General features: G+C 39.9%; 4 protein-coding genes and 1 pseudogene across 4 annotated transcripts; 3 read left to right on the forward strand and 2 right to left on the reverse strand.

Annotated features, from left to right (window-relative positions):
• Positions 1 to 583: 583 nt before the first annotated feature.
• On the reverse strand, positions 584 to 2,313 carry LOC111913245 (transcription factor bHLH18). The gene is made up of 4 exons (XM_023908962.3): positions 2,070 to 2,313; positions 1,416 to 1,945; positions 967 to 1,326; positions 584 to 849 (listed from the first exon to the last, which is right to left on the reverse strand). Exons 2-4 carry the CDS (start codon positions 1,896 to 1,898, stop codon positions 775 to 777), a joined length of 918 nt encoding a protein of 305 aa, XP_023764730.1. The 5' UTR covers positions 1,899 to 1,945; positions 2,070 to 2,313; the 3' UTR covers positions 584 to 774.
• A 26,424-nt stretch (positions 2,314 to 28,737) lies between these two features.
• Positions 28,738 to 29,653, forward strand: LOC111913297 (GDSL esterase/lipase At1g06990). Its single transcript, XM_023909021.3, has 3 exons — positions 28,738 to 29,409; positions 29,497 to 29,555; positions 29,635 to 29,653. The coding sequence occupies exons 1-3, from the start codon at positions 28,819 to 28,821 to the stop codon at positions 29,651 to 29,653; spliced, it is 669 nt and encodes a 222-aa protein (XP_023764789.1). The 5' UTR covers positions 28,738 to 28,818.
• A 179-nt stretch (positions 29,654 to 29,832) lies between these two features.
• Positions 29,833 to 30,658, reverse strand: LOC111913298 (GDSL esterase/lipase At1g06990-like; annotated as a pseudogene).
• Positions 30,659 to 32,917: 2,259 nt separating this feature from the next.
• On the forward strand, positions 32,918 to 35,471 carry LOC111913285 (glutamyl-tRNA reductase 1, chloroplastic). Its single transcript, XM_023909008.3, has 3 exons — positions 32,918 to 33,513; positions 33,719 to 33,960; positions 34,054 to 35,471. Exons 1-3 carry the CDS (start codon positions 33,186 to 33,188, stop codon positions 35,167 to 35,169), a joined length of 1,686 nt encoding a protein of 561 aa, XP_023764776.1. The 5' UTR covers positions 32,918 to 33,185; the 3' UTR covers positions 35,170 to 35,471.
• Positions 35,472 to 46,964: 11,493 nt separating this feature from the next.
• Positions 46,965 to 48,122, forward strand: LOC111913299 (protein RMD5 homolog). Its single transcript, XM_023909022.1, has one exon. The coding sequence runs from the start codon at positions 46,965 to 46,967 to the stop codon at positions 48,120 to 48,122; it is 1,158 nt and encodes a 385-aa protein (XP_023764790.1).
• The last annotated feature ends 21,943 nt before the right edge of the window (positions 48,123 to 70,065 follow it).

Raw genomic sequence — 70,065 nt, forward strand, 5'->3', positions numbered from 1 at the left:
TTTCCCTTCCTTTTCCCGTCTTCGTTCCACAACAAACCTCCCCCAAATCCGGTCCTTCTTCCGCAACCTACACTACAATTGGTGATTTTACAAAAATACCCATGCCACGTCATTTCCTCAGTGCTATTCAGATTCCTAAGAGCTTCTGGCCTTCCGCAGAGCCCTTCTCTACGAAAGTCATGGTCATTTAATAAAATTCAGTTTTTCATGGTCATTTGCTTTATACACACCCTTCTATTTGGTCATTTGATGAATATTCATGGTTTGCCTGGGCTACCCTTGAGCACAGAAGTGACCACATCACTCCCCTGAGTATGCTTGGTCCTTTGATGCCCTACAACCTAATATTTTGTCTAAAATCTTGAAAAAACTTAATGAGTTTAACATAATTTATCATTTCCTTTTTTAATATATATACAAACTTCAGTTAAATTTTTAAAAATAAAACTTAAATGGAGCTGTTTTCACTTAACACAAAACGTCAAACAAAAAAAACCTACGCCACCTACTGCTTTGGTTTCTATATGGGGCTAAAATCATGAGGCAATCAGATTAATTATTAATTACTTGATTCTAAACTAATTTAATATGGATTCTCAAAATTTGATTTCAAATGTATGCATTATAAAACACAAATGAACTCGACTATATTCATTTTACATGGAATTTGTAGAAAAATAATCACAAAAACAAATCACTAATAACTAATAAATTGAATTCTAGAACACAGATTTCCATTTGTTCTTTATATTCTAAAACTCAACTTTGAGATATTCACATGAATTTCTTGAGTCCAAACCGTAGGTTCTTTACCAATTCCTCCATTGTGATGATTAAATCCCTATCCATCTGTGAAAAATATGGTACATGTTTGAGTCAAATCACATATATCAAAACACAAAACTGTGGCATAAATCGATAAGTCAAAGACTACCCTCTTGTGCAAAAAAGTCAAACCACCCTCACCTGAGCAATAATGGTTATATGAAGAGCAGAATTCGCAAAGATCATGGCATTACTGCTGATCACGGAGAGATGAAGCTTCTCTATTTCAGCCAATGTGTTTTCTACAACACCTGTTTTTTTCTCACAATGGACTCTTATTAGGACATTCTTCCCGGAAAATCTTGCTTCAATCTCCGGGAGTTTTTCCGGTACACCGGAGATTTTCTCACTTGAAGAAATTTCACCACCATCAACCACCACCTCAAATTTTACTGATTTTATGTTTGCTTTCTTTTGTGTCTGCTCTTCAAGTATCTTCACTTTCTCTTGTAGGATCTTTGTATACTCAATTGCATCTCCAAGAACAGAAGCCTTATCCATCTATTATCCATAAAACATGCAAATTATAACAAAATACTTCATCTAGTATTGAAGACACATGTAATCAGGAAAACGGATTTTTTTTTTACCCTTTTGAGGTTAGGGAGTAAAGCAGAGAGGGCTATGAAGTGTTGTCTGAGTTTCTCTCGCCTCTTTCTTTCAGCCAATATATGATCTTGATATGGAGGAACTCTAGTGTTGTTGCTTGTAGATGACATTTTTGCACCACCACTATTGCTACCTTGAAAACCTTGGTTGAAAACATAATAGTTTTGGTTGCCAAATTGGGATGATGGTAAGTTATTGCTGTGATTTTTGAGCTCTTTAGTGGGTCTTGAAGATGATTCCATAACAGTCTCATCAAAGAAAGGTGCATGAGCATGAAGGTGATGATCATGTGTCTTCTTCTCTCCAAATGCTGCCATTGAACTGAGTTGATTATCAATGGAGTTGACTGGCCACTGGAAATTGAAAAACGAATCCTCTATTCCAGTCGATTGTGATAAGCTTTTAAATTGTGGAATTTCCATAATTGGCGATGAGGATTGCACCAAATTCACTCTTTTAGACATTTCAACAAACAGTTTGTACGCAAATTGATCCCACAGACAAAAGAACCCTGTTAACACAGAAACACCAAATTATTATATCCTTTGCAAGGTTAAATTGAACTTATATAGATAGAGTTTTGGCGACATTAAAGGGCCCCACATGGTCTCTTTCCTTCTACATATATACTCTACCTGCACGTTTGCGTGAATTGAAATAAATAAGAGGTATGGATTTAATGTTGGGTCGTAGGAAATTCAAGATAACGCAGCCGTCACAGGCTGTCTGGTTCGGAAGGTAAGTCGACAACTAAAAATGTCTCCCACCGGCCAACTCATTAGTCATAATCCTCCACATTTAGCGGGAATTTAGTATTTGTCTTATTATCTCTCTATATATAATAAAACTTTAATAATTGAAGTATATTTTCTCATATAATAAAATTATGTTTGATGGATGTGAGATAGAACCGACAAAAATCGATCCAACCATCAATTTAAAATCCAAACCCAATCCAAAATTAACAGGTTTGGCTGAAATTTTTAACCCATTTCAGATAGATGGGTCAATCCACCTTACCTATTTAATTAAATAGGTTGGGTGACTAAATTATTTAACTTTAATATATATTTTATTTAATAATTAATAATTATTTAAATATTATCATGTATTAATCTAAGTATTAATTTATAAATTACAATGTTGCAATATTATTTATGTTTTAAAAAATGCAATCTTAATTCCTAACTTTTGTCTTTGCAATGACAACACTAGTCACTTTTCAAAATCATTTCGAAATTACATATATTTAATGTTATTTGAACAATTTCTTTGTATTTGTGAATTGAGATCGTGCTTTTATTATACTTTGAAAGTTTATTTAAGTGTGAAACTAATTTAAGTGGTGTAATCTTTAGTTAATTTTTTTTTTATTTTAAATGTGTTAACCCAAGTTTAACTCATTTATTTAATAGGTTGATTTGAGAATTATATAAACGGTTCAACCCGGTGACAACCCATTTATCTGAAATGTTGGACTGCGTTGGAAATATTGTAACTTCTATAAAATTCATGAAAATTTAAAACTTTTTCAAGCATTCAAAACCCTTATTTATTACAAAATGTTTTCAAAATAGTTTCATATCAGAGTATCCCAGAAATCATTGGCGCATCGGTAGTGGTGGCGGTGCTCCGGTTGCGAGATGACGGTGGAGGATGCGACCCCTCATGGCAGCGAACGAAGGAGAATAAGGAGAAGAGAGGAGGTCCGGTGGTTTTTCCGACCCAACGGTCGGGGCTTTGTCGGGGGGTAAAGGGCGGCGCTGGTGAGGGAGGTATAAGGTGGTTGTAACGACCCAAAAATCACAACTAAAAATTTCTTAAAAAAAAACATTACTAAATTATATTTATAAAAACTGTATCATAAGTCATAACATAATTTCTCGAGTATTAATTCAAAACGTAATATCATTATCAGAGTCAAACTTTCCCAGGCTAACTGACTATGGTGTGTGCACTGCAATCTTCCCGAGCTCCTCTTTTGAAAACCAAGTACCTGAAACCAAAACTGAAAACCGTAAGCACGAAGCTTAGTGAGCTCCCACAATCTACCACATACCATGCAATAACATATAAAGCACATACTGAGCCTTGCCCACTGCATCGGACCGAGGTCCGGACTAACTGGGGCCTTGCCCCCTGCATCGGACCTAAGTCCGGAAACTGACTGGGACCTTGTCCCCTGCATCGGACCGAAGTCCGAACTAACTGGGGCCTTGCCCCCTGCATCAGACCGAAGTCCGGGCTAACTGGGACCTTGTCCCCTGCATCGGACCGAAGTCCGGACTAACTGGGGCCTTGCCCCCTACATCGGACCGAAGTCCGGACTAACTGGGACCTTGTCCCCTGCATCAGACCGAAGTCCGGGCTAACTGAACAGAACATAGCATAAACATATCAACTAGCATGAACACACATATACTGCATACTACATCGAGCCGTGGCCTGGAACACATAACACATAATTCCTGTCTGAGCCACGAAGGCATCAAACATACTAACTACTGCATCAGATAAAAATCCGGAAACTGCTACTAGCTAAACGGGTCGGCATTGTGGCCTTAGACCCGTTCCTACTGGAAGGAAACTCACCTGAGACTGCTGAACTGATGCTGCTAATCCTTTTGACTGCTACCTGACCTCTGACTCCGAACTGCTGCTCCACTAGCTCCTCGAGCTTCAAATGTCAATATAACACTTAGTCCAGCTGACCTCCAAAGGTCAACTAGGTCAACTCTAGTCAAGGTCAAAATCCTGGTCAAAGTCAACCTTCCAGGTCAACCCTACTCGCCGAGTCCACCGAATAACTCGCCGAGTTCATATGCTCAGGATCTTTCTATTCGCGAATCGACTCGTCAAGTCAGCCCATGACTCGCCGGGTCAACTATTCCTGAGTCCTGACCTGTCCAACTCGCCGAGTCTCCATCCGACTCACTGATTCGAGTTTCAACTCGAAGGGTTGGGGGTTTCGCTACCTGACTCGCCGAGTCCAAGAATAGACTCGCCGAGCCCAAGGCAATCATCAACCAACTCGTCGAGTTGTTCTTCAAACTCGCCGAGTTCATGCCTAACTTCATCCGACTCGACGAGCTGTTCATCCCACTCGTCGAGTTCCTCCTCATCTTCAAGCTACTCGCCGAGTCCACTTGAAGGACTCGCCGAGTCTATTCAGTCCTTAATCCATGCAGTGGCTTTTCGAGCCAAATAGGGCTTCCAACTCATAGATCCATACTTCTAAGGCCTATCCCCCACGTAAAGTGGCAAACTTTACGTGTAGATCAAGAGATCTAGGCTTAAAACAATCCAAACTAGGGTTTAAGACAAAGAGACTTCACTATCAACCCAAGAACAGATGCTTTATGACTTTCTGGGCCAAGATACACTCAGATCTGAAGTAGCAACTTCAGATCTAGGCTTCTAACTCGAAATAGCTCTTAAGCATGGCATAAAATCCCCAAATCACATAGCCAAGGTTGATCTATTCAACAAAAGAGGGAAGGTAACGATTTATTACCTTTAAATGCTCAGAAATGATCCACCAACTCTGGATCCAAGGCCTCCTTCTTTCTCCACAAAGCCTAACTTCTCTCTCAATCTCCAAAAGCTTCACTAAGGGTAGATCTTGCTCCAAAACGAGTATGGCGGCTAGGGCTTAGTGATATGTGCTAGAGAGGCAGTAGAGGAACCCTAGGGGAGAGAATGAGACGTTTAAATAAGCTCCAAGTCCCGGATTTAGGGTTTTCCTTGTTCCGACCAGACTCGCCGAGTCTCCTTGGCCGAATCGCCGAGTCGGTCGCTTATACCTCAACCCGGATCCCGCTCGGACTCGTCGAGTCCCTCCATGGACTCGCCGAGTCTCCCCAAAAAAATTGGGGTTTTCTTTCTTTTCTTGGCTTTCCAAACTTTGGGTGTTACAACTCTCCCCCACTTAAACTAAACTTCGTCCTCGAAGTTTGCTATGACCAACTGTCCTGCGAACTGCCTCCAACTCTCTGCCTGGGAAATCTAACACCCCCTTTTGTCCATCACTCCAGCCACTTACAGTGCTGGTCACTACTGTTGGTACATACTGAATCCTTCCCTTTTCCATAATTTTCTTAACGTTACTTCCTCCGACTAAGAATTCTACTACCCCTCATGCGCCTACCGGATGCACTGAGACCTCCTTGGTCCAACTATTCTGTCAATATCTGAGTTACCGGACTCCTACCGGTCACTACACTCCATCGCAATCTCCTAGTCGCTCCCAGCGACTCCGCAAGATTCTTCGACTATTTATAACTGTTCTATCCATTCTGCCATCCATACTGAATCGATGCTGCTGGAACCAGCCTGCTTATCTCTCACCTGATTACTCAACTCCTACTAACTCAAGCCTTTCATCCTGATAGAAAAGCTACCTGCCTAGCTATCCTTACATATCACTTATACTTGGCAGAAGGGCTCAACTGATCCTGCTGGGAGGGATTTGTCGTTTCCAAACCAACCCACTATACAATCAGCACCTGCATTCCAACACAAATACTAATACTGAACATGCCTGAAACTCTAAACTGCCTGGAACACTGAGCTGCCCAAAACACTGAACTGATTGAAACACTGAACTGTCTGATACACTGAACTGGCTGAAACACTGAGCTGACTGAATCACTGAACTGGCTGAATGGCTGCTTCCCACAACTTCTAAACGAAATCTTCCTCTGGAACTAGTTTCCACTAGTCATCCTGACACTGTAACTTTAACAACCTCCCGATCCACCGATCAGGTCCTTACGTCACATCCTGACATCATCAATTCCATGACTAACAATATGATGGCTCCCAGACTGACGGTAGCCCTTAACATATCCAAACCCCAACGGTCCATTACTACTCTGATCTCATAACTGAGGTGACGGTCTACTGACAAATCGTCGACTTAACCATAACTGAAATACTTGGAAATCCAAAATCTAACCCGTGGATTCCCATATCCTCACTACTGCACCCGAACTGGTGGGTACTACTGCTTTCCCCGTGTCCAACAACGCGCTCATGCTGCCTACCAACCTGATAAAGGCTGCGGCTACGCTCGTGGACTTACAACTCTCTAATACTATCTGGCTGCTAGTGAATGCTACGGCTACCCCCCGCGGACTTACAACACCACTACTACTACCTGACTGCTAGTGAATGCTACGGCTACCCCCGCAGACTTACAACACTACTACTACTATCTGACTGCTAGTGAATGTTACGGCTACCCCCGCAGACTTACAACACTACTACTACTATCTGACTGCTAGTGAATGCTACGGCTACCCCCGCAGACTTACAACACTACTACTACTATCTGACTGCTAGTGAATGCTACGGCTACCCCCGTAGACTTACAACACTACTACTACTATCTGACTGCTAGTGAATGCTACGGCTACCCCCGCAGACTTATAACACTACTACTACTATCCCGAGGACATCCTGACTATCCCTAGACCCGCTAGTGATTCCTCATCCTGATTTCTCAAAACCAGCCCTCAGTCCTTGAATACTGCATCAACCTCGACATCTTATATCCTTGATATACTTAGCGCTTCGTCGAGGAATTCTTCGGCTTGGTTCCTAAACCAACCGTCTACTAATCCGGATACAAGAAGCTATTGTTGGGAAGTTTCCAAACTCCCACCTCCTGAATCTACACAATCCTACATGCTGACTCTATCACTAGCTGCTAATACGAAAGCATCTCTTGCTGACCGTTCTCAGGATCCTCATTCCGACTCACTTGAGCCCTACAGGTGGTCCTCCAATCCTGGATTCTCAACCAGCTTCTAACCATCTCGATTACATGAACTAACTGCTGCGAAGGTCCTCGAACTCCCAATTCTGAACTTCTCAATCCATCGATCACTATGCTACTATCATTTCTTCTCAGAGGCCGCGCACTCATTCTGGGTCTACGTGGCTCTTATCCTTGTATACTCGGAGGGTTCTCCCCCACTTGGATTCGGCTAGATCCTTACTGCTCACTGGTCGAAAGGATTTCCAACCTTCCTTCCATTAAAAGGGCGATATGTCGTCCGCCGACGTTTACCCTTGCCAGCGGTCCAACTAACTCTTACCAGATCCGCACTTTTCTTGTTATCTGACTGAGCACCCTTCGATCCTTAATTGTATTTGCTTTAGGGACTACATCCCGAGAATCTGCGTTTGGGGTGCACATCCCCAACCCATTTCCTTACTGACCGCTAGCTACTCCACTAAAAACTCTGGGTTATCACTACTGAAAATATAACTGATCATTACCCGACTAACGCCTTCCGCAAGTAATAAGGCACTATTGCATCTTACACATACATGCTACAGTTACTGTATCCGAAGTAACCTGATCTAGAGGGGACGTCCTCCAATTCACCATTCTAATTCCAAGGTATGCAGATGGCATAACACTCAGTCACAAGCAGGTAATATGATACCCCAATACATACGCTTATAAATATCGCTGCAGCAACATAACAATAATATCATGAATAATAATTTACAGGAAGGTAAAAGATACATACCTCCAACACTTAGTGCTGCTCGAATCCCTGCTGAAATCTACCGGAAAACTCGGCTCCGAGCCATAGGCGCCCTTGCCCGGCCCTGATGTCCGTTGGTGGCTCTTGAAGTCCCAGGGGCGGGAGCTGGCACCTGCCCTGCTGTATACAAACTCGGACAGTGGGCCTTCCTGTGGCCTCTCTGACCGCAATGGAAACATATCGGGTCAAGTCCCTGGGCGATGGTAGTAGTACAATCCCTGCTGAAATGACCCATTTGGCCACATCTGAAACAGCCCAATTCATCACCACTACCACTCCTGCACGCACCCAAGTGCGACCTACCACACTTCCCGCATCGACTGCGGCTCTGATGGTACCTCGATCTATAGTCCGACCCTTTGGGCCTCTTGCCCGAACCTGTGGGCACCTGTGTCTCATCCGTTTTCCTCTTCCTTTCCGACTCCCTGCCCATCGACTGAACAACAGCTGTCTGATCCTGGAGCCTCTCGATCAATCTATCAGTGATCCTCACGACCATGTCGGGCAGATCCTCGCGAATGACTCGCGAAACTTCCTCAACTATCCAATCACGCAGAGGTCTCTCTTGGAGACAGGATGCCCCACTCACTCCTGTCCCCTGATGGCAAAAACTAGAAATGGGATCTCCCTCCCTGATGGATCCCTGAACTCCATAAGAATCGGGACCTAGACGAGCCCCAATCTGTCCTGAAACTATCCCGGCCTTAAAGGCCTCAAGATGACTGTCCATGAGCTCCACAATGGCCTCTCTAACCGAACCGAAAATCACTGGAGTCTGATCAATGATGTTGCGCATGATCTCTGCGGAAATGAAATCCCTCATTTGATCATCAAGCTGCCCGGCTCTAAAGCCCGAGCCAGATCCCTCCCCGGCACCTGAACTGCCAACTGGTAGCTCGCGCAATGTCACCATGCTGAAAATATAACAATTCCTGATCAATTTACACACTACTGCTGAGGGATCTCTCACACACTCTACTAGTTCCATGGTTTTGCCTTGGCCCCTCTTGAATCGAGTACGGATCCTCTGCTTTCAATGGTACGGGCCCATACTACCTTCCACATCTATCCGTACTTTCCTCAGGAGTTACCTCAACTCCACCAAGTCCCCTTTTCTCTTCTACTGACCTCTGCTACTCTCATCCTAGGCTTGCCCTAGGGAACCTCTGACTCTACCCAAACAGTCCTCAGCTGCTGAAGGCCTCCTTGTAATGCCAATTAGCCAACACCTGAATACCATCACATGTGACGAGGCTCAGACAATCCTTTAAGTAAGAGACTCGTCCCTACAACGGTTGGACTCAAACAAGAGCTGCGCAATAGGGCCAAATCCAGCACTCTGAGACTATTCAACCCTGATCACATGTGGTGTCACGTATTCACCTAATGGCTAACTCCCATCACTTAGAATCCCACAAAGCACAAAGCAAGAAGCATTCGGATAAAGGAAACATACTCAGGCAAAACTATTCTCATAACAAGAAACTGTACTAGCATACAATGCTAAGCTCATACTATCAGGCATAACCTACACAGGCTATCCTACTACTGTTTACTCATTACTAGCATGAAATTCTTATCAAGCTGAAACACATAAAGCAGGCACATAAGGCATCATCCTAGATCCTTAGTCCTATTCTAGCATGCTGTTCTACTGAAGCTGAAACTGAAACTGACACTGAAACTGAAACTGAAACTGATACCGATACTGATAATCATAACATAACTTGTATGGGTAAATTGGGAGTACTTACTTGAGATCGACTGATTGCATGCACCACACCCTTTTCTCTTTTCAAAACTCTTTTCGCTTTTTCTAAAACTCTTTTATTTATACTTTTTCTAAAATTGTTTTCTTTTCTCAAAATCCTTTTTGTAACCATGGTTTTTCTCTTGAAAACTTTATACCTCTTCCTTAGTTTGAGTTCAGACACACTCGGGAGTGCGCCACACCCTTTTCTCTTTTCAAAACTCTTTTCGCTTTTTCTAAAACTCTTTTATTTATACTTTTTCTAAAATTGTTTTCTTTTCTCAAAATCCTTTTTGTAACCATGGTTTTTCTCTTGAAAACTTTATACCTCTTCCTTAGTTTGAGTTCAGACACACTCGGGAGTGCGCCCGAATCCCTCAAACCAAGGCTCTGATACCAACTTGTAACGACCCAAAAATCACAACTAAAAATTTCTTTAAAAAAAAACATTACTAAATTATATTTATAAAAACTGTATCATAAGTCATAACATAATTTCTCGAGTATTAATTCAAAACGTAATATCATTATCAGAGTCAAACTTTCCCAGGCTAACTGACTATGGTGTGTGCACTGCAATCTTCCCGAGCTCCTCTTTTGAAAACCAAGTACCTGAAACCAAAACTGAAAACCGTAAGCACGAAGCTTAGTGAGCTCCCCCAATCTACCACATACCATGCAATAACATATAAAGCACATACTGAGCCTTGCCCACTGCATCGAACCGAGGTCCGGACTAACTGGGGCCTTGCCCCCTGCATCGGACCTAAGTCCGGAAACTGACTGGGACCTTGTCCCCTGCATCGGACCGAAGTCCAAACTAACTGGGGCCTTGCCCCCTGCATCAGACCGAAGTCCGGGCTAACTGGGACCTTGTCCCCTGCATCGGACCGAAGTCCGGACTAACTGGGGCCTTGCCCCCTACATCGGACCGAAGTCCGGACTAACTGGGACCTTGTCCCCTGCATCGGACCGAAGTCCGGGCTAACTGAACAGAACATAGCATAAACATATCAACTAGCATGAACACACATATACTGCATACTACATCGGGCCGTGGCCTGGAACACATAACACATAATTCCTGTCTGAGCCACGAAGGCATCAAACATACTAACTACTGCATCAGATAAAAATCCGGAAACTGCTACTAGCTAAACGGGTCGGCATTGTGGCCTTAGACCCGTTCCTACTGGAAGGAAACTCACCTGAGACTGCTGAACTGATGCTTCTAATCCTTTTGACTGCTACCTGACCTCTGACTTCGAACTGCTGCTCCACTAGCTCCTCGAGCTTCAAATGTCAATATAACACTTAGTCCAGCTGACCTCCAAAGGTCAACTAGGTCAACTCTAGTCAAGGTCAAAATCCTGGTGAAAGTCAACCTTCCAGGTCAACCCTACTCGCCGAGTCCACCGAATAACTCGCCGAGTTCATATGCTCAGGATCTTTCTATTCGCGACTCGACTCGCCGAGTCAGCCCATGACTTGCGGGGTCAACTATTCCTGAGTCCTGACCTGTCCAACTCGCCGAGTCTCCATCCGACTCACTGATTCGAGTTTCAACTCGAAGGGTTGGGGGTTTCGCTACCTGACTCGCCGAGTCCAAGAATAGACTCGTCGAGCCCAAGGCAATCATCAACCAACTCGTCGAGTTGTTCTTCAAACTCGCCGAGTTCATGCCTAACTTCATCCGACTCGACGAACTGTTCATCCCACTCGTTGAGTTCCTCCTCATCTTCAAGCTACTCGCCGAGTCCACTCGAAGGACTCGCCGAGTCTATTCAGTCCTTAATCCATGCAGTGGCTTTTCGAGCCAAATAGGGCTTCCAACTCATAGATCCATACTTCTAAGGCCTATCCCCCACGTAAAGTGGCAAACTTTACGTGTAGATCAAGAGATCTAGGCTTAAAACAATCCAAACTAGGGTTTAAGACAAAGAGACTTCACTATCAACCCAAGAACAGATGCTTTATGACTTTCTGGGCCAAGATACACTCAGATCTGAAGTAGCAACTTCAGATCTAGGCTTCTAACTCGAAATAGCTCTTAAGCATGGCATAAAATCCCCAAATCACATAGCCAAGGTTGATCTATTCAACAAAAGAGGGAAGGTAACGATTTATTACCTTTAAATGCTCAGAAATGATCCACCAACTCTGGATCCAAGGCCTCCTTCTTTCTCCACAAAGACTAACTTCTCTCTCAATCTCCAAAAGCTTCACTAAGGGTAGATCTTGCTCCAAAACGAGTATGGCGGCTAGGGCTTAGTGATATGTGCTAGAGAGGCAGTAGAGGAACCCTAGGGGAGAGAATGAGACGTTTAAATAAGCTCCAAGTCCCGGATTTAGGGTTTTCCTTGTTCATACCAGACTCGCCGAGTCTCCTTGGCCGACTCGCCGAGTCGGTCTCTTGTACCTCAACCCGGATCCCGCTCGGACTCGTCGAGTCCTTCCATGGACTCGCCGAGTCTCCCCAGAAAAATTGGGGTTTTCTTTCTTTTCTTGGCTTTCCAAACTTTGGGTGTTACAGTGGTGGAGGTGACGGTTGCAACATAAGGGGGGGGGGGGGGGGAGGTTAGGGTTAGGGTTTGATCGATAATGAGGTTATATACCCGGCTCCACTTAAAAGTTTTCCATAATGGCAACAACAGTCCCCCATGCCCCTTTTCTTTCAAATGTAATCCAATATTTACCCTTTCAACCCAATCCATGGAAATCCCTTACAAATTAAGTCCCATAAATTACCAAACAGCCCCCATTATCTTGATTATGACATATTCAACCCTTCCACCTCTTTTCCTTTTAAATTAAATCCAAATAGTTACCACGGAGCCCCCATCTTCATAAATATTTATGAACTGAGTCTGGAACTTACACTTTTAACCCATGTCTTCTAAAATTGTGACAATTAGCTCTTCGAGGCCATCATTTTATATATAATTATTTATTTTAGGGATACTATTCGTTCATTAATTAATTAATTTATTTAATAAATAAACGGGGTGTTACACAAACCCTAAAAATTAGGGTTTTCATGTCCAGCTTCAACTCGTCGAGTAAGTTCTAGAATCCAAGCGGCTTTATCAGTTTCTACACGATGAGTTGGGGCAGCCAACTCGTCGAGTAGGTCTATAATCATGAATATAAAGCTTTAAAATTTATACGTGGGACTCGGGGTGTTACAAATATCCACCCATTTAAATAAAAATGTTGGGTTGGGTTGAAATCTTTAACCCAATTAATAAATGGGTTGAACCGAAACCCAACCCAGGTCGACCCATTGTTAGCTCTAATCTGAGGTGACACCTTTACTACTAAGGTTGATCGGAGTGGATTCGACATCAAATTCGGCAATCTCGGCAAACATCGGGCCGAGGCCGAGGCATGCCAAACTCGGCTCGGCAACTCGGTAATGTTTTACCGATGAGAGAGAAAGTGTTTTTACCCATTAACTCAAATTCATTTTTTCAAAGAAAAATATTTTCTTTTAAAAAAACACCTAATTTCAAAAATATAACTTTTTTTTTCAAAATTTCAAAATTTAAACCCTCAATCTTCAAATATAAATACCATCATCCTCATTCTTCATCTCATTCAAATATTCTTAATTAAATTCTCATAACTTTCTTATTTTTTCATCTTCTTTAAAACCTCATCGCTAATGGCTCGTGTGATTCGTTTTTGGTCCCTTGAAGAAGAGATGTTGTTGGCTCGTTCAAGGGTTGATGTTACAGAAGACCCTGTCCACATTAACCTCCCTATGACAACCTTTTGGAGGAGAGTCACTGAAAAATACAACCACGAAGCCCCGGTCTCTCGAGGTAAAGAAGAAATTTACTCCAAATAGAGGCATGCAAACACACTTACAACTCAGTTTAACAGTGTGTTTCGTAGGGTGATGTATGAAGCTGGAAATGGTGAAAATGAAAATAATTTGCTAGATAATGCTCTTGCGCATTGAAACTAACAACGATTTCTAGCTTATTGAGTTTTTGCAAATTGTGAGGCAATCCCCAAAATTTGTTTAAATTTAAACTCATTGTCTTTTTAATTTTAAGGTTTTTTTGTTTTTTTGTTTATTCTTTATTTATTTTTTCTATTTTTTTTGTTTTTCGAGTGTGTTATGTGTTTTAAGTTTAAGTGTATATTACTTTAATTCCAAGTATGTTATGTTTTTGAAGTTTAAGTGTGCATTATTTCAATTTCAAATGTGTTTTGTTTTTTAAGTGTAAGTGTGATTTTTTTAAGTTAATGAAATTTTAGTTTTAAGAAAATAGTATATGTTTATTTTTTTATATTAATTAATTTAAAAAATATATATCAAGACAAGTGTGGGAACCCGTGCCATGTAATGGCAAAAATTTGAAGGAGTGTGACATATCTGACGTAGCGCCTACGTTGACCGTGACAAATATGACATCACTCCCTCCAGCCTAAATGCTACCACAAAGTCATGGTTTCTTGGCACACCCACAACCTTAGGATCTTGATTGATCTATTATATATATATATATATATATATATATATATATATATATATATATATATATATATATATATATATATATATATATATATATATATTAAGGGATGTCGATGATCTTTGAAAAATAAAAATACGTGAGCTTCAAAAATCAAGAAATTGACCTTTAGAAAGATTATTTAAAATAAGTAATACATAAATGTTCAAATCTTGGACACTCGTTGCTCTTTAATCATCTTGGTAGCTCTAGTTTTCATATCTCTAAATATTATTAAAAGAGAACCCTTAATTCTTAACCAAAGAAGCTAGTAATTGATTTTGTTTTGTTCAAGCATGTAGTTACCTTCGTTTCGGTAATGACTAAGAAGATGATTGTTATTCCGAACCTAGTGGTCATATCAAATCAAGTCCGACTAAGATGAGTATGTTATGTGGTTCAAAGAACAAAGATCGATGTAGCATCTGACTTAAGCCAGAAGATTGAAGTGAAAGATAATCGAAGAGATCAATCGCGATCACCAGTAAAGTAAAGAAGCTTGTAGCTAGAAGTACTACATGCTAGAACGTGATTATATCACATTAGAACATGAAGGAATGTATATTCCATTCTGGAATTTGAATCTAAGAGACTTGAGTCTAAGCATTGCATCATACGATAAAATGTCATTAGAACATGACCCATCAGTCTGTCATGATAATCGAAGTAAACAACTTCTCTTAAATTAAGTATGTTTAGGAAGAAGTAGGAGTCTCCACTAAGGATCTATTTTGTAACTCGAAGGTTACAAGTGAAAGTCCAACATATGATAGAGAGCGGATGCAAGATTGAGCATCGCCATTAGTAAAGAAGTCTAAGAGTTAAATTGTAACATCCCAAAATACGGGCCAAAATTTTCATTTTTAATTAAACACTTGCAAAACATTTGTAAATTAAACATTGTCTGATCAAATCATTTGGCATCCCTACAACGTGTTTGAAAACAAAAATACGAAATCAACCAAGAGTCAGAGTACAAATCCCAGAACAATCTCTGAAGGCGGAAAAACTGTGTGTGTATGATGTGCCGCTACCGTGCCAGATCCTCCCCCTTTGAAGAAGAGGTACCTGAAACCAAAACTGAAAACTATAAGCACGAATCTTAGTGAGTTCCCCCACTGCACCACATACCATATAACCACATAACATACATATATCATCAGGCATATCTGGGTGCCCGACCTACCCCTTCGGTCCTCTCGACCGGATACTAACTAGCATATCTGGGTGTTGGTCTCCCCTTCGGTCCTCTAGACCGGATACTGACTAGCATACCTGGGTGTTGGTCTCCCCTTCGGTCCTCTCAACCGGATGCTGGGGACTATTTTACCCCCTACTACTACCACATAACACATATCACATAATCTCTCTAGCATGACTGGGCATGACTGCCCCTTCGGCCCTATCGACCGGTAATCTAGGGACTATCTCCCCTACTGTTACTAGCACAAGGCCCCATCGACCGGTAATCTAGGGACTATCTCCCCTACTGTTACTAGCACATAACATCATATCATACTAGCACATAAACATATCACAGGTAGTAGCAACCCTAGATGAATATCACAGAGACAATCATCTAATCATACAACTCCTACTGGTGGGCCAATATTGTGGCCGTAGACCCACTGCTACTGGAAGGTAACTCACCTCGAAAAGTAGCTGCTGAAAGTCTGCTTGCTAAGCGCCTGACTACTGAACCGGTAATCCTCCAGCTATAAATCATAAACATAGATTAGCCACTCATAAATACCCTTAGATCAGATGACTGACCCACCCCTGGTCCAAGGTCAACTCCTTGGTCAAAGTCAACTTCCAGTTGACTGGACTCGCTGAGTCATGGCACAGACTCGCCGAGTCCTTCTCCCACTAACCCGGTCCTACTCGATAAGTCCCTCTTCTCACTCACTGAGTCACCCTTAACTCACTACTTGGGACGAAAGAACCGACTCGTGATCCGACTCGCCGAGTCCAAGAACAACTCGCCGAGTCCCCACCAGGGACTAGGTCGATCCTGAACTCTACGTGTTGCTCCGGAGGTATCCCAGGCAACTCCTCGGGGAATACATCTGCAAACTCTCGAACCACGGGGACATTGTCCACTGTCGCCTTACCTGCCTCCCGGACGTCCATGACATAAGCGACATATCCTGCGCAACCCCGCTGAAGGTAACGCCTAGCTCTCGCTGCTGAACATAAGGCTGGTCCTCGTTGTGGCCTCTCGCCCTGAATCAACAGCTCTCCCCCACTTGGGGTCCTGATCCGTACCAACTGCTGTGCGCAGTCGATCACTGCCACATTGGGGCTTAACCAATCCATACTGATAATAAGCTTGTTCCCCCGCAAAGGTATGGGAACCAGGTCGACCGGATACCGCTCCTCAAACAATCTCAATACACAATCCCGGAAGACCTCTGATGCTCGCACCGACCGATCGTCCGCAATATCAACCTCTAAAGGGCAATCCAACATGCCCGAGGACTCAGGAAACTTCTTGCTAAGCGCAAGAGAAACAAATGATCGGGTAGCCCCCGAATCAAACAACACCTGAACTGGGATACCGTTCACATGGAACGATCCTAAACAGAGCACATACATATAACATATCAAAATTACAACAGCATAACATAAAGCATAAATAAGAAATCATACCTGTCACCACATCGGGTGTGACGCATGCCTCATCTGTAGTCAGCTGAAAGGCCCGACTCCTCACCACTGGAGCCTCCGACTTGCCCTGCCAGCCATCTATGATCCGCAGGGTCGCTGGAGCTAGCGCCTTCACTAGCGCTGATGCTTCTGTCAACTGGGGGCAATTAGCCTTCTTGTGTCCCCTCTGGTTGCTGTGGAAACACAACTACTCAAACGTCGAAAAGACAGGCGTAGGGGCGGTATAATCCCTTCTGAAATGCCCCAACTTGCCGCACTTATAGCAGCCTGCCGATCCCAGCTTGCACACTCCCTCGTGCGTCTTGCCGCATTTCTTGCAGCGGCCTCGCCCCTGTTGACCTTTCGGCCCTGCGTCTGGTCCCTTGGGCTTCTTCCCCGAAGCCCCCGCAACCTGTCCCTCCTCTGCCTTCCTTTTTCGAATACGCTCCAGATCAATCTCCCTCTCCATAGCCCTGACAATCATGGAATCCAGGGTATGGCAAGCTGAAAAACTAACATGCTCCCGAATGTCCGCTCGTAGCATGTCATGATAGCGGGTCCTCCTCATATCCTCATCTCCCGCATACTGGGGCACCACCAATTCCCTCTCCCGGAACTTGGTGGTGATCTCCGCCACAGTCTCCGTAGTCTGCCTCATGTCCAAAAACTCTCTGGCCAGCTGCTGAAGCTCTACTGCTGGCGCAAACTCTGCTCGGAACCGGATCACAAAATCCGACCATGTCATAGCCTCAACAGTCGAGGCTCCCAATGAGTCACCAACAGACTCCCACCAGTCTCTATCTCTGTCTCTCAAACACCCTGCTACATATCTCACCTTCGACCCCTCGGGGCAGAAGCTGGTCAGCTGTGCAGACTCAATGTCCGCGATCCATCGTCTGCAGCAATGGGGTCCTTCGCCCCATGGAAATCCGGCGCACCACTGCCCCTGAAAGTCCTTAAAGGACAGTGTACGAGATCCTGACTGGCCAGATGCCATGTCACTCCTGAACGCCCTGAGGCGGTCCTCCATCAGCTCAACTATCCCTTCCTTGATCGACCTGAAAATGATGGGGGTCGACTCAAGGATGCCTCCGGTGATCTCTGACGTGATGAACTCGCTTAGCCTCTCATCTACTGGCTCGGAACCTGATCCCGAACCCGATCCCTCTCCAGAACTGCCACCTGCTGGCCTCTGACGTAGTACCACCATTCTACAATACACACAGGCAACCATTGGTGATACTGATACCTCTAAAGGGATCACATCTATTACAAGTTCCCTGGTCTTGCCTCAGCCTTCCTTAATTCGGGTACGGATCCTATGCTTTCAGTAGTATGGGCCAATACTACCTTCCACATCTATCCGTACCTTCCTCAAGAACAACATTGACTCCACCAGATCCCTTTTTCCACTACTGACCCTCTGCTATTCCCATTCTAGGCTTGCCCTAGCGAAAAATCTCTGACTCCACCCAAATCGGTCCTTAGCCGCTGAAGGCCTCCTTGTAATGCCAGTTAGCCATTACCTGGATACCATCACATGTGATGAGGCCCATATAATCCTTCGAGTAACATACTCGTCCCTACAACGGTTAGACTCAAACAAGAGCTGCGCAATAGGGCCAAATCCAATACTATGAGAGTATTCAACCCTGATCACATGTAATGTGACGTATCCACCTAATGACTAACTTCCATCACGCAGAGTTCCACGTAGCACAAAGCAAGCAACATTCGGATGGAGGAAAACTACTCAACCAAATCTATCCTCAACATGAGAAACTGAACTAGCACATAATGCTAAGCTCATACTACCAGGCATAACCTAATTAGGCTATCCTACCACTGTCTACCCAATACTAGCATGCAGTTCTCATAAGCTGAAGCACATAAAGCTGACACATAAGGCATCACTCCTAGATCCTTAGTCCTATTCTAGCATGTTGTTCTACTGAAACTGTTAAAAATAACATAAACTTGTATGGGTACTTTAGGGAATACTTACTTGGGCTTGGCCGGTCGCGCACATCACACACTTCGTTCTTTCTTAAAACTCTTTACTTAATCCTTTAGAAAACTTCTTCTTTTTCGAAATTCCTTAATCCCTTGATTTGAGTTCATACACCCCCGAAGGTGTGTCTGAATCCCTCAAACCGGGGCCCTGATACCAACTTGTAACATCCCAAAATACGAGTCAAAAATTTCATTTTTAATTAAAAACTTGCAAAGCATTTGTAAATAAACATTGTCTGATCAAATCATTTCGCATCCCTACAACGTGTTTGAAAACCAAAATACGAAATCAACCAAGAGTCAGAGTACAAATCCCAGATCAATCTCGGAAGGCGGAAAAACAGTGTGTGTGTGTGTGTGATGTGCCGCTACCGTGCCAACTCCTTCCCCTTCGAAGAAGAGGTACCTGAAACCAAAACTGAAAACTGTAAGCACGAAGATTAGTGAGTTTCCCCACTGTACCACATACCATATAACCACATAACATACATATATCATCAGCCATATCTGGGTGCCCGACCTACCCCTTCGGTCCTCTCGACCGAATACTAACTAGCATATCTGGGTGCTGGTCTCCCCTTCGGTCCTCTTGACCGGATACTGACTAGCATACCTGGGTGCTGGTCTCCCCTTCGGTCCTCTAGACCGGATGCTGGGGACTATTTCACCCCCTACTACTACCACATAACACATATCACATAATCTCTCTAGCAGGATTGGGCATGACTTCCCCTTCGGCCCTATCGACCGGTAATCTGGGGACTATCTCCCCTACTGTTACTAGCACATAGCATCATATCATACTAGCACATAAACATATCACATGTAGTAGCAACCCTAGATGAATATCACAGAGACAATCATCTAATCATACAACTCCTACTGGTGGGCCAATATTGTGGCCGTAGACCCACTGCTACTGGAAGGTAACTCACCTCGAAAAGTAGCTGCTGAAAGTCTGCTTGCTAAGCGCCTGACTGCTGAACCGGTAATCCTCCAGCTATAAATCATAAACATAGATTAGCCACTCATAAATACCCTTAGATCAGATGACTGACCCACCCCTGGTCCAAGGTCAACTCCTTGGTCAAAGTCAACTTCCAGTTGACTGGACTCGCTGAGTCATGGCACAGACTCGCCGAGTCCTTCTCCCACTAACCCGGTCCTACTCGATAAGTCCCTCTTCTCACTCACTGAGTCACCCTTAACTCACTACTTGGGACGAAAGAACCGACTCGTGATCCGACTCGCCGAGTCCAAGAACAACTTGCCGAGTCCCCACCAGGGACTAGGTCGATCCTGAACTCTACGTGTTGCTCCGGAGGTATCCCAGGCAACTCCTCGGGGAATACATCTGCAAACTCTCGAACCACGGGGACATCGTCCACTGTCGCCTTACCTGCCTCCCGGACGTCCATGACATAAGCGACATATCCTACGCAACCCCGCTGAAGGTAACGCCTAGCTCTCGCTGCTGAACATAAGGCTGGTCCTCGTTGTGGCCTCTCGCCCTGAATCAACAGCTCTCCCCCACTTGGGGTCCTGATCTGTACCAACTGCTGTGCGCAGTCGATCACTGCCACATTGGGGCTTAACCAATCCATACTGATAATAAGCTTGTTCCCCCGCAAAGGTATGGGAACCAGGTCGACCGGATACCGCTCCTCAAACAATCTCAATACACAATCCCGGAAGACCTCTGATGCTCGCACCCACCGATCGTCCGTTAAACTAAGAGCTTGCATAAAAAGAACGTGCATAAAAAGAACGTCCATAAAAAGAACGTCCAAATCCGACTTCGTATGAGGAAGTTATTATTTTTTCTAAGATTTGTCATAACAGTATGCAAACCGAAATTCGAATTTAGATTGATCGATTTTTAGCCGACACAACCTAAATTAGAATTGAAGAAATCATTAACAGGAGCTCAACGATAAAAAGACAATCGAAAACAGAGTCTGTATGTAAGAGTTATGAATTTTACACGGTCGGTAAACAGTGTAATCTTCCCATACTGTTAAATTTAAAATCGGTCAAGAATTAGCCGATGGAGTCAAAACAAGAGTTTTAGATCTTGTCAATTCTCACGCATCGATATAAAGAACGTCGAAAACAGAGCTCGTATGTGAAAGTTACGAAATTTAGATGTCGGGATGGGCTGATGCGAATTGGGTGACGTCACGTCATATGAGCCATTGCTTCCTCCCCATGCCTTGACACCAGATGGTGACACCTGGCACTCAACTCAACAAGTTGGAGGCTCATAACTTGTCAAGACGATCCATTTTTCAGCCTATAAATACCATGCGAGGCTCACTCATTTTCCTCACACCTCAACCCTTCTTTCTCTCTCTAACTTCTCTTTAAACCTCCCCCAATATCTAGTAACTTCTAAGTGCTAGAGGAAAGCCCCTGTAGCGCCAGAAGGCTCCGAGAAAAAGAGCTTTTTGGCTCGAAAGTTTTGCCCCCGCAAAACCCGATTCCTAGCCAAACCCCCAATAAGTGAGATATGGTTACCCTACTTTAAGTATATCTTATGTTTAAGTTCATTATCGCTATTATAAACTTATAAACAATAAATATATTATAAAATATAATATACAAAATGTTATATATCTTTTAACTAATCATGATACGGGGAATTTGGTTTGAAAGGGTTGCGTAAAGTTGTTGGATTTAAGAAGTGCTATAATGCCAAAATGGTCCTGCCCTCCGGTGTTTCATGTCTGGACCTTGTCTGTACACAGTGGTTGAAAAGTATTGCTTAACACTTGACAATTTTCTCGTAAATAGTCGCTATAAATATTAGACTAAAATCTAGCAGTAATAATACTAGGTTTGGCCGAAGGAAAATAGAATTGTTAGAAGCGAAGCGCTGTCCGAGTTTGGAATCATCACTTTAACAAGTGAGTGCATAGTTACTTTTATCTTACACATAGATATAAATTATTTAATATAAATTACGTGCTATGTGTGCATATTATATGTGTTCCTGCTATCTATGCTAGATGAACGATTTATACATGTTTACGTGATTTAAACTGTATACGTATTTTTATACTTATAAATATATATATATATTGGGTAGCGACGGGTGATGAGAGATAGGTGATGATAGATAGGTGATTATAAATAGGTGATGTGAGATGGGAGGAGATACCATAACCTTGACCGATGATGTGTCGATGTAGTCATCTACCAGAGTATATGTGGCGACCACAGACTATTCTAGATAGTCATGTGGAAACACCAACATGCTCATAACCTGTAGGTGATGAATTACGAGTTTAGGTGATGCTGTAACTACGTATTTATGCGATGATACTCTAACCCTTACTATGAATTACGAGTTTAGGCGATGTTGTAACTACGTATTCATGCAATGATACTCTAACTCTTACTCGACACGTATTGAGGGAGTAATCCCCGAATCAGTACTGTCTGTGCGATGTAGGCGATTATCCTTAGGAAAAGTCCTTAGGAACAAATATATAAGAAAATGCGATGTAAGGAGATGAGAGGTAAATACGATGTAGGAGATGACCCTTAGGATGAGTCTTAAAGGAAGTTTAAATGAAGAAAATGGGGATCGGTAATCGTGTTAATTGTATGACATAAATTATGTGAAGAAACAAGTTAACTATATTATTGTGGGTTGAAACCCTATGTACTCACCAGGTTTTCCAACTTGACACACTCAGTTTAATTGTATCACATGTATCGATACGAAACTACATTACACTGAAAGATTAAAGGAGATGTAAATTACTAGTATAAATGAATGTAAGGTCTGTTTATGCTTATGTTTATATATTGACAATGACATCCCAAAGTTTTAATACAAACAAAATACATTTCTTCGGAAATGTTTTGATCATATATTTATCATGTTTTTTGGGAACAAATGCTACAATATTATTCTTTAAAATGAATAACCTGATTTTCAAATAAGCATAAATAAAAATTTTAAAATGACCGTGAATTTCAGGATGTCACAAATACATATAAAACTTTTTTTATACGTATACAAATATTTTTAAATGTATAAATAATATTTTTATATGTATAATTAACATTTATATATATATATATATGTGTGTGTGTGTGTGTGTGATTTTAATTGTATAACATTATTTATACAGTTAAATATGTAAAAATAATATGTAATAATATATATATATATATATATATATATATATATATATATATATATATATATATTTAATAGGTATAAATATATATTTAGTATGCACTTTAAGAAATAAAAGCACTTTTATATTTAAATATGTATAAAAAAGATTTTATGCATTATATATATATATATATATATATATATATATATATATATATATATATATATATATATATATATGTTCAAATGTGAATTGACATCTATTGTGCGGACGTGTGGACAGTGGTATTCTGTGAGAATGACAAAAAAATGTGTTGTTTGATAATATGAATATGTTTAATCTTACATAACTATTGTCATTATCACACATTCTTACTAATTAAATCGTCTATAAGGTTATTATAGACTTTTTATTATTGTCTCATTCTGTTAGAATGTTGTCAAAATGTTTATTGAGTTGTATTCTGTAAAAATCAAAATGAGTGAAAAACGATGTGTGAGAATAAAAATGAATAAAAATTAGTGAGAATGTATGAAAATGATGATAGTTGTGTGAGGTTGAACGTATTCATATTAATAAACAACTTATTTTCTTAGTAATTATCATAGAATAGTATTGTCCACCCGTCCACACAATAGTTGTCTATCCACATTATAACCTAGCCCATATATATATATATATATATATATATATATATATATATATATATATATATATATATATACTATCTTATAAAAGAAATCTCACTATTTCTATAAATAGATTGAATATAATAATATTATTTTTTTAAGACGTCCAAATCATTAAGTTAATAGTACAAGTAACCACTAATAAAATAATATTATAATCATAAATGTTCAAATGATAATACGTACATCAAAGATTCAATTTCATTTGACTGGGCTTTCCTTATATCTCGGTATTTCCAAGTTGAAAGTCAACACTTATTCAAATAACAAGCCATAATTACGGAGGACAGAAAGGGTTGTTTTGCTCCATTTCTACGACTTTCTCCAAATTCATCACCGGTTGATTTATATCGGTCTAAACCCTAACCATCATTGTTTTCCATAAACCTTAAAGCAGCCGCCAATCAACATCGAATTCACCAACTTCGAACATCGGAGACTAACACAAAGTAGAAAGATGATATCAACTGGAGTGATCTCTAACCCTATCTTTATCTCAGACGTCCAGTCAGCCACCACTACTAACACCACCACCAAGCGACATCGACGTCAATATTATCTATCACGGCAACACCACCACCATTACCGAACACAAATACGATAAGATATGTCGGATGTGTGTGTGTGTGTTTATTTTTTATTTTGAAAATGAAGATGTGTGTGTTTTTTATATTATGCTTGTGTTTTATATGTTTATCAGTTTATGTTGGTGTATGAATGAGTATAAATTTGTTTTACGTATAAATCAATATATGTGGGTATTTCTTTGATGTTTTTAGATTCGGGTCTCTAATAGATTATGTTTCATGTTTTTGGATGTGGATATACGAATGGTAGAGACAGACAATATGATCTCTATGAGTTGTTGCAGATATGTGTAGCATTCAATCTTTTGTAAAAAGACCGGTACATATATGTGTATCTAGCTTCTGACTATTCTTCTTCATTGGGTTTATTGCAGGTTAGCAAACAAAATTCTTGTGTTTGTTACACTTTATCAAAACAAACCCTTTTCTGGTGCTCTGTTTTCAAAGCATACTCTTTGTTTCTTCTTTTTGAATGTTTTTATAGCCTTGAGTAAGTTCATGTAGCCTCAAATTTTCTTGAATGTTTATTGTAGCTTCAGGTTGAGGACATTTATGTTGGTATCTATTGGAACATTTTGGGAAATAGAAAACAAGTTGCTTCTATTGGGAAGAGCAAGGAGAAGTTGGCAAGGATGTACGAGGTTAAAGATCCAAATGACATCTTTGTATTCAAATTCAAAACACACGTTGGTGGTGCCAAGTCAACATGTTTGGATTGCTTTATGATTATGTTAAGATTGTGAAGAATTATGAATCAAAATACAGGATTATCAGGGTAATTATCTTAATAATTTTTCTTTAATGATAGAAGCATTTGTGTTATTTCTACTTTTGTCTTTGTGTTTGCACTTTTTTCCCTTAAATCTCTTATATCTTTTTGGTTCTTTGTAGAATCGATTAGATACCAAGGTGGAGAAGTCAAGAAAGAGCATGACAAACTAGATCAAGAGGCGTGAAGAAGGTAATTAGTTAATTTACCAGTTTGAAGTTATTCTAGATAATAGAAAAGAATTTTAAATTTATTATTGGTTGGGTAAGACTACTATTTATCTGACAATGTCGATTTTTACCAATTTGATATGTTTAAGTTTGTCGCATTTTTATTATTTTTTGGATTAGTTTTATAAACCGGTAAAACAAGTCTATCTTAGTTGCTTATATATATATTTAACCTTTTATTTCATTATGCAAGTTGACTTGGACGCTTTGTCAAAGAAAATACATGTTTATTTTCTATTGTATTTAAAACCATTTTTTTATGAAATGGAGTTGGTTCTTGTAAATCATGTTCTAAGTGTGGATCTACAGTAAAATGGTTGGTTAAGACTAACATAGTTATTATAGCTCATGAGCCTTTTTCCAACATGGATCGCCTTGAATATGGTCTTCACGAAGAAGGTAGAGTTACATCACTAACTAACATTTTTTATTCATCACAAATTTCTTATAATAATCTAATTAGTATTAAAATTATGTTATTTTTCTTTTATGTGCTTGCTTCTGGTGTGTTGTATGAATGATATGGTATTGGGATCTGTTATTCATACAAACAGGGTCACCAACAAAGGATTTAGATGTTTATTCCTTTGTGTGGTGTTTGAAGTTTTATGTGGGGGGTTATGTATAGGCAGCACAATATTACAGAGCTTGAGAGTCTGTTACACAAACACAACTATATAGCTTAATCAAGTTTTTATCTTCTTCATGTTGGGTTTGTTCTTTTTACTATAATTGGATGTTAAAAGAAATTGTATTTGATTCCAATTGACCTTGATTTGATTAGTAAATATAGAAAGTAAATTACTACTTTTATATGATTAAGTAGGATGCTATCGTTGGTAAGAAATGTAGGCATGTTGTAATTACGTGAAAAGAAATGTAATTATGTTTGTTGACAACTTCTTTCTGCTAATATGAGATTGCAAATTTAAATGGACTTACTGGTAAGAGCTGAATAAACTAACCAACGATGCAATTTCATATACGACATGTTCGTCTCTGATTTGTGTAACATTTATAACATAACTTGTTGTTAATCTAACATTTTCTACTTTTTATTCTTTTTTTGTTATTCTTTTTTGCTTATTACCTTTAGTTTATTAAATATTAGTAGATCACTCAAGTTTGTGTAGCGTACTCCATGACATTTTAATTTAGGTTTTATCAGATTTTATAAACATGACATATAATATACAAACATAAAGAAACAACTTCTAATGCCATAGTAAATTCAAAATTTACTTTGTTTAACCATTGTGAATTAGAGATGGATAATAACCAAATAGCCAATTATCTACTAACAATTTGATATATATATATATATATATATATATATATATATATATATATATATATATATATATATATATATATATATATATATATATTTGCAATTAAAATATGGTGCAATAATTCTTTTTAGTGATGGTAATTAAGAAGTTCATTTTAGGATTTTAATTTGAGCCACTGTTTTCTTCTTAATAATAAAATTTAATTTGGCCACATATATTAGAGAATATAATACACTTCTTTATTTTAAATGCTAATGGTCAGTGATAATATATAATTACAATAACTTGATATCTATTTCTTATTAACAAAAAATACAATAATAAGTTAAATCGGAAGTTATTAATTAAAAAAGAATTGTTATTGAAAATGATTCTTTATGTGAAATCGATATTTAAAAAGACATTTATTAATTAAAAAGGCGATTCTAGAACAATGCGAACATGTCCCAAACGTCCAATGCTCATGGGTTTCACTTAAGAAGGGATGTTGATGGATATGAATGAATCGTGAGGTATGTCGAAGGAAAATCATGTTCTCGAGTTTCATTGATGGAAGGAAAGGGAGGGGAATGAAAGGATTTTAAAGCCATATTTTCCTGTTAAATTTTCCTCTCAAATTATGCGGATTCCGGAAGAAAATGAGGGAAAGGAAAATCTCTTAGTTATATTTTCTTTTCCCTCCCAACTCAGGAACACAAAAACTCAAAAATTTTCTTTCATTTACTTAAACTCGGGAACACAGAATAAGAAAAATTTTCTTTCCCTATTTTTATTTTTATCAATATTTTCCTTCCTTTTCCTTCTTTGAGTTACAAAAAAAAAAAACTCTTAGGAACAAGGCATAAGTGGATGATTCTAAAAAAAAATGACGCATACTATTATAGCACATGAAAATATGATTGGTAACTCAATATTTAACAATATATCAATTTAACTTTACTATTGGTGTCGAGAAGAATATATACTCCTTCGATATACGTTGATGTAATTTTTTTAATATCCAATAGAAGAAACTATACATCGAAAAGAAAATAATTGCCGCATACCACACTGCACGAGGTACCCCAATAGTAGACCTGACAAATGTGTCGTGTCGTGTCGGGTTCGTGTCGTGTCAAGACATTAAACGGGTTGAGAGTGCTTGACCCTAACTTGGCCCGTTTAATTATCGTGTCGTGTCAACCCGTTTATTTTCGTGTCAGATTTCGGGTTAAGGTTTAAACCTTATAAATATGTTGTGTCATGTCGGCTTGAAACATTCTAAAGGTTGAAAAGAAAGAGTCATGGAGGAAAAAAAATGAAAAAGTGAAATGCTGGAGTTGGGAGGTGGAACGCACAAAAAAATTATACTCCCCCATCCCATATTTATTGTCCATTTTTACTTTTGAAGTTTTTATTTTTCTACTTTCATCTTAAATATTTTTATTTGTGTTATAAATTACTTGATAAAACTTATAACAATGAAAAAACATTTAAAACACAATTCATTCATATATTTTGCATTAAGTGTTATATATCAATAACAAAAATATTTAAGGTCAAATTTGAACAATAAAGACTTCCAAAGTCAAAATTGGGCAATAAATATGGACGGAGGTAGTAGTAAGTTTAGTAAGCAAAATGGAAAGAGTTAGAGTTAGGAAGCAAATGAGATAGATAGTGAGGAGTACAATTAAGTCAGTTTGAAATTTTGAACTTTACTTTTTAGTTCTTGAATTTGGGGCACTACAAATATATAATATTGAAAATATTTATAAAAATATGATATCTTTACTATATTATTAAAGATATTGCGCATTTCTTGAAAATTAAGAGGTATACATTTTATAGCACCATGTATAATCTATTAAGCTTACAGTATATACATATACACGCACGTATCATTTTAATGTATGGTCGTAGCTTCTCTTGGAAAACCCTAATACCCTCTATCAGCCATCGTTTCTTCCAAAAGCTTCTTCCAAATCTATTTCGTCTACCTCCTAACTTTCTTCAATTTCTGATAGGCTTCCATTACCACCACCCTCCTATAGTCGTCGCTAACGCCACCCTGACGACGTTGTCGTTACCTTCAGTCGTCGTCTGCAGCCCCGCTTCTACCTAGAAACTGTAACTCTATCTCGCTGCCACCATCAGACACTATTAACTGCAAGCCCTAACCTTAGAGTGTCCTATCCATCACTAATTCTATGGCTTTCGTCGTGTTCATCTTCGCCTTACTTCTCAAAGTCTCCACCGCCCTTTCCAGTCAGGACATAAACCATCTATTCTCTACCGTCCTCATTTTTGGCGATTCCACTGCAGATTCTGGCAACAACAATTACATAAATACCCCATTGAAAGCCGACCATCCCCCATACGGGGAAGACTTTCCTGGAAAAATCCCCACCGGCCGATTTTCAAACGGAAAACTGGTGTCAGACTTTTGGGCGTCTCTGCTAGGAATAAAACAAACCGTTCCTCCGTTCCTACAGCTTAATATCTCCGATTTTGATATCCGCACCGGAGTGAACTTCACTTTTGTCGGATCGGGCTACAATGACATGACGGCTCAGATTTCACAGGTGATTACTGTGACGAAGCAATTATATTGCTTTAAGGAGTATATAAAGAGATTGAAGAAAGTTGTGGGGATCAAAGTTGAGGGGGCGTTGGTGTCAATTAGTGTCGGAACAAATGATTTCATGATTAGCTACTACGATCTGCCTTCTAGAGGAGACGATTTCTCCATGGACGATTACCAGGATTATATATTGAAGAAGCTTCAGAATTTCGTCAATGTAACTCTCTCTCTCTCTCTCTCTCCCCTATCTCTCTCTATGTCTTTATTTAAATAGTTTGTTTGATTTTGTGGTGGTGGTTGATAGGAGTTGTACAAGCACGGATGTCAAACAATGGTGGTTTCAGGGCTACCTCTGATGGAGAGGTGCTACTTTCTCTCACTAGCTTTAAAAATAATTATTATGATGATGATATTAATCTCTTTCCATATGATATTTTGATAGGTCGACTAGATTTGGGTAACTATGAATGCTTCTTAGACGTGAGGCTTACTAGAGATAACAACATAACCACTGGAAAGATCTATCAGGTACCATTACCATTTACCAAAATTTGTGTTGTATTATTTCTACACTCTAAAGTAGTGATTAGTGCCAGATTCTTTCAGTAATTTGTTCTCATTTTGCCAGTCTATTCTTCTACTAGGTCAGAAAAATAAACTCACCTTCAGTTGGACATTGAATCAGAGGTAGCCCTGAAACCACCATTGTTTGACATCCGTGCTTGTACAACTCCTATCAACCACCACCACAAAATCAAACAAACTGTTTAAATAAAGACATAGAGAGAGATAGGGGGGAGAGAGAGAGAGAGAGTTACATTGACGAAATTCTGAAGCTTCTTCAATATATAATCCTGGTAATCGTCCATGGAGAAATCGTCTCTTCTAGAAGGCAGATCGTAGTAGCTAATCATGAAATCATTTGTTCCGACACTAATTGACACCAACGCCCCCTCAACTTTGATCCCCACAACTTTCTTCAATCTCTTTATATACTCCTTAAAGCAATACAATTGCTTCGTCACAGTAATCACCTATGAAATCTGAGCCGTCATGTCATTGTAGCCCGATCCGACAGAAGTGAAGTTCACTCCGGTGCGGATATCAAAATCGGAGATATTAAGCTGTAGGAACGGAGGAACGGTTTGTTTTATTCCTAGCAGAGACGCCCAAAAGTCCGACACCAGTTTTCCGTTTGAAAACCGGCCGGTGGGGATTTTTCCAGGAAAGTCTTCCCCGTATGGGGGATGGTCGGCTTTCAATGGGGGTATTTATGTAATTGTTGTTGCCAGAATCTGCAGTGGAGTCGCCAAAAATGAGGACGGTAGAGAATAGATGGGTTATGTTCTGACTGGAAAGGGCGGTGGAGACTTTGAGAAGTAAGGTGAAGATGAACACGACGAAAGCCATAGAATTAGTGATGGATAGGACACTCTAAGGTTAGGGCTTGCAGTTAATAGTGTCTGATGGTGGCAGCGAGATAGAGTTACAGTTTCTAGGTAGAAGCGGGGCTGCAGACGACGACTGAAGGTAACGACAACGTCGTCAGGGTAGCGATAGCGACGACTATAGGAGGGTGGTGGTAATGGAAGCCTATCAGAAATTGAAGAAAGTTAGGAGGTAGACGAAATAGATTTGGAAGAAGCTTTTGGAAGAAACAATGGCTGATAGAGGGTATTAGGGTTTTCCAAGAGAAGCTACGACCATACATTAAAATGATACGTGCGTGTATATGTATATACTGTAAGCTTAATAGATTGTACATGGTGCTATAAAATGTATATCTCTTAATTTTCAAGAAATAGGCAATATCCTTAATAATATATATATATATATATATATATATATATATATATATATATATATATATATATATATATATATATATATATATATATATATATATATATATATATATATATATATATTTACGACTTCACAATAAAATCACAAAAAATGGTCCAACATAATGGAATGTGTGTAGCTCAATGTGGAGGAGACTATGCTTTTTGGCACTTCTTATTTACTCTATTAATTTATTTATATTTATATTTAATTAAACCTAAAATATTTTTATTTTATTTTAACCGCAAATTTTTTTTGAAAACCACGATGGTCAACACTCAACAACCCTTCACCGACCCGGTGAGTGAATTATAAAAATGATGCTTTACAGCTTTAGCTCTTCATCAACCTTTAATTTAGTACTTCAACTTCTGCATAAATGATTTTCATTTTTTTGTTCATAAAAATAAGGCTTCCATGATCAATTGAATAAATATATTTAGTGAGTACCATTTAAATAATAAAATTACTAATATAAATATTTGGTAATTCCCATAGGAAAAACATAATTACCTGTTACAAGAATCTACAACTTCTAAGTGGTATTTTATTTTCAAGACTAGGTGTGAGACCCATGTATTACATGAGTTTATTTAAAATAAATTAAATATAAAATTTTAACAATTTGAAAACATTAAATTTATAAGAAAAATAAGAAATTTTTTGAATTATTAAAATTAATGAGACTTTAATGCATTAGATACATTACATATATAAACCATTTTCTAATAAATACCTTACATATATATTACCTTATATATTAAATGTGGATTTTAATTTAATAAAATAAAAAATACAATAAAATGACAAGTGGAAAATAGAAAAATTTAAAATTTCTAGAAAATGCCATGTGTCCAAATGAATGAAAAGAGGACATGTGGCAAAGTCATTTTCATTTATTATGGTAGATTTGATTGAAATCAAATTTGATTTTGTTCAAATCGAAAGAGGTATAAATAGAGATTAAGAAAGAAAATAATTTTGGGGCACCCAGAGCGAGTCATATCATTCTCATGTTAATTACAGAAATCTTAAAGCTTAATTTAACCTCCAACACAAAACACATATCATAACAAATTCACTATTCAACGTAATTACAAAAGATTTGTTTATTTGTTTATTATTGTTTTTTTAAGGGAATGGGTGGGTCGGGGGAATTTTGTAATTAGATTTCCGAGGTTCTTAAATGAGATTACAAAGTTGAATGAGATGAAAAAAATATTAGTAAAACTATGATTTTACATAAAGTTAATTATTGAATTGTTAAATTAAAATTTTGAAGACAAAGACTACATGTACTATGTTTGTGATTGGTCGGAGGGAAACACGTATGTATGGACTTTACAGAGGTATCCCTTCTCATGAGCTAGAGGGTTGGAGGTTTCACGGAAGGACAAACTGCTACTGGAAAAGTCTCCAAACATGAGAAATCGTAGTATATGGAAAATCAACACTGTTCATACAATTTGCATTTGATACGTTTGGTTTTCTTCGCACCCGATGCGGTGAAACTTCTTAGTAGAATATAACAAATCATGCATATCAATCTTATATCCCCTAGATCTATGAATACAATTTTTAAAAGAATTAGTTTACCATACAAAAAAGTTTAGCGGCGCAACTTATTGCCTATTTGTCATCACTCGTTGTTGTACGATTCTCTGCAAGTGGTATAACTTTTATATATATCAAAACAACAATTTTTTTTATTTTTTATATTAAATTAGATGTTTTGTAACTAAAAAATCAGCAAAAATCTAAAATGGCGATGAGTAATAAAACTTATTCTGAAGTGACCAAAACTAGAGAGCAGTAAATAGTTAAGGGACGGTTTCTGTAATTATGTGTTGGTCAAAGTATAAAGTCAATCCAGAGGGGGAAGAAAGAGGACAGAAGCGGCCGGTGGGGATAGAAGGCGTGTGGGGGCGGAACGACCAGCGTGCCTTTCCCTTTACATTTCTGCAAAAACCTTGCAACTCAACCTTTTTATATGAAATTCGATCCTCGATTTGGTCAAATTTGACGCATCACCAATTCAATTCAATTAATTTCACCCTAAATTGACCCTTTCGGTTCATCGATTCCTCGATTTGTTGAACTACTAGCTCCGACGATTTGTTAAATTTGTAGCTTCCTAGATTTTATTCAATGGTGGTGGTTTCGAGTGGCTTCGCTAACTCTGTTATTCTTACTAATTCCGATTCCAAAAGCATGATAACCAGTCTTATTTCTTCTTCTTCATCATCATCTCGTTCGTTCATTCATTGTAATCCGTCTTCTTCTTCTTTGGCGTATGTTCCATCTCAGCTTCGTATAGACTTTGGTGTTAGGAAATCGATTTCCGATAGGGGATCAGCTCGTGTAAACCCTAGATGCAAGGTAGTGTCGGAGCGAACCACCGATGTTGAATCTCCGTCGTCAGTGAAATCATCAAGTCGTTCTGCTCTTGAGGCTCTCAAGATCTCTGCCGGAGACAGTAAGTATTCAATTCTGATTGTTGTTGTCTTTTGTGTGTTAAAGTTATTTATATCTGGCTCAAATTGTATTAGGTATTTTCTAATGTTGATTAAGCATCTCAAGTGCTGTCCATTTTCTAGCTATATGGTGCTTACTCTAATGTATGGAAAGGCCATGGTGTTTATGTTATCATGACCATGTATGTGTTTTGCCTCACTCTGTAGGATATACAAAGGAAAGAAGCAGTGTTATGGTGATCGGACTTACTTTTCATACAGCACCAGTTGATATCCGTGAGAAGCTCTCAATTCCAGAGGCACAATTGCCTCAAGCAATCAGTGAGTTATGTGCCTTGAACCATATAGAAGAAGCTGCTGTTCTTAGTACATGCAACAGGATGGAGATATATGTTGTGGCTCTCTCCCAGCATCGTGGTGTTAAAGAAGTGACTGAATGGATGTCCAAGGTACTATACTACTATTCTAATCACCTTCTAACACGACAAAAACAGTCTCATATGAGATTTTGTAAGTAACCATGGCTATCTTCCTTCTTGCAGGTTAGTGGTGTTTCTGTATCAGAGATCTCAAGACACCAATTCTTGCTTTATAACAAAGATGCCACGAAACACTTGTTTGAAGTATCTGCAGGGCTTGATTCTCTTGTTCTAGGAGAGGGTCAAATTCTCTCTCAGGTAAAGCATGTTGTAAAGGTTGGACAAGGTGTTCCCGGGTTTGATAGGAAGATCAGTGGGCTGTTCAAGCATGCAATCATAGTAGGGAAACGGGTCAGAACCGAGACCAAAATATCATCTGGATCAGTATCCGTTAGTTCAGCTGCTGTAGAACTTGCCCAAATGAAGATTCCAGAATCTTGTTATGATTCTGTGAAAGTATTGGTAGTTGGAGCAGGTAAAATGGGTAAACTTGTAATTAAACATTTGGTCGCGAAAGGGTGCACAAAAATGGTGGTGGTCAATAGAACAGAGGATAAAGTCTCTGCTATACGTGAAGAGTGCAAGAATATTGACATTATTTATCGACCCTTTTCGGAATTAATCTCTTCTGCTTCAGAATCTGATGTTATTTTCACCTGCACGGCTTCTGAAACACCTTTATTCTTGAAAGAACAAGTCAAGAATCTTCCCCTTTTGAGTTCACAAAGAATGTTCATAGACATATCAGTTCCAAGAAACGTGGAATCTTGTGTCTCAGATCTTGAAACAGCCTGTGTCTACAATGTTGATGATCTGAAAGAAGTGGTGGAAGCTAACAAAGAAGATCGGGCACGTAAGGCATTAGAAGCCCAATCGATCATATCACAAGAAGTTCAAGAATTTGAATCTTGGAAAGATTCTTTAGAAACAGTGCCAACACTCAAGAAACTAAGGGCGTATGCTGAAAGAATCAGGGACAGTGAGTTTGAAAAATGCATGGAGAAAATGGGAGATTTAACAAAGAAACAAAAGGGGGCAGTTTATGGTTTGAGTAAAGGTATAGTAAACAAGCTTCTTGAGGGCCCAATGCAACATTTAAGAAGTGATGAAAATGAAGGGAGATGTTTAGATGAGATACTTGAGAATATGCATGCTTTAAACAGGATCTTTGGACTTGAGACTGAAATTTCTATCTTAGAAGAAAAGATTCGGTCAAAGATGGAGAAGGCTAAAAACTAACTCTGGTTTGGTTTAGTAACCATTCTTTGGTTCAAATATATGAGTTTGTATAAAGTTGTGGGCTATTGGGGGTTAGTTGGGCAAGTCTGTAACTTTGGTTTTGGGTGTTACGGTGTTTGCGGATGTGAGTGCCACTTTGAAGCCTAAGGGAACAATTGGGAAAAGAGGGTAATGGTTTTTTCATTGAGGATTTTTGTTATTATTAATTGTTATAAGTTCATATTTCATGTATCACATACTAATTTACACAATAATAAAGATGACATGCCCAATTTGGGCTTGTTGAGAGTTTAACCTTATAATTGTCGTGCTCTCATTAATTATGAACCTGTTAGCTAGTTGCTTGGTTTGTACTGCATCAAGAATGTCTCAACTTGTGATGGTTGATGGTGTAAGTTTGTTTGTGCTACAGCAAGTACTTTGGTGCTTATGGATATTTGTTTAAGTTAAATTTTATATTGTCATTATCAAGGTTCTAAATGGCGTGAGGCGTGGCGTGGCGGCAAGGCCAAACCTTAAGCTTAACGAGCCATGACGTTTTTCAAGGCGTGATGTAAGGCGGCGATTTTGTATTAATTTAAAAATTATATTACCACATAAATATAAATTTATATTAAATATAACTACTTTTTAGAAGTGTTAGATCAATAACTAATAACAAAAAGTTAACAAAAACCACAGTACATGTATCTCCGATTAGAAAAGACATAACAAAGAGCAAAAATTGTGTCTCAAACAAAAAAACACACGCCATAACGTGTCATGGCGCGTCATATCACATCTTGCCACACGCTACGCCTAACAACAACGTTATGAAGCTTTTCGTAACGACGAAGTCACGCCTCACGCCATGGCACACGCCTTTTAGAACACTGGTCATTATGATAGAATACAACACTAGACACTCAACAGATGCGAAAAGTTTTTTTTTTTTTTTTTTTTTTTTTTTTTTTTTTTTTATAGCTAGTTATTATTTGTTTGACTATTTATCATACTCAAAGGCTCACAACCATTAAAGAATAAGTTCTTATGTTCTTTTTGATGTTTTTTTTATTAATCACTTAATATATAATAGGGATGACCATTTACAAGATGATACAAAACCGACATGAAAATAAATAGGTTTGGGGCGAGTTTGATTGTTTGATAGATTGACATGTATAATCCTTGTAATAAATGAGTTGTGTTGGAGTTAATAAACATGTTTGCTTGTTGACCCAACTTGTTTAAGTATATTAAGTTAAGAAAATATATTTTTCATTTTTATATACGCTGCTCTAAATCTTTGTAACCCTAAAGGTAATCTCTTTAAAACGACCCAAAAGTTTAGTACCACACTTTTTAATTAATTTTATAAGGAAGTGATTCACAATATCTTTTTTTTCTATACATAATTATTTATGTTTTATAGAGTTGATATAATATGATATTTTAAAACATAAATTATTGTATACAGGAAAAAACTATTATGTACGAATCAACTTGCATTTTATAGAGCGATAAATAAACAAACACAAATAGCTATACAACAAAGCAAATACAGAGACGTTGATGACTCATCATCCTCACCGGTTCACCATATTTCTTATCTTTATATATAACTTTCAATCGCTGCTGATTAATTCCCCAAAGTTTGCTTGATCTTAACATACATGGACTGCTAAACCCTAATTTTCTTTGATCCATGATTCTTGATATGTAAAGAAAATATTCCTTCCAGTTTTCCCTTTGTTTGATCCATAATTGCATGTATGAAGTTTTGATTTCATAATGTTCAACTTCTAGTGACAACATATGTTTGCATTCCTTTTCTTGTGACATTCTTAAGTTTGAAAAAAGTACGTAATTCTCGTTTCGCTCAATCAGTATTTTCTTCTTTTATCACGACCGACAACAATTTTCATGTTCATACGATTTCAATTTCATTGTTCCTTTCTCATCAGAAGTTGTATTAAATGGCGTTGCAATTCAAATTGTTCACATCAAATTTGAGCGCACTTATTGGAGAATTTTGGATTACGTCTCCTTGACATACATTCATCATTTGGACCTGAAAGTATGGATTTGAAAACCCTTAGAGATGAATTTGATCAAGTTGCCAAGAAACAGGAACTATCCACGACTAGATACACCAACTGATCGATATGGTTGAAGATGAGATTAAACAAGCAATAATCGACCTTCAATCAGGCGGCGATATCGATCATAAACCAGTGATCAAACACGTGACAGAAAAGGTCGATGCATATCAGCACATAGGCTTCAAGAATAGTTAAAGATGTTAATAAAGGACCTAAACGTTGACCTCGACAACTACCAAAAAATCTTGGGTAAATTCGTAGAAACAGATATATCAAAAGCATACATAAATGTGGAGTTTGACTCGCAGATAGTCAACCAAATCATTCTAAACCTACTTTACAATGAATGTATCTTTGATGTTGCAAATATTTTGTTAAAATGAGTCTCAAACCCAATATAATTTCGCTAACACTACTGTTGGTGATTTTATATGTAACGCCCGTAGATCAGGGCTAGTCAATTTAGAGACGATAAGCGTCAAAAATGACTTTTTGATAGAAGATTATTTAGAATGAATAATCTTAACTAAGTTGTAGTATATTTTACAAGGATTCCGTACATATAAAGAACGGCAAAATCCGAGTTATAACGAAGAAGTTATGACTTGTTGAAGTTTCGCGACAGAACCGACACAACGCTGAATGACGTAAAAAATGAATTTACGTTAGAGTGATATTTAGCCTTAGCGATCTAAACGAGAATCGAAGATCTCGTTGTTAGTAGCGAAACGACGAAAAGTTAGGCAAGAACGGACGTCAAACGAAGAAGTTATGAATTTATAACGAAATTTTCTGTCCCGGCCTATTAAAAATAAATAATAAAAATAAAAGTCAAAATTAGCCGACGGAGTCTAAACGAAAGTTGTAGAGCGTAGTCGTACCTACGCATGGATATAAAGAACGTCGAAAACGGAGTTCGTATGAAGAAGATATGAATTTCCGAAGTTTATTAAATAATTAATATTTAAATTTAATTATTAAAACCCGGTATTATCCGAAGACGAGTCATCAGACTCATCCGAAGTACGCCCCGCGTACAGCGAAGCATGACGACCTTCGCACTCGAGTTCTTCGGATGACGCATGCAGTAACGTTTCGGATGCGTACGCCCCGCGTACTCCGAAGCTCCAGCCTCCTATAAATAGGATGCGAGGGCAGCCGACTCCTTTGCTATTTTTCTCTCTTCTCTCTCCCGTTTTGCATCGTTTTGCGTGCCCGAAGTGTCCCGAAGCCCTGGTATCAATCCCGAGTCCCGAAGCAAGATCCGAAGCCCCGAGAATCCCGAAGAGCGTGATTCCCGAGCCGAAGCTCTGCCCGCGAGAAGTTCAATTTTTGTGAAGATCTTCCAGATCTGCGGAGATATACTACTTCTGCAAGTTGTAGTGTTGTCTGATCATCTTCTGATCAAGTGAGTGTATACTACCTTTCATAAACACGATAATAATACAAGTATGGTTTGAGTGTATTAAGTATATTGTTGTTTATATGTGTGAGTGTGTAGTTACTTTCTTCTAACACATAAATATGAAGTATTTGCTATGAAATACGTGCTATGTGTTTATATATTATTTGTCTATTTGAGATGGGCATGGAAATTGGTGTTTTATACAGGTGTTAAATGATTTAAACTGTGTAAGTATTTATATCTACAAAATTGTTGGGTAGAACATAGGTAGATGAAATAGTTGGTGACTATGGAGTTAGCGCCTATTGTATAAACCTTGGCGACGATGTGACTTCGTGCCTATTTGATGAACCTTGGCGACTATGGAGTTAGCGCTTGTTGAGTAAACCTTGGCGACTCTGGAGTTAGCGCTTGTTGAGTAAACCTTGGCGACTATCGAGTTAGCGCTTGTTAAGTGAACCTTGGTGACTATGGAGTTAGCGCCTGATAGCTATGGATTTAGTACTTGATAAATAAACTTTGGCAACAATGGATTTCGTGCCAATTCCTTAGGAATAAATGAATGAAGGATAGTTGGTTCTTAGGGTAAAACCTTAAGAAGATCATGGGGATGGGAAATTGAGTTGATTATTTGATGGTTGAATATAATAATTATATTATTGTGGGTTGAAAACCCTATATGCTCACCAGGCTCCCAAGCCTGACCCACTCAGTTTTTCTTTGCATTACAGGTAATGGCACAAGAGTATAAGTTGGTGGACTTGACGAGAGATTTTGGATTATAGATCAGTAGTTATAAATAACTGTTGTAAGGTCTATTTTATATTGTTTATGCTTTTGGTCTGTATCGGAACATGACATCCCGAGGTTTTATTATTTAATGAAAATACATTCTCTTTGAGAAATGTTTTGATAAATGGTTATCATATTTTATTTTGGGAACAAATTCCGCAACTGTTTTCTTTAAACGATCACTCTGATTTATAAAAACAAAGCATAAACAAATTGGTCTTTTCTGGCCGTGAAATTGGGGATGTCACATTATATCACTAATATTATTTAAGTGTAATGAGATTAATTTGTTGATCAATGTCACTTTGACAATTATCGAACAAATTAGTATGGTGCGGAGTGCACATTTGTTTGATTTTGTCATTGTTGACAGTATATTGCTATTTAGGGGTGAAGCCCCTGAACTGACAGGGGTCTGGGGGCAGCGCCCCTGGCTTATATAAGTTATGTTGCTATATAAAAAATGTCTCAAAAATCTGTATTTTTGTAAAAACACCCGATTTTGTGATCCATTTATAGACCAATTTAAAGTTAGTTTGGGACAGGTAATAAGACCGTTTTTGGACAGGAAGTTGTTTTCCTATAACTACTATATGACAGTTTTAAGACAGGAAGTTAGTTTCTATTATATGATCAATTTCGGATTCATTTTGGGTACAAATTTCATAACATCTTCATTCTCCATTCTAGAAAAACAGTGAGTTTCATCCAATTAGAGATTTTGAGTGTACCCTCGAAATGCTTTAATCTGAAAGTGTTTCACAACTCTCACTGATCCAAGTATATCTATATCCCGATTATCTAACAAAGATTAAAACATTCTGTAATAATGGCAAGTGGTGATTTTGTGAAGGATATGACAAACAATTTTGACAAATTGAACAAGTTGAAGGACAAGATTTTCGTAGATGGCAAAAGAAGGTGCACTTTCTCCTTACCACTCTGAAAGTGGTGTATGTTCTGAGTACACCCATGCCATCTTACCAGAATCTGTTGAAGATAAACCGTTGGAGGCAACAAGAAGGAGATCAAAGTGGGAAAATGATGATTACATATGTCGTGGTCATATTCTTAATGGTATGTCCGAATCTTTGTTTGATATCTATCAAAATTTCGAATTTGCAAAAGAACTGTAGGATTCTCTTGAATCCAAGTACATGGCTGAAGATGCTTCTATTAAGAAGTTTCTTGTCAGTAACTTTATGGGTTACATGATGATTGAATCCAGCCCTGTTATGGAAAAATTCCATGAAATGTTAAGGATCCTAGGACAGTTTGCTCAACATAATTTGAAAATGGATGAAGCCATTTATGTGACTGTGATCATTGACAAACTACCCCCCTTCCTGGAAAGATTTTAAACATAATCTGAAACATAACAAAGAGGAATTAACTTTGACCTAAATTGGAAGCCATTTATAGCTTGAAGAGTCCTTAAGGACTCAAGAACTTGATAACAATCCGGAATTTGACTCTACAAGACCTGAGTCTAAGCATTGCATCATATGACATGAGGTCATTAGAACATGACACATCAGTCTGTCATGATAATCAAAGTAAAGAACTTCTCTTAAGTTAAGTCTGCTTATGAAGAAGTAGGAGTCTCTAATAAGGATCGATTTTGTAACTCGAAGGTTACGATTGAACGTCCAACATATGATAAAGAGCGGGTGCAAGATTGAGCACCGCCTACAGCCAAGAAGTCCAAGAGTTAGATACTCATTCGAAGGAACATAGAAGTTACGGCTATTACCTATGATGAAGAGATAACATATGGAGTCATTACACAAGCCCTGTTTTGTTATGACCCATCAAAATTTTACGGAAAAACAGGCACGACACCGGGAATCGTAAAAAGTGAGTTTGCGATAAAATACTTTTTAGCCTTAGCGATCTAGACAAAAGTCATAATATACATTAAACCGAGAACGTGCATAAAAATAACGTCCAAATATGACTTCGTATGAAGAAGTTATGATTTTCTAAGATTTAGCATAACAATGCACAACCCGGAATTCGAATTTTAGATCGATCAATTTTTAGCCGACACAATCTAAATGAGAATTGAAGATCTCCTTAATAGAATCTTAACAATATAAAGACAGACGAAAACGGACGTCGGATGACAAAGTTATGAATTTTTAACAGACTTTACCTGCCTAAGCCTGTTAAAATATATCTTTAAAAATAAATTCAAAATTAGCCGACGAATTCTAAAAGAAAGTTGTAGAGTGCGTCGCCACCTACATGTGGATATAAAAAACGTTGAAAACGGAGCTCGTAGGTGAAAGTTGCAGATTTTAGAAAACAATTAGTTTTTGGAGTAATCTGCGAGTGACATGTGGGACAATCCTGACCATTGCTTCCTCCCCATGCCTTGCCACCAGATGGTGACACTTGGCACTCAACTGACGAGTTGGAGGCTCAGAACTCGCCGATTTGGGCCATTTCCCAGCCAATAAATAGAGGCGCAAATCTTCTATTTCCTCCACACCTCTCCTATTCTTTCTCTCTCAAACATCTCTCTAAACCCCTCCTAAGCCTTAGTACTCCCCAAGTGCTAAGAGGCGAATCCCGGAGTGCTAGAAGGCTCTAAGAAGAAGAGCTTTCGGCTCGAAAGTTATGCCCCCGCAGAGTCAGGTTCCTAGCCAAACCTCCTAGTAAGTGAGTTATGTTTACTTTACTTTAAGTATAGTGTATGTTTAAGTTCAATATCGTTATTATGAGCATATATATATATATATATATATATATATATATATATATATATATATATATATATATATATATATATATATATATATATATATATATATATATATATAAGACTAAAATCTAACGGTAATGATATTAGGTTTCGTTAAGGAAAATAAAATTGTTAGAAGCGAAGCGTTGCCCGAGTTTGGAATCATCACTTTAACAAGTGAGTGCATAGTTACTTTCATTTTACACATAGATATGAAGTATTTAATATGAATTACGTGCTATGTGTGCATATTATCTGTGTGCTTGATATCTATGATGGATGAACAAAATATACATGTTTTATTTGATTTAAATTGTATATGTATTTTATACCTATAATTATGATGGGTAGATAAAATATGATGTAGATGATGAAAGGTGACAGATGATGAGAAGCCTTGAACCAAGTGATGACCCAGTCATCTAGCAGAGTATAGATGACAACAACGAACTATTCTAGACAGTCCGGTGGAACACTAGCAGGTTCACAACCTGTAGGTGTTGTGAATGATATGTTCTTCAGATGTACTCTAAAAACCCATTGACATAACGATGAGAAGCCTTGACCCAAGCGATGAACCAGTCATCTAGTAGAGTATAGATGACAACCACGAACTATTCTAGACAGTCTAGTGGAACACTAGCAGGCTCGCAACCTGTAGGTGTTGTGAATGATATGTTCTTTAGATGTACTCTAAAAACCCATTGACATGTATTGTGGGTGGACTCCTTAAAATAATATTGTCAATAAAAGAGATAAACCCTGGTAGCTATGGACTTAGTTCCTAACAAATAACATCAGCAACTATCGGCTTAGTGTCTATTATACAAACCTCGACAACGATGAAGTTCGTGCCTATTGCCTAGGAAAATCCTTAGGAGTGAATGAGTAAATGATAAATGATTCTTAGGGAAGATACTTAAGAATAAAGAAGATAATGGGGATGGGTTTGGGATAATTGTTTGATGATGAAACATAATAATTTTATTATTATGGGTTGAAAACCCTATTTACTAACCAGATTTCTCAACCTGACCCACTCAGTTTATTTGTATCACAAGTGTCGATACAAAGCCACATTACACCGAGAGATTAACGAAGATGTAGATCATTAGTGTAAATGAATGTAATGTCTGTTTATGCTTATGTTTTTGTAATGACGATGACATCCCAATGTTTTGAATATAAACAAAATACATTTAATCGGAAATGCTTTGATAATATATTAATCATGTTTTCTGGGAACAAATTTCGCAACATATTTCTTTAAAATAGATACTCTGATATTAAATAAGCATAAATAAAAATTTTAAAATGACCTTGAATTTGGGGATGTCACAATCTTTTTCCCATAACAATGTTAAATAAACAAAATTTCAGGTGAAATTAAATAATTAAAATAAAAAAAATATCCAAAATATAATGATTTTTTTTTATAAATTTAATATATCATCACATTATCCAGAATTATAGATAGTTGTCAAAAGCAAAGGGTCGAAAAAAAAATTAATTTAATTAGACAAAACTGCAAAATTTGTCTCTATGGTATTCAAAAAACTTTAGATATGGTCCAAAAAGTTATCAACTTACATGGATGGTCCAAAATCAAGAATTTCTTTTGGTTTTGGTCATTGGAAAACTTGAAAAGACTATTTTGCCATTTTTATTTTTTATGTAATTTTTTTATACTTTCTTTAATAATTTATTAACTAAAAATTAAAAATGAAAGAATTGGGCCCACTCCACCCCATCCTTACCGATACTCTCTCACCCTCTCTCTCTCTCTCTCTCTCTCCATATATTGTATGAATGGATGAATGAAAGGGTGTTGATTTCTAAAGATAATCAACGTTTGAATGAACTTCTCAATTTAAGCAGATACTAAAAAGGTGTAAACTTAGGTCTTCAATTTTAACAGAGGGGAGAAATGGATGAAAGGGTGTTCGTCTTCACCAGAAAGGACAACCACCAAATTATCATTACGCCACCAAAACCATCGTCGACCACTAGTCTCCTAGAAACCTTTGATCTGAAATACCGTTGATTTTCAAGAGAAGAAAAAGAAACTATACGATCTGAAAGTGACACATAGTCGACAAAAAGATCTCCAGATCCTTAGTCGAAAACTGATGTCGCTGCCCTTCTCGTTTTTGTTTTTGCTTCAAGCTGTTGATTATGGTTTTCGTTCAAGATCTGGATTAGCAATCAGTCGTCGCCGCCTAGCAATTTGTCGCCGAAAACCCTTGCAATAAATTTTCGCCGCCATTCCAACGAACGCTAGGGTTTCAAACGGTGATGTCGTCAGATCTATATCTAACCCTAATCAAAATCCGTCTCCACAATTGAGATCCGAAGACGAGACGAGATTTGAAGGCAAGATATCGATTTCTAGATTGTATGTGTATGGTCGTGTTTGAAGGCAAGAACTTGATTTCTTTCCCCTGAATTCTGGCATTTGTGTATTAGCTATGAGATGAACACAAGATCTTAATCTTCATATTTCCCCTGATTTCTTCATCTTCATATGTTTCCCAGATCTTCATCTTGTTCAACTTTATATGTATGTGTATGAATAAGGAAGAGAGAGAGAGAGAGAGAGAGAGAGAGAGAGAGAGAGAGAATGTGTGTGTGTGTGTGAATTTGGTTCAAATATTCATCAGATGGTAGTGGTGATATTCCATTTTTCTGAAAATCAGAATGATGAAGATTGGTTGTGTGGAGAGAGAGAGAGAGAGAGAGAGAGAGAGAGAGATAAAGAGAGAGGAATGGTGGGTGGGGTGGGATATATATATATATATATATATATATATATATATATATATATAAAATTAAAATAGTGTTATAATACTTTGGTTATAGGTGTGGTTCTGGGTGTATTGACTGCATCTTTTGGTGTAACTGGTTATTCCTTACCTCAGTGAATGTCTTGGTAGAAGATATTATTTCTTGAAACCGCGGTTTATTAGTTTTTAAGTAAGTACGTAACTCAACAAGAAATTTCCTTACCTATCCAATTTCTAATTAATCAAGATAACCATTTGTTTCAGTATAAATAGTAGGTACCTGTTCTTCTACTCCGAGAGGGGCAGATTGGGATTGTTTAAGCAATTCACGTAAGCGTTGACCTCTTGCTAATTGATTCTGAGTAGCTTTATCGAGATTAGAAGCAAACTGTGCAAAAGCTTCTAATTCTGCGAATTGTGCCAGTTCTAATTTTAATTTACCGGCTACTTGTTTACTCCCAGACTTATTTGATCTTATCAATTGTTATAATTTTTCACAAATAAATCATGAATTTTCTAGGATAGTATTCAAGATCTTATCGAAAACTTACAACAATTTGCCAAACAAAGGCTAAAAGAAAAAAGAACAGGGGTATGACTGACATAATATCTACGATTGGATTCAAAAAAGCATAGGCTTCGGGCAATTTGGCGAAGAAAAGACTACTCGGATAAATGGCAGAATTAAGACCGATCAAACTAAAGATATTAAGCATAATAGACATTTTGTTCGTCGAGATAATTGCATTTTGATTGAGTTATTTCTATAAGGAAAAATGAAGAAAGTAAGGTACACAAAAAACTTCTTCTTTTTCCGCTCAATCAAAAATCCTCCTATTCTCAAAGGGGTATAGAAAAAATCATACTTTCATACAATATCTTAATTGAATTGTATATAATGATCAATAAATTCAGTTGAATTCTAGATATACACATGTCAAAATCCTAGCACGAATCTATAATATATTCTATAAAGAAGAATAAAAAAATATTTTCTATAGATAGTTGGGTTGGAATTGACGAACATTTAATACCGATATTATTTTTTATTAGTATTAGTGTCCAATAACAATATAAACAAAAAAAGAAAATAAAAGAACATAATTGTCTTTTCAAATTTTTTTGGACAAAATCACAAAAATATTTTGATTTTGGACCTATGTTTTTGAACCACATCCAATATTTTTTGAATGTCATATGGACCAAAGGTATTGTAGTTTTGTAGTAATTTAATTAAGATACGGTAGTTATATTAATCGTTATAACGCCTTCTAACAGAAAATAAACAAACACAAACAGCGATAACAGCAAATATAGAGACGTTAGTAACACATTCAACTGATTCATCATCCTCATTCCTCACTGAGTCACTGGTGCAAACTACCATCTTCAATTCTCAAACTCTATATATAACTTTCAATCGCTGTTGATTAATCCCCCAAATTTTGCCTGATGATTTCAACATACGTGCATACACTCTCGCTATCTTCGTTAATTTCTGTTTTGATTCCATTCTACAAGTTACAGTAAGTTCTAATGCAACGCTAAACCCTAATTTCTTTCTTTGATCCTTCATGATTCTTGATATGAAAAAGAGAACTTAATTCCTTCCGCATTTCCTATATCTGCATCATTGCATGTTCTGAAGTTTGATTTCGTAAAGTTCCACCTCTAATCCTCTATTTGTCTGAATTATCACAGGGATTTCTGAAATATCTTGTGACGTGCTGAACTTTTAAAGAGGTAACTAATTCTCGTTTCGATCTGCATTTTATTCTTTTATACGATCGATAACAGTTTATATGTTCATACGATTTCATTTTCATTGTTCCTTACTCATCAGATGTATTAGCGTTGCGATTTAGATCGTTCACATCAAAATTCGAGCGAACTTACTGAAGAATTTGGATTTCGTCTCCTTGATATTCAATCTTCTGGACCTGAAAATTTTCGCGTCTAATTCTTTTGCAGAAAATTTGTCGGTTTAAATGGATCTGAAAAGCCTTAGAGAAGAATTTGATCGAGTTGCCAAGAACCAAGAACTTTCCACGACTAAATACCACCAACTGATTGATAAGATTGAAGATGAAATTAATAGCGCAATCACCGACCTTCAATCTGCAGCGGACGACACCTCCTCTATCGATCATAAATCAGTGATCAATCACCTGATAGACAAGCTCGCTGCATATAGTGTAAAAGAACAGTTCAAGATGATGAAGAAGGACCTACAAGTTGATCTTGAAAACTACCCAAAAATCTTGGGCAAATTCTTTGAGACAGATATATCAAAAGCATACATAAACGTGGAGTTTGACTCGCAAATAGTCAACCAGATGATTCTAAACCTACTTTACCATGAACGTCGCTTTGATGTCGCAGATATTTTGTTAAACGAATCTCAAGAACCCGATATTTTTCGGGTAAGAAGTAAATATTCAGAAATGCATGAGATTCTTGACGCATTGAAAGCTAGAAATCTGGAACCTGCTCTGAGTTGGATGTGTGTTAACCGTCAGAAACTTCACCAGGCTGGGTCAAAGCTTGAGTTTGATCTCCGGCGACTTCAATTCTTGGAGATTTTTAAAGCAAACCGATCGGAGGCAAACAACTTTGCCCAAACTCACCTTTCCCCATTTGCTTCAATTCGCAGTAATGAGTTTTTACAAATCACGGGCTGCTTATTATGGCCGGGAGATCTCGAAGCTTCACCATATTCCGACTTACTATCGCCGGAAAAATGGACGGAGGTGAGCCAAGAGCTGATGGTCCAATTCTATAGTTCTATGGGGATGTCCTTGAAGAACCATTTGGCGGTGACTGTGGAGGCCGGAGCTCAAGGGCTGCCGACCTTTTTGGAGTTTGCTAATCTGGCGATGATCAGTAGGGAGGAATGGGCGGCAATGAAGGAGCCTCCGGTGGATGTGGAGTTGGGAAGAGAGTTTCAGTTTCATTCGGTTTTTGTTTGTCCGGTGACCTGGGAACAAAGCGATAAAAAGAATCCGGCGGTGATGTTGCCTTGTGGTCATGTTTTTAGTTGGCGATTCATTAGGAATGTGTCGAACCAATGGAGACAGGTGTTTAAATGTCCGACTTGTTCTGTTCTTGATGTGTCGGCTGCTCAGTGCCGGCAATTGTTTTTGTGAATGTTGGATTTGAGTCGATGTTTTTGTTGTTTGGAAGCGGGTTAGGGACATTGTATTGTATAGCATGCATGCCTTTAAAATTGTTGCAAAAGACTTCAAATTTTTGTTCAATTCTTCGACATAGTTTTGTGTTCACCACTTTTGTAACATGGAATGGAAAAAAGTGTTACGAAAAGAGTAGTTTCTTTTTGTATTTTTTGCCTCAATACAAATGTTCTTTAATGGCTATTATTATTCTTTAACTATGATGAAAATAGGGAAGTTAAATCTATCGGGAAGCACATCATTCATAATTTAATAAAAGAATTGAAGGAGTTGGAATTTCTAGTTGTTATTCAATTTATCCATAATACATAGTTTAAGTAATTTGTCTCTTGATTATATCAAATCCTATTTTCATTACACATTAGGCCTATGACTCCTCTTAACATCATTTCTATTTCCACATTCATGCCATATCATTAACATCGTACCATTTTAAATAGGAAACGGTCACAACACCTCCACACCAAATAATAATAATAATAATAATAATAATAATAATAATAATAATAATAATAATAATAATAATAATAATAATAATAATAATAAGAGTTGTGTGTAAAAAAATATATGCGGCTGTGTTATATTTACATGAAAAAAAATCTACTTTTTTTTTTTATTGCAATTGACCGTTTGAAAATGTCATACGTACTTAATTCATCCCGTTAAGCAACGTTATATCTACAATGCATGTTACTTTAATGCCTAAGAGGGGTGGTGTTCGCTTGGCTTTGCCACATTGGCTCATTCACAACGTTTTTTGCTCGTATCTACTAGTCTTATAGTGGATTTCAACCCTATAAAATGGTATTTCTAACTTTATATAATGCTCACCCATATCCAATATTAATATATTTATTTATGTTCATATAGTCACTTTATTTTAGATATATGATCTATTGAGACTTCAATAAAACCTTCGGGAATACAACATAAAGTTGAAATCCACTTTAATATTGTAATGAAACGAAAACAAAGTTTATTAGTCTCCGTAGTATAATAGTACTAAAGGGCTTTTAGCCCAACGGTATCCGGTGTTGTTATCTTTTCTTGAGATTGAAGGTTCAAGTACCATAGTAAACATATGTGAAATAATTTAGGTGTAATTTAGTATATTTAACGGTTCAAAAAAAAAATATAGTATAATAGTAAAAGACAAAATGACCTTAAGAGAAATTTAAGAGATATAGATGCCTAATTTGTTACATTAACCCATATATTCATTAATTATTATTTTTATTATTTTTTTAAAGTTGCATTGCACCCTTTTTATCACAATAACTTTATAAATTATATTAACAGAAAATTATACCAAAATAAATTATTCGTATATACTTAATTCAAATTACTTTATTTTATCAAAGAAAAAATATTAAATAAAAATATCACATTTATAACAAATTTTTGAGAAAGCATTTCACTTGCGTTTATAAAAAGAGAAAAAATTTATTAAATAAAAAATCATATTTATAACACATTTTTGAGAAAACATTTCACTTGCATTTATAAAAATATTACATATACGTCTGAAATAAAAGATTACACTATAATCATGCATTGAAATAAAATTCACATAACATATTTTGTTAACGACCTTTTCTGTTTTTAATACTTTTGTTCAGATTATATTTTATATTTATGATCAATTAATATCATTCTAATATGTAAGATGATATTACAATTAATAATTATTATATTTATAATATAACTAGTAAAATAAAATAAAAATGTATAAACCTAAAAGTTGAGGGAGCAAAGTCAAGTGAAAGTTTGATATTTTTTGGTGTAAATTTATAGAATAACACCAAATTGTATTAGGCTGAGTATGGTAATTGTCTTACTTATGAAAATAAAAACATTTCACGTAGGCGTCACATAAATTTTTTTTTGTTTTTTTTTTACCAATTTTTGTCTATGACTAAGGTGTGGTGATGGTTTTAGTGGGGTTTTTAGGTTACAATCAATTTGTATATGCATAATTCCACTTAACTCTTAAGGATATATGCAATCTAAATTGGATCTATGTCTCTTCTCAATTAATAGGAACATACTTATAAAATAAAAACTATAAACCCTATAAAATCAAATTCTTGAATAAAACTACACACCTTTTAAATTAAGTCGAATTAAGACAATCAAAAACTCTTGATAATCTTCTTGAAAAACTAGCTCCAAAAGTATGTTCGTCTTTAATGCGCCACAATCAAAACACAAGAAACTCTAGAATTGAAGGAAAGAGTATAGAGATGAGGGAAAATTCAGATTTTCACTTGTGGTATGCTTAGGCCGAAAATACCAAGGGATATGTCCCTTTGTATAGTTGTCTGATAATCTCAAAAATCCTATATTTGAACTTAAAATAATAATATTTCAAATCAGTATTTATCTAATTTCATTTTATCAGTTGGAGGCTTCCAACAGCTCTATCAAGAGCCTCCAAAACCGTCCATGGCTAGGAGGATTCTAAATCCTCTATTTTGTTCAACTATTGAACAATTGTAGTTCAACCTTTATACATTTAATTAATTCTAGTCAACCCATAAATAATTCTAAAGTAATTTTGATTAATTCTTAATTAGTTATTATTATTTCTAATTAATATATTAATCATATAACATATCAACAAATCATTTATATCTCTTCTTTGATTAATCCAAACTATTTATTGGTTAACGGCAGCTCAAGAAAGGCGTTATTTTTATTCATCAACATTATACAAATTTGGTTAAGATCCTAAACACCTTAATCCAACAGTTTTTTTATTGATGAACTTTTTTTATTTCATAAAAAAAGTATGAACTTTTTTTTTTATAAAAATCATTATTATTAATTAAAAATTACATTTTATAAAACCTAGATTTTTTTTTTTAAAAATACATTAAAAACCTAAAAAACATGAAATTAAAAATTACAATAAAAAACCTAGAAAAAAACATAACATTGAAATTTCATTTGCATCGCAGATTATATTTTTCTCGAATCGATTCTTTGGCCACCTTAGTCACTTCTTAAACTCCGGGGTCGAGGTGTTTCACATCTTGTATTAACAATAAATATTTCATGAGTCGGACGGTTTCAACCATATGTTTCACGAAAGTTATATTCAATTGTGTCATTTGCGTCATCATTTCCTCCGATATGGTTGATCGCTTTCTTCCGACCGACGAATTTAAAGATGTTTTTCATTTTCCATTTGATCGAGTTTTTGCTTTCTCTCTTCCCATGGGACAAGGAGGTGGATGTATTTCTTCGATGTCATAATTATTATCATTAAGACCAACGTTGATATGATCATCCGATGAAGATGTTCTGCTACTTTTTTGCAGATTGGAAATGTCTTCATTGTTCCAAAGTCCTCTCACCTAATACTTTTTTGACAACATCCCACACATGCATGAACTTAAAAGACTTTAACATGTCATCTTAGAATGTCGTATGCATTTTTTTTTCAACAAACTCGCCTCGCTATCTCTGCTAGCTCATTGCTTTTCAAAGTTTGTGTAAATTCTATTCCAATGCGTGACAAATTTTTTTACAATATTCCATTTTGAGTTACATTGGTCATGTGTATAATAATCTAGACTTCTACCTATACCCTTACAAAAACTTGTAACATCTTGATTTCCAAGTATACTATTTATGCTCTTGGTATGAAAACTGTTTGCAAATGGGTTCTTAGTGGCATTTTCATAATTTTTGGGAATAGCTTGTGTACGTTGGGCATACCCAAAGTATATGTTGGGGGTACATCTTCTGGACCCAAAACCTTAATATTTAAGGTTTGTGAACTATTTAAACACCTTTATAGCCCCCATTAACCTTTCTTTCATCAGCCTCCAGCCCCATTTCGACCCCTTTGCAAACCCTAATCCATTTAAGAGCATTTTTGAGCCTTGTGTGTGCATTTTGGTGTTCTTGAAGGAGGAGGAAGGAAGAAGAAACCATCCTAAAAGAGTGGAGCACTTTGGATCCAGAATCACATCATCATTTGACACCCTTTGAAGGTAAAAAGCTCTACACTTGGTGAAGCTATGCTTAGATCTTGTTTAGTCATTGCTTTGTGTTAGTTTTTGGTCCTATAAGCTTGGTATTATGAGTATAGGCTACTCTAATTCTTATAAGTTTTCCTTTCTGACATATTGGAGTGTTAAAGAAGCATAAAAATGTAATCTTAGGTCTTAGTTTCCTTCCATGCATGAACTAGGATGTCTTAATGAGTTAGCAAGTTAGGGTTTTAGTAATGAGCTCTTAATTGCCATGAAAGACCATAAAGTTGGAAACTTTATGGTTAAGGACGTCATTTATGGACAAGATCTGGATTTTGGACGGAAGAGCTTAATGAAATAAGTACTTATCAGAAAAGGTGGCTGGCAGACGCTACACCAAGCATACCAAATGGTATGCTACGAGTATGGGGTCAACAACCTGCAATCTGGTCAAGGTGATTGTACGCCCCGCATACGAGTTAAGTATGCCCAACGTACTCAGCTTAGTTGACTCGGTTGATTTTTGACTTTGACCAGGATTTGAACAAGTTTGACCTAGGGATATTTTGGGTATTTTAATTACAAGTTAATTTTGTTCATGTTCCAATGAATAGGTGATTGGTAGAAATGATATTCCGAGCAGTGTTTTGTTTAACAATCTTTTCAGACTGAGAGGTGAGTTTTTCCTCACTGTACTTGTGGTTCGAAGGCACCAAAGTCGGCCTACTAGATTATGTATCCTAATATATAGGATGTTGTTATGTTGTAGTGAACTATTAGATCCGTTTCTTGGTATATAGGATGTTGCTATGTTGTAGTGATCTGTAGATCTGCATGCTTGTCTGATGACTGGTTATATAATTATCTATTGATGGATATCTGTTATTTATTATGCACATGTCGACATGGTGTGGTGGGGTTGAGACTGTATTGCTTTGTGTTGTCATTCATGTAACATCCCGAAAATTCAAAAGCATAGTTGAAGGGCTAAAGTGTAAATAAGAAGGTTGACTCGGTAAGTCAAGTCGCGTTTCGGGTCATGTGTTAAGTGACCAACTCGGCGAGTCGCATAGGTGGACTCGGCGAGTTGGTGCTGTATGGAGAAAACCCTAATCCCGGGAGTTGTGCCCTATATAAAGAACATAACACCTCTTCCCCAGACTCTTTACCTTCCCTTTGAGTTCCAGAAACCCTAGATTCGTGTGAGCTTTCCTTGGTGAAAGATTAAAGCCTTGGAGGAGGGAATCTTGGGAGGAAATTGAAGAGCAAGAAGATTGGAGCAAGGGGCTTTGCAGAGATTTGGTTCATTCTTCAGTTGGAGCTTTCTTTTGAGGTAATAATCTATTGCTTAAGCTCCTTGATCCTTTATTGCTTGAGTTTTGACGCATTTCTAGAGTTATTTCAGGTTTGGAGGTTGGATCTGAGGTTGCTACCTCAGATCTGGACTTGAGATGGTCCAGAAGATCATAAAGTCCCTGTTCTTGAGTTGTGGGTGAAGCTTTCTTGTCCCAAAATCTAGCCTAGAGTGTGTATGGCTTAGATCTCTTTGGATTCACGTAAAGTTTGCCACTTTACGTGATGGGTGGCTTGTAGGAGAGTAGATATATGGATTGAAGCCCCTACATCGCTTGGAAAGACTCTGTATGGATTGAGAACTAGAGGTACTCGGCGAGTCACATGGGTGAACTCGGCAAGTTGGATGAAGATGGGCAGGAACTCGACGAGTTGGAAGAACAACTCGGCGAGTATGTTCTTTGACTCGGCAAGTCTGGTCGTGGAGTCCTAACCTTTTTGGGTTGAGCTGTGAATCAGTGAGTCGAGGGATGAATCGGTGAGTTGAGTGTGAAAGGACTCAGAGTTCGTTGGACTCAGCGAGTCTTGGGGAGACTCGGCGAGTTGAGTCGTGGATTGGGAAGTTTTGAGTATAAGGACTCGACGAGTCAGCGGATTGACTCGGCGAGTAGAGTCAGTCAGGAAGGTTGACTTTGACTGAGGACTTTGACTTTGACCAAGAGTTGACCAGTTGACTTCCAGAGGTATTTTGGTAATTGTTGGCATTTATTTTGAGTTCAGTGGTTTGGTGTTGGCTAGTGGTGGAGATCGTGTCAGTGGTCGGAGGAGCTCGGTCTTATCTTTTCAATCGGCAGTTGCAAGGTGAGTTATCCTCACTATATCGACAGGGTCTACGACACCAAGGCCGACCCTTTATCGGATTGTAATCCGGGTATCGTTGTTATGTTATTGCTTGCTATGGTTGCATCATGGTAGTTAGGATGGTATATGTTAGAGACCTGGTTAAGGTCGGTATCCTGGTATATAGGATGATGATATGTTAGTGACCAGTTAGGTCGGTATCCTGGTTAGGATGATGTTTTGTTATGTGATCTGCTAGATCAGTTCGATTGGATGTGAATTGTTATGTGATTGACTGTTTATGTGCACATGGTTGTTGGACTGGGGTTGGGTTGAGGTGGGTCCTGCTTTGTGCTGTAGGCCAACAAACCCAAGGTGGACCGGTTATCCCGAAGGCCCAACGAGCGGTCCGGATAGGTTGTAGGCCCTACGAGGGCGGACCAGACGTGTCGAGGCTCGGAGAGTGGACCAGGCCGACTAAAGGCCCGGTGCGGGCGGACCAGTCATACTGTAAACTCAGAGAGTGGACCAAGTGGATTGAAGGCCCCGTGCGGGCGGACCAATCACGCTGTAGACTCGATGTATATGGCTAGAATCGGAGGGTGGACCAGGTGGACTGTAGGCCGGTGCGGCGGACCAGTCACACAGTAGACCCGAAGTGCATGGCTGTTCTGTATCGGTTATATGATATGGTAATGTTTGTATGGCGTTGGTATTTTGGGGGTATGTCACTAAGCTTTCGGGCTTACAGTTGTGGTTTAATGTTTTTTCAGGTACTTCAGGAGACCGTGGCAAGGCGAAGGCATGATCGTACCGCTCCTCATGTCTATGTTTTACAATATGGTTCTGGGAATACTTTGATAATAAATGTATTGAAAACCTTTTTGTAATAACTTAATGAAATTGGGTTGTTTTTGAAAAGTTTAAATTGGCTTGAATTTTTAGAGTGTTACAAGTTGGTATCAGAGTCTTGGTTTGAGTGAATTGGAGGAACATTCGTGTGAATCCAGTCTCAAAATCAAGGAGAGTTTTCAAAAGAGAATTTAAAAAGGGTTTTCAAAAATAAGTAAAGGAGGACGCAGAGGTACGATCAGCCGGAGCCAGTAAGTAACCCCAAAATACCATACAAGTTATTTGTTTATGAGATATGATAGAACAGCATGCTATTACTAGGCTAGGGATCTTCAGGAATTGCATGCTAGAGTTTCCTGATTTATGATGCCTACTAGCCTAGGGTTTCCTTCTGTATGAGATTTCCAGTGTTCTTCTAGGAGTGAGGCTTGAGTGCTTGTTATGCCTGTTCTTCACTAGGGTGTTGTGGTGATACTTGATATAAATATGGGTAGGTGTGGAAGGTAGTATGGGCTCGTACTACCGGAAGCACAGGACCCATAGGCGTATCAAGGAAGTCACAACCCCTAGGGTTGGGTCAAGAGTCGGTTCTTGAGTTAGTGGGAAGCGTCTGATGGTTTGCGGTAATTTCAGTATGGTGGTTACGAGGCATGCTGGGAGTGGATCCGAGTCAGGATTGGGAGCAAGAGGAGGCGGTCAGGGTGGGTCAGCACCACCCGTGGTTATCGTTCAGATGAGCACAGACGAGTTGGATGCTAGGATTCGTGAGATCCTGCATAATGAGGTTGCTGCTATGTTCCGAGCTGAGTTTCCGGAACTATTTGGGTCAATCAAGACCGCCATGGTCGAGTATTTTGATGAGCGCTATGCAGCTCTTACAGAGACGGCTGCCGCGGCGGCTACAGCGGCTGTAGCAGCGGCAGGGGGAGGAGCCGGTAGAGGTTTTCAGTATCAGGACTTCGATAATACGAAGCCCCTACCTTCGATAGAGTTCAGGACCCGATTGTTGCTATGAGATGGTTGTCAGACGTGGAGGGGTGTTTCTTCACCTGTTCATGTCCTGCTGATCAGAGGGTGAGGTGTGCTCTGAACCTTTTGAGGCTTGGGGCGAAGGATTGGTGGAGGTTGACCACGAGATCGTATTCTGATGCGCAGCGAGCTGCGGTTTCTTGGTGAAACGACCCAAAAATACGACCCAAAAATTTCGTTTCTCAACCTAAACAAAACCATAATCTGAGTGTCATATCATAAAACCATACATGATGTATCTCAAAGTAATAATAAAACACTGTGCGGAAAACTATATCATATCCATGTCATAAAAAAAATCAAGAACTAAATCAACTCCCAGGATAAAAGCTGAAACTGTGGTGTGTGCGATGCCATCATCCCGAGCTCTTCCCTCTACTAGCGGAAGTACCTGAAACCAAAACTAAAACTGTAAGCACGAAGCTTAGTGAGCTCCCCTAAACTACCACATACCATACAATACATATAAAGCACATACTGGGCCTTGCCCACTGCATCAGACCGAGGTCTGGAACTAGCTGCATCGGACCGAAGTCCGAAACTGACTGGGACCTTGTCCCCTGCATTGGACCAGAGTCCGGAACTAACTGCATCGGACCGAAGTCCGGAACTAACTGCATCGGACCGAAATCCGGAACTAAATGCATCGGACCGAAGTCCGGAACTAACTGCATCGGACCGAAGTCCGGAACTGACTGATCATGACATAGCATAACACATAACAACTATTTTAATCACACATACTGCATACTGCATCGGACCGAAGTCCGGAACACATAACACAAATATGCTTGAATCACAAAGACATCAAGCACTCTAGCTACTGCATCAGACTAAAGACCAGAACTACTGATAATTACACGGGCCGACATTGTGGCAGTAGACCCGTTCCTACTGAAGGGAAACTCACCTCGTGAACTGGCTGCTGAGTGAATAGCTCTGAGGGCTAACTGTTGCTGCTCCGGTATCTCCCCGGCTACAAATCCATAAACACAATCAATCAAATACTAAACACTGCACTGGGTAAGATGACTCTTTTACCCTTGGTCAAAGTCAACTCTTGGTCAAAGTCAACCCACAGTTGACTTGACTCGCCGAGTTGGGCCGCCAACTCGCCGAGTCCCTATTCTCACCCCTCGACCCTACTCGCTGCTACTCGTCGAGTATAGCATTGAATCGACGAGTACTCATTCGATCCAAGAACTCAGACAATCTTCATCCGACTCGCCGAGTCATATGAACAACTCGACGAGTTGTTCTTGAGCTTAAGAAGATTGCCTTGGACTTGCCGAGTTGTATGAACAACTCGCCGAGTCCCTCCATTACTGAGTCTACCCTCAAACTCGCTGAGTCCACTCCACTACTCACTGGTCCCACTCGACACTGCTCAAAAGGAAGAAAATCGGGGACTCGCGACTCGACTCGCCGAGTCGTTCTTCCGACTCGCCGAGTCACCGCCATGCAACTATTCTACACTCGATTCTGCTCGAATCCAATACATACAAATGATAGATCTGAGTCCAATAAGCTGATTTACCACGTAAAGTTTCCAACTTTACATATACAAATCCATGAACAAGGGAATAAAGGCTAAAAGATGCTTAAAAGGGGTAGATCTAGGTTTAATATACAAAATAGCTCCATAAAGGCAAAAGATCTGGGCTCTACAACTCCTAAATGAACAGATCTAAGGTTATCTCGGCATAAGAGAGCTTCCATATCAACATAAAGCTTTGAGAAAGGCATAAACAAGATCTAAACAAGGTTTTAAGGCATAAAAGAGAGGGAAAACTGAAGAATACCTCAAAGAGCTCTTGCTTTCCCTTGAATCTCTGCTCTACAATCCTTTTCCTTGCTCCTTTCTTCTTCTCCTTCTTCAAGCCTTCACAATTAGCACACAAAATCACTTAGAATCACTCAAGAACGAATTAGGGTTTTCTCACAGCTTTAGAGGGTGAAGGAGGCGAGATTGGGGGCTATAAGGTGGCTTAAATAGTGGGCAACCCGGGGATTTAGGGTTTCTCCCAGACGGACAGACTCGCCGAGTCCAGAATATGGACTCGCCGAGTCGCCAACTAACACGTGCTCGAAATCCCGTCCCTACTCGGCGAGTCAGGCTATGAACTCGCCGAGTCCCTTTACAAAACTTCAAAATAAATACCAAGGAATCATCATACCGGGAACGGGTCGTTACAATTCTCCCCCACTTATCTCAGACTTCGTCCTCGAAGTCTGCTACGGCTGAATCTGCAAATATCTCTGGGTAGTGCTCTCTCATATCCTCCTCAGCCTCCCACGTCGATTCAGACCCCTTCCGGTGCTGCCACTGCACCTTCACTAACTGAATTACCTTGTTCCTCAAGGTCTTGGTCTTCCGGTCCATAATCGCAACTGGCCTCTCGATATAATTCAGGCTACTATCAACCTGAATATCCTCTAGGGGAACGACTGCTGACTCATCCACCAGACACTTCCTCAACTGAGACACATGGAAAGTGTTGTGGATCTGACTAAGCTCCTCAGGAAGATCTAACCGATAAGCGACCCGACCCACCCGGGCCAAAACCCTGAAAGGACCAATAAATCTGGGGCCCAACTTGCCCCTCTTCCGGAACCTGATGACACCCTTCCAAGGTGAGACCTTCAGAAGGACCATATCCCCCACCTGGAACTCCAAGTTCGAACGCCTCCTATCGGCGTAGCTTTTCTGCCGACTCTGAGCAGTCTGCCGTCTACTACGGACCTGCTGGATCAACTCAGTCGTCTTGAGCACCACCTCCGTGCTCCCGATGACCCGCTGACCGACCTCGCCCCAACAAATCGGGGTCCTACACTTCCTCCCATACAGCATCTCAAAGGGAGGTCGATCAATGCTCGCATGATAACTGTTGTTATACGAGAATTCCGCTAACGGAAGATACGTATCCCAACTGCCATCGAAATCTAGGACACATGCCCTAAGCATGTCCTTGAGAGTCTGAATCGTCCTCTCGCTCTGCCCATCTGTCTGAGGGTGGAAAGTGGTGCTGAAATGGAGACGAGTACCCATCTCGTCGTGGAACCGCTTCCAAAATCTGGATGTGAAACGGACATCTCGGTCTGACACCACCGATACTGGCACTCCATGTCGTGCCACAATCTCTCACACATAGATATCGGCTAACTTCTCTGCCGATATACTCTCCTGGATCGGGATAAAATGAGCACTCTTCGTCAACCGATCCACTACTACCCATATCGAATCTACTCCTCGTGCGGTCCTGGGAAGCTTGGTGACAAAATCCATGGTGATGTCCTCCCATTTCCACACGGGAATGTCTAACGGCTGCATCCTGCCGTGAGGTCTCTGGTGCTCCGCCTTGACCTTCCGGCAGGTCAGGCATCTCTCGACGTACCAGGCGACGTCCCGCTTCATGCAGGGCCACCAATAATCAGGTCGAAGATCTCGATACATCTTCGTCGCCCCTGGGTGGATAGAAAACCGAGACTTATGAGCCTCATCCATCAACACTTGCCGTACTACACCCCAGTACGGTACCCACACTCTCCCGTGAAGCGTCAGCAACCCACGACTATCATAATCAAACGAGGCTACTCGGCCCACGATCCTCTCACACTGCTGTCTCTCCTCCTTGAGGCCCTCCACCTGAACCTCCTTGATCCGCTCCAACAACGGAGTGATCACTGTCATCCTCAAACATAGATCTCTGATAGGGGCCGCCGACACTTTGCGGCTTAGGGCGTCGGCCACCACGTTGGCCTTCCCTGGATGGTAAAGGATCTCATAATCATAATCCTTTAGCACATCCAACCACCTCCTCTGTCTCATGTTCAAACTCAGCTGGTCCATAAGGTACCTCAAACTCTTGTGATCCATGTAAATAGTACAACGGACCCCATAAAGGTAATGCCTCCAAATCTTGAGGGCAAACACAACCGCCCCCCGCTCCAAATCATGGGTAGGATAATTAGCCTCGTGAGGCTTCAACTGTCTCGAGGCATAAGCTATCACATGGCCTCGCTGCATCAATACTGCTCCCATACCTGTGATTGAGGCATCACAGTAGACTACGAAGTCCTCTACTCCCTCTGGCAAGGTAAGGATCGGAGCCTCGCACAATCTCTGCCTGAGGGTCTCGAACGCTGCCTGCTGCTCAGGCCCCCAACGAAATACCACTGACTTCTTGGTCAGTCGGGTGAGTGGCACTGCTATCTTGGAGAAGTCCTGAATAAATCTCCGATAATACCCTGCCAACCCTAGGCAAGCTCCGAATCTCAGATGGAGACTTCGGGACCTCCCACTGCATCACGGCCTCAATCTTGGCCGGATCTACCAAAATACCCTTCTGGTTAACGAGGTGACCAAGGAACTGCACCTCGCGCAACCAGAACTCACATTTGGAGAACTTTGCGAAAAGTCTCTCCCTCCTCAAGGCCTCCAGCACCTCCTGCAGGTGCTCCTCATGCTGCTCCTGCGTCTTGGAATATACCAAGATATCATCTATGGACACTATCACTGACCGATCCAGCATCGGCCTACACACGCGGTTCATGAGATCCATGAATGCGGCTGGAGCATTGGTGAGCCCGAATGGCATCACCACAAACTCATAATGACCATACCTGGTCCTGAAAGCAGTCTTTTGTACATCCTCATCTCTAACTCGCATCTGATGATAACCGGAGCGTAGATCAATCTTGGAGAACCAAGACGCTCCCTGAAGCTGATCAAACAAATCATCTATCCTCGGAAGTGGGTAACGGTTCTTCACCGTTACCTTATTCAACTCCCGATAATCTATACACATACGATGCGACCCATCCTTCTTCCTCACAAACAGGATCGACGCTCCCCAAGGCGAACTGCTCGGCCGAATGAAACCCTTGTCTAACAGCTCCTGCAGCTGTGTAGACAACTCCTGCATCTCCGGGGGAGCTAGTCGATACGGTGCTTTGGCTATCGGAGCCGCACCAGGAATTAGGTCGATCCTGAACTCGACCTGTCTCTCAGGAGGTATCCCCGGCAAATCCTCGGGAAACACGTCCGGGTAATCTCGAACAATAGGAACATCATCAACTGTCGTCTTGCCCTTCTCCCGGGCATCCAAGACGTAAGCTACAAAACTGACGCAACCCTGCTGAACATAGCGTCTCGCCCTTGCGGCGGAACAAAAGGTCGGTCCGCGTTGTGGCCTCTCGCCCTGAATCACTAACTCTCCCCCACTGGGAGTGCGAACCCTCACTAGCTGAAGCTCACAATCAATCACCGCCCCATTGGGGCTTAGCCAATCCATGCCCACAATAACCTTATTCCCTCGCAGGGGAATAGGTACCAGATCTACTGAAAACTGCTCATCAAATATCTGAAGAGAACACCCTCTAAACACTCTGCCGACCCTCACGGTCCTGTCATCTGCTATCTCAACCTCTAACGGACAATCCAGCTCCCCTGGAGCTCTACTAAATCTCTTGCTAAGCGCAAGCGATACGAATGATCGGGTAGCCCCCGAATCGAATAATACCAAAGCAGAGATGCTGTTCACAGAGAACGACCCTGAATAAAACATACAATCATAAGCATTATTCAATCAATAATATTAAAGAGATAAAAGGAAGATACGTACCCGTCACCACATCAGGAGTCGCTCGCGCCTCCTCTGCTGTCATCTGAAACGCCCTGCTCTTCGCCACCGGCGTCTCGGCTCGGTCCTGCCGGCCATCTGTAATCCTCAAGGCAGCAGGGGCAGGTGCAGCCACCTTCCCTGCTGTAGCTAAACTCGGACACTAGGAATTTTTATGTCCCCTCTGATTGCACTAAAAGCAAATCAGATCAGATGCTGCGACGGCAGTAGCAGGGGTCGTGAAATCCCTACTCAAATGCCCAATCCGACCGCACTTGTAGCAACCGAACTCCCTGCCTTGCACGCTCCCTCGTGCAATCTCCCACACTTGCCACATCGACCGTGGCTCTGCTGACTCCTAGATCTGTGATCTGAAACCTTGGGCTTTTTGCCCGAACCGCCTGAACCCGAAACCGCCTCCGGTTTCCTCTTCTTCTCCATCTCGAGATCAATCTTCCTCTCCCGAGCCCTAGCAATCATATCTTCCAGCGTTTTACAGCTGGACCGGCTCACAAACTGGCGGATATCGCTCCGCAACATCTCATGATAACGGGCCTTCTTCATTTCCTCATCAGCCACGTACTGAGGAACGAGAAGAGCCCTCTCCCTGAACTTGGCGGTGATCTCCGCCACTGTCTCTGTAGTCTGGGTGAGGTCCTGAAACTCCCTAGCTAGCTGCTGCACCTCAATAACCGGTGCAAACTCCGCCCTGAACCTGGTAGAGAAATCAGCCCAAGTCATGGCGTCCAATGCTGCATCATCCCCAATGGCATGTCCGACCTCCTCCCACCAATCCCGTGCCCTGTCCTTCAGAAGACAGGACGCCAATCTGACCTTGTCCCCCTCGGGACATCTGCTAGTACGGAAAGCGTTGGCCACATCCGCCAACCATCTGGTGCTCGTTATGGGGTCTCGCGCCCCATGATAGTCCGGAGCTCCACATGCCCTGAACTCCCTGAAAGTAAGGGTGCGCGACCCCATCATGGCCGCCACCTCGGCACAGAAGGTGCCCAATCTCTCATCCATCAGCTCTAGAATCCCCTCCTTGATTGAACCGAAGATCATAGGAGTCTGCTCTATAATGATGCGCGTAATCTCCGAAGAAAGAAACTCTCGGGTCTGCTCATCGATGCGCTCACCCCCCGAGCCTGAACCTGATCCCTCCCCGGCACCTCCACTGCCGGCTGCTGGCCTCGAACACAAAACCACCATTCTGAAACATATCACAACTACATCAGAAAACCGAAATATCTCAAGGGATCATTAATTACTACAACTAGCTTCCTGGTCTTGTCTCAGCCTTCCTTGATTCGAGTACGGATCCTATGCTTTCAGTAGTACGGGCCCATACTACCTTCCACATCTATCTGTACTTTCTTCAAGAACTGCTTTGGCTCCACCAAGTCACTTTTACTACTACTGATCTCTGCTACTCTCATCCTAGGCTTGCCCTAGGGAAACCTCAGACTCAACTCAACTAGTCCTCAGCTGCTGAGAGTCTCCTTATAATGCTAATTAGCCACCACCTGAACACCATCACATGTGACGAAGGTCAGATAATCCTTCAAGTAAAGGACCCGTCCCTATAACGGTTGGACTCAAACAAGAGCTGCGCAATAGGGCCAGTTCCAGCACTCTGGGATTATTCAACCCTGATCACATGTGGTGTGACGTGTTCACCTAATGGCTAACTTCCATCACTCAGAACTCCCACAAAGCACGAAGCAAGCAGCATTCGGATAAAGGAAACATACTCAGGCAAAACTATTCTCAAAACGAGAAACTGTACTAGCATACAATGCTAAGCTCACACTATCAGGCATAACCTAAACAGGCTATCATACTGCTGTCTACTCAATACTAGCATGCAATACTCATAAAGCTGTAACACATAAAGCAGGCACATAAGGCATCCTCCTAGATCCTTAGTCCTATACTAGCATGCTGTTCTACTGAAGCTGGAACAATTAATCATAATAATAAAACTTGTATTGGTAATTTGGGAGTACTTACTTGAGCTCGGCTGATCGCATGCACCACACCCTTATCTCGTTTTAAAATTTTCTTTCTTTCTAAGTGCTTTCAAAATTCTTTTAGAAACATTTTTCTTTTAAAAATCTTTTTATTTCCCTCTTAGTTTGAGTTCAGATACACCCGGAAGTGTATCCGAATCCCTCAAGCCAGGGCTCTGATACCAACTTGAAACGACCCAAAAATACGACCCAAAAATTTCGTTTCTCAACCTAAACAAAACCATAATCTGAGTGTCATATCATAAAACCATACATGATGTATCTCAAAGTAATAATAAAACACTGTGCGGAAAACTGTATCATATCCATGTCATAAAAAAATCAAGAACTAAATCAACTCCCAGGATAAAAGCTGAAACTGTGGTGTGTGCGATGCCATCATCCCGAGCTCTTCCCTCTACTAGCGGAAGTACCTGAAACCAAAACTAAAACTGTAAGCACGAAGCTTAGTGAGCTCCCCAAACTACTACATACCATACAATACATATAAAGCACATACTGGGCCTTTCCCACTGCATCAGACCGAGGTCTGGAACTAGCTGCATCGGACCGAAGTCCGGAACTGACTAGGACCTTGTCCCCTGCATCGGACCAGAGTCCGGAACTAACTGCATCGGACCGAAGTCCGGAACTAACTGCATCGGACCGAAATCCGGAACTAAATGCATCGGACCGAAGTCCGGAACTAACTGCATCGGACCGAAGTCCGGAACCGACTGATCATGACATAGCATAACACATAACAACTATTTTAATCACACATACTGCATACTGCATCGGACCGAAGTCCGGAACACATAACACGAATATGCTTGAATCACAAAGACATCAAGCACTCTAGCTAATGCATCAGACTAAAGACCAGAACTACTGATAATTACACGGGCCAGCATTGTGGCCGTAGACCCGTTCCTACTGAAGGGAAACTCACCTCGTGAACTGGCTGCTGAGTGAATAGCTCTGAGGGCTAACTGTTGCTGCTCCGGTATCTCCCCGGCTACAAATCCATAAACACAATCAATCAAATACTAAACACTGCACTGGGTAAGATGACTCTTTTACCCTTGGTCAAAGTCAACTCTTGGTCAAAGTCAACCCACAGTTGACCTGACTCGCCGAGTTGGGCCGCCAACTCGCCGAGTCCCTATTCTCACCCCTCGACCCTACTCGCTGCTACTCGTCGAGTATAGCATTGACTCGACGAGTACTCATTCGATCCAAGAACTCAGACAATCTTCATCCGACTCGCCGAGTCATATGAACAACTCGACGAGTTGTTCTTGAGCTTAAGAAGATTGCCTTGGACTCGCCGAGTTGTATGAACAACTCGTCGAGTCCCTCCATTACTGAGTCTACCCTCAAACTCGCTGAGTCCACTCCACTACTCACTGGTCCCACTCGACACTGCTCAAAAGGAAGAAAATCGGGGACTCGCGACTCGACTCGCCGAGTCGTTCTTCCGACTCGCCGAGTCACCGCCATGCAACTATTCTACACTCGATTCTGCTCGAATCCAATACATACAAATGATAGATCTGAGTCCAATAAGCTGATTTACCACGTAAAGTTTCCAACTTTACGTATACAAATCCATGAACAAGGGAATAAAGGCTAAAAGATGCTTAAAAGGGGTAGATCTAGGTTTAATATACAAAATAGCTCCATAAAGGCAAAAGATCTGGGCTCTACAACTCCTAAATGAACAGATCTAAGGTTATCTCGGCATAAGAGAGCTTCCATATCAACATAAAGCTTTGAGAAAGGCATAAACAAGATCTAAACAAGGTTTTAAGGCATAAAAGAGAGGGAAAACTGAAGAATACCTCAAAGAGCTCTTGCTTTCCCTTGAATCTCTGCTCTACAATCCTTTTCCTTGCTCCTTTCTTCTTCTCCTTCTTCAAGCTTTCACAATTAGCACACAAAATCACTTAGAATCACTCAAGAACGAATTAGGGTTTTCTCACAGCTTTAGAGGGTGAAGGAGGCGAGATTGGGGGCTATAAGGTGGCTTAAATAGTGGGCAACCCGGGGATTTAGGGTTTCTCCCAGACGGACAGACTCGCCGAGTCCAGAATATGGACTCGCCGAGTCGCCAACTAACACGTGCTCGAAATCCCGTCCCTACTCGGCGAGTCAGGCTATGAACTCGCCGAGTCCCTTTACAAAACTTCAAAATAAATACCAAGGAATCATCATACCAGGAACGGGTCGTTACACTTGGGATCAGTTCAGGGAGATGTTCAGTACTCGCTATGTTCTGCGAGTCAAGAGGGAGAGATTGGATCAGGAGTTCCTGGAGCTGAAGCAGGATTCAAAGTCGGTAACGGAGATCACCAGGATGTTCACGGAGAGGGCGATGTTTTGCCCGAAGTTTGCTTCGGAGCAGGCTCAGATGTCCCGATATCTGAGTATGCTCAAGAGGGATATCAGGTAGTTTGTGTCTACTCAGAGGTGTGAGACCTTGCTGGAGTTGTAGGAGGCCGCTCGGCGGCGTGAGTTGGAGATTGAGTTGCAGTTGAGAGAACAGAGGCAGGCCCCGACCCAGTCGCAGTCGGCGCCGAAACGGTCCATGACCGTTGATTCAAGGTTGGGAGATCATGTTGGATTAATGTCTAAGTCAATAACTATATTTGGTATGTACTTGACCTGACCCGGCATGCTCCATTTGGGTTGCACTTCACCGACACAATTTATATGGATAGTCTTTTGAGAATAGTATATTTATGATTTATATTAATATATTATAAGTTCTAATATATTAACATGGAATCATATTATTTAATTAGTATTGATCAAGACTTAATTTACAATTAATTAAGTGATCAAAATGAACTAATTAAACATGGATCTTATATATATGGAATGGGCCAAGTTCATTTAGGTTGGGCTAAGCTTTCATGGATAGTCCATGGAGTGTTTAACCCATGGATCATATGAAATGAAAGGTCAATTATTTAACCCTAGTCTCCATACTATATAAAGATGTCCTTAGTTATTGAAATTGGCACTAGTGGGGGTACACTAAGAAGGGCTAGCCGATTTCACTAGAGAGAACCAAGTATCCATATTCTCTAAAGTCTTCCAAGGTGTTTTGGTGATTTGTGATTCCATTTGAGTCTTCCACATTATTGGGGCTAAGCTCTTAAAGCTTGAAGACATCAAGCTACATCAAAAGGTATTTCATCTAACTAGTACTTTGTAGTATAAGAGCTTCATAATATGCTAGTTAGGATTAAAGCCTTGGAAGTTCTTATTTGCATGTATTATAGAGAAAACATAGATCCAAGGTTTATAGGGTTGCATGTACACCATAGGAGTGTTAGAATGCTCAAAACCCAACAGTGGTATCAGAGCCTAGGCTTGCTTTCTCTTATACTTGATGCAAATTGCTGAAAAAATCGATTTTCTGGCTTTCTGGGCACCGGACTCGCCGAGTCCACTAATGAACTCGCCGAGTCCATGAGTAAAATCATCCTACTCATTGAGTAGGTTCATGCACTCGACGAGTAGGAGCCCCAGACAACATATTTTCGAGTTTTTTAGCTAGAAATGGACTACGAACATTACCCTAAGCTGTTTTTGAACTTATAAACTTGTTTTTGATGTGGTAATGCTCATGCTAATCCAATTTCAAAGATAATTGTCAATAGATTCATGTTTTGTATTAGTATTGTATATATACTAGTCTCGTTGTGTCATTTTGGTATTGTATTCGTTAGTTCCTTGAGCGTTATGGTATGGTTACGGGTTTTGGTATTGGGAGTTTCGTGGGTTATCATCCATGGGGATTATTAGTGGGAAATCAGGCTTGTGGTCCGAATTTCGGGTAGCATCTGCAGTCTGAGGAGTGGTTAGCTGAAGGTCGGGCTTCTTTCAAGTCTGAGATGATCAGTGTTGATATGTGATTTTGTGAAGGTTGCTCGTTCTAGTGGGAATCAGTTCGCATGTAAGGGAATGTGTTGTGTAGGGTTGTTAAGGGAGATCGGTTATGGCGACCGGTGGTTGATAGGCAGTGCTCTAAGGGGGGAGAATTGGAAAATTCTCCGGAAGATCAAAAAGCATGAGAGGTTGATTAGCTGTTTGGGATTCAGCAACGGTTCTGTCAGCCAAGAGCATAGGCTGGTATGAGCAAGTGACAGGAAAGCGGGGCGGGATATAGACCAAGGGTTTCGTAAAAAGGGCGATTGATTATGGAAGGCCTAGGATCAGGCCGGGATTGAGTATGTAGGATGGAGTTAGAGTTCGGAACCCCTAGAGGGCTAGAACAGTATGCTTGGGAGAGTTTTCCAGGAGGGATAATTCGAGATGATGAATGCTAGTTGAGTGGTCCATATAGACTAAAGGCAGGTGGGCGTACCAGTCAGGCCGAAGGCTCGGAGGATGGTCCAGACAGGCTGAAGGCCCTGGAGGGCGGTCCATACATGCTGAAGGTTCTGAGAGTGGTCCAGATTGGCTGAAGGCCTGGTAAGGCGGTCCAGTCATGCTGAAGAATCTGTATGTGTTGATAGATCTGTATGAGGAGTTGGAATGAGTATGTTGCGATGTGATAGCATCAGGAGGTCTGGCCTCGGGTATTGATCATGATTAGTGGAAGGTAGAGCATGAACTCGAGAGTCTTTGTAAACATATTCAGAGCATGTGTGGTGCATGGGATAGCGGTTATGCTATAAGGGAATGGTGTAGCGTTGGACGAGCACTATGGCACTTGTTGTAGTGACAAGGCAGCCAAGTAGATTTCCTTGGATAAGGAAAGGGACAAGTATGTAGCTCCGAGAGGGAGTGTAAGTTCACAGAAATAAAAGCAGTAGCATGGAGGTATGATGGAGGTGTTCCAATTATGGTTATTGAGCAGTGTGTTTGCGCTGGTGGTATGGAATCACATCCGGGTTGGATGTCTGCTGAGGTCACGGAAGGAGTTCCGAGGGTGTAGAGCCAAAGAGGCTCAGAAGGGATGCAAGGATGGAGCCTTGGATACCCGGTTTGGTGTGAACAAGAAATTATTCATGTAGTGGTAATTCATCCTGGGGGGATGGTTGGAGGTGTCATCAGTGTGTCGGGTTTTCCCAACCCGAGGATGCTAGAGCCAGTTCAGCATGTGTATGTGATTGCGGAGGAGAACTCATGGGAGTTGCTCTGAAGCTGAAGGATATGTCGTCCTGTCAGCATGGAAGGGATAGAATTGGACTCAGAAAGGGAGCAAGTTAAGTCTCAGCAGTGATTTTGGTGAAGGATATGTCTGACGAGGAAAATGATAGCAGTGTGGTACCGGGTCGGGATCCCGGTGGTTCAGGGTTATATCTAGCTCATAAGAGTCAAGTGATTGTTGTGATCTGGAACGAGCGATATATCATGGAGTGGTACCCGGTTGTTAAGTGTGGCTATCAGAGGATGAAGCCGGTGGCTGGCTTGAGGCGGTGGTCAGGACACCGCAAGGGAAGGGTTGGGTTTCGGGTTTCGGTGATAGTGTTTTGAGGAAACTGGTTTGGTTAATTCCAGGTGGTGCATTGCGAGAGTAGTTTCTGGAGTTTTGTTGCTCCAGGCTTCGAGGGCAAAGCCTAATTTAAGTGGGGGAGAATTGTAGCATCCCGAAAATTCAGAAGCATAGTTGAAGGGCTAAAGTGTAAATAAGAAGGTAGACTCAGCGAGTCGAGTTGCGTTTCGGGTCGCGTGTTAAGTGACCAACTCGGCGAGTCGCATACGTGGACTCGGCGAGTTAGTGCTGTATGGAGAAAACCCTAATCCCGGGAGGTGTGCCCTATATAAAGAACATAACACCTCTTCCCCAGCCTCTTTATCTTCCCTTTGAGTTCCAGAAACCCTAGATTCGTGTGAGCTTTCCTTGGTGAAAGATTAAAGCCTTGGAGGAGGGAATATTGGGAGGATATTGAAGAGCAAGAAGATTGGAGCAAGGGGCTTTGCAGAGATTTGGTTCATTCTTCAGTTGGAGCTTTCTTTTGAGGTAATAATCTATTGCTTAAGCTCCTTGATCCTTTGTTGCTTGAGTTTTGACGCATTTCTAGAGTTATTTCAGGTTTGGAGGTTGGATCTGAGGTTGCTACCTCAGATCTGGACTTGAGATGGTCCAGAAGATCATAAAGTCCCTGTTCTTGAGTTGTGGGTGAAGCTTTCTTGTCCCAAAATCTAGCCTAGAGTGTGTATGGCTTAGATCTCTTTGGATTCACGTAAAGTTTGCCACTTTATGTGATGGGTGGCTTGTAGGAGAGTAGATCTATGGATTAAAGCCCTT

Source organism: Lactuca sativa, chromosome 5, assembly GCF_002870075.4.
Source record: "Lactuca sativa cultivar Salinas chromosome 5, Lsat_Salinas_v11, whole genome shotgun sequence".
Taxonomy (NCBI): Eukaryota; Viridiplantae; Streptophyta; class Magnoliopsida; order Asterales; family Asteraceae; genus Lactuca; species Lactuca sativa.

What these genes read in the sequence shown, in the direction of transcription:
- LOC111913245 (XM_023908962.3), bottom strand. Translation starts at nt 1,898, where the DNA reads ATGTCTAAAAGAGTGAATTTGGTGCAATCCTCATCGCCAATTATGGAA. An exon ending in TACTCCCTAACCTCAAAAGG is followed by an intron (nt 1,327 to 1,415) that starts GTAAAAAAAAAA and finishes TATGGATAATAG; the next exon opens with ATGGATAAGGCTTCTGTTCT. An exon ending in ATATAACCATTATTGCTCAG is followed by an intron (nt 850 to 966) that starts GTGAGGGTGGTT and finishes TATTTTTCACAG; the next exon opens with ATGGATAGGGATTTAATCAT.
- LOC111913285 (XM_023909008.3), top strand. Translation starts at nt 33,186, where the DNA reads ATGGTGGTGGTTTCGAGTGGCTTCGCTAACTCTGTTATTCTTACTAAT. An exon ending in CAAGATCTCTGCCGGAGACA is followed by an intron (nt 33,514 to 33,718) that starts GTAAGTATTCAA and finishes CTCACTCTGTAG; the next exon opens with GATATACAAAGGAAAGAAGC. An exon ending in TGACTGAATGGATGTCCAAG is followed by an intron (nt 33,961 to 34,053) that starts GTACTATACTAC and finishes TCCTTCTTGCAG; the next exon opens with GTTAGTGGTGTTTCTGTATC.
- LOC111913299 (XM_023909022.1), top strand. Translation starts at nt 46,965, where the DNA reads ATGGATCTGAAAAGCCTTAGAGAAGAATTTGATCGAGTTGCCAAGAAC.
- LOC111913297 (XM_023909021.3), top strand. Translation starts at nt 28,819, where the DNA reads ATGGCTTTCGTCGTGTTCATCTTCGCCTTACTTCTCAAAGTCTCCACC. An exon ending in AGCTTCAGAATTTCGTCAAT is followed by an intron (nt 29,410 to 29,496) that starts GTAACTCTCTCT and finishes GGTGGTTGATAG; the next exon opens with GAGTTGTACAAGCACGGATG.